Consider the following 72,089-nt stretch of genomic DNA (forward strand, 5'->3'; position numbering starts at 1 on the left):
GGCCCTAATAAAGAGAGACAAGTTGAAAGAGTGAGACAAGATCAATAGATCAATATTGTTATCCTGAGATTTATGAATTCTTACATTTTGAAATCAATTAAAAAAATGAAATTGTTAAAATTATAAATCATAATAATAGGAATAAGCATTCTGTGATAATTAGGAAATTTTGAGTCATGAACAAACTTTTATGAGTTAGACTTTGATTTATTAATGTATATGAGATATATAAAACTGAGCAATAGGTGCTCTTAAAGCGATCTATAAATAGTAAGTGATGAATAAATAGTAAGATATTAACTGCACGTGTTTAAATATTATACTTTCTATCTGAAGGTGTCTAGAATTTGTATCCCGTTATTGTGGGAGACAGTGTGAAAAAACTGATCCATTGCAGAGATTCTAAGAGTCAATGGTTAAGGTTTATGTTATGTGCTTGTTCAAATCACAATTTCTATTTTAAATTTGGTCACACAATCTCATTCTCATACTATGCACAATGCACAAAAATTATCTTAGTTAACATTATACACTGTATTATAATTAGAGTTTTTCCTGCTTTTTCCTGCGTCTTTGCAACAAAGAAGTGCTTGCTTTTTTCCGCAATGAAGGAGAAAGCTTTTTAATAAAATGAAGAACTGCTGTGTTGATAACCAGAAGAGATTTTTGGAGATTAAGCTGTTTAATTTGATTTTTGCGGTTCTGAGTGTTCAAGATTTCAGACAGCCTTGACAATGTGGGATGACTGCAGAAAAATGAAAAGAGGAAGAGGGGCCTGCAGCCACCCTCCTGGAAGAGGAAGTTGACATTTCTGAGAGGGGTCAGCATGGGGAGACTGAGACAGTGCAAAGGTGACAATTTCACTTGAGACTTTTCCTAAAGACAATTTTGCCATGAATTATGACATTTTGTGGCAGGATGGATCAAAAGCCAGACTGAGTGGCATCACAGCCTGACGATCTAATCATGAACATTTGAACCTTTGAAAAAAATAATAATAATAAAAAATAATTATTTGCATATATCATTACATTATTTACGTAAGTTAACACCAAATACTTGAACAGTTTAAAGTGTAATCCGTCAATTCAGGACGTAGCCTCTGAATTGGGACGCAGCAAACCAGCTTAATTTATCTGGCCATGGTCTTGGCTAAACAGAAAATACATGACCTGGCAGAGCCAAGCTGGCTCCATAGCTGTTTACTCTGTTATATCAAATGAATTATCAGGATGGCAGCTGTCCTCTTGCACCGTTGCTTGGCGCCAGGAGCGGTAATCGGGAACACCTAGTTGCACAATTAGGAAATCCTACGAAGGCTACATGATACGTCCTTCGAAGGATGCATAGGCTGCATTCTTCGAAGTCTGCGGCCTTCGAAGGATGCACCACCAGCTTCTCCAGTCATAATGGTCGCTAGTCCTGTGTTTCCAGTACCTTCCCGTCCTTGTGTTTCCTACATCAGAGACTCTTTACGTCATGCCTGCCAAGCCTGAGTTTCTTCACGTCATGCCTGCCACGCCAGTGTCTTCAGACAAGATGGCCGACACCACGCCTGAATCTTTGGCCAAGATGGCCGCCGCCACGCCTGAGTCTTCGGAGGTTGCAGCGTTGACCATATGGGCTACTACGGTGACCTTATGTGTGTGGAGTGCACACACATCGGCTCCAGCCCCTGACAAGAGTCCAGTGAAGGCCCCAGCCCCTGAGTTCAGCCCAGAGCTCCGCCCTGGTCTAGTAATGGGAAACCGAGGCTTTCTGAAGCATTTTGAGGCTTTCATAAAATTGTGCCAAAAAAAGGTTCATTACTCAAAGCTTTTAACACAATGCGCATTAGTGACATCTGGTGGTCACACTTGTTTTCTCCACCATATCTAACAAATCACAGCACAGCAGAAAAAGCATGTGACCAAACAAAGCTTCGTAAGTCTGTTGAAGTGTGGGATCAATACAGTTCTGTCTAATCTCATCGAAATGAATTTGTGCCAATGAGACCACAACTCGTGTCATGTGTAGACTAGTCAACAGATTCACATATTGATCAATAATATTAATGTACAAGTATGTGATCATAATTATAGTAATTGTAATTGAAAAAATATTTTGGGTGTTCTGTTTTAAAAATAAATAAATTATGTTATAGAGAAGTGTAGTGTTAAATCATTTAAATAATGCCTCCTCCATAATCATTTCACATGCTAAATGTAAAATGACCTCTAACACTACATCTGACATATGATCCAACATGGTATAGCAGATTTGATCTTTTACCGGAGCAGTTAGTTCTGATTTAGAGATGGACCTTTTCAATTGCTCCAATGTGAAGGGAAAGTTAATAGCATCAGCATCATCCCTCTCTTCCTCTCTTTCCAGTTATTCTTTATTTATTTCACTTGTTTTTTCCTTTTCCCCTCTTCTAATATATTTTCAGAACTGTGAACCTCAACCAATGTTTTAGCTAGCACGTCTGCTTTCTCTATATCTTTACTGGGGTAATAATAATCTATCATTTTTAATGGGGCAATGATCACTTCCAACAGTTGATTGATTCATGACCTCCCACAAACAAATAGCTGCCAAGGACTGTGACACTAATGTGAAGTCTAAACTCGACTCACTTCCTGTACTACAATTAACCTTTGTAAAACTCCTATCATTTAAACACACAAGTCCCAAGGCGTCCATCAAATCCTCCACTATCAACCATTACTATCAGTCCTTTCCCCTTCCCAAAGCATATGAGCATAAAAAGTCACCACACCAAATGATCCTTCTACTATCTACTATCCTCTAATGTTTCCAATTCTAACCTCTGACATTATTATAGAAATGTACAATAACCAACCTACCATCCCCAAACCAAACTACAGAACTACATACTCCAGCTCTTTCCATTTTTCTATTTCTCTATACGAAATACCTTGCCTAACAAAAGTAGCACATCCTCCCCCATTACCCCAATCTCTATCCCTTCTTATGCACACATATCCTTGTTTAAGGTTTAAGCCATGTCTCTTCAACACGTTATATCAGGTTTACATTCTAAACCCTCAAGAAATCCTTTAAATTCTTGGCCATTCGACAGTAGACTGCTTGCATTCCACTGAAGAACTAACATGAGTAGAATTAATCTCGTGACCATGAGTCTGTGCTTGACTGTTCCTGTTTATTAAGCTCTTCTTGCACTCCCCTTCCAGACATTCCTTGTATATTTAAATATCTTCCTGCGCTTTTTACAATTATTTTAATCTTCTCAGATCTCCCTTTTGCTTGGAACGTGTAGTTAATTACTTCAGCCATGAAATACACAAAAACCTAATTTTTTACTCTTTATCTCTACTTTATCTCCATCTGACTTTTTGTCACAAGCTGTTCAGTTGAATGTTCCTTTTCTTTTTTCTTTCTTCTCCACTCTTCTCTCCCTCTGAAACAACTTTTCTGCTTCTGCAAAGGATATGTCCTTGTTAACTCTTAGCTGCTGTTCTTCCACTGCCTTCTTCCTCACTTCTCACCCATCATAGGCCACACATGTGCACCTCCACAATTAGCACATTTAATCTCTACCCCGTCCTCACATTTCCCATACTTATGCTCCCCTCCACACCTTCCACACTTTTGTTTTCCTTAACACTCGGCTGCAATGTGTCCATATTTTTAGCATTTGAAACATCTCAGAGGAAGAGGAACATATGCTCTTACATTGTAACTTATGTATCCCATTCTAACTTTCTCCGGCAACACCTTCTCTTGGAAAACAATCAACACTGACAAACTATCAACCCTTTCTCCTCCCTTTCTTGCTTGCAGACGTTTAATGTCAATAACTTTCCCACCTCTTATGTTTGACTTTAAATCCTCCAACTTTTCCTCAACTGGGATACCATATATAACGCCTTTCATAAAGGTTCCATCACCCGTCTTCTTTGCTTTCTCCACCGCTTTTCCGCTTACTTTAGCCATCTTCATTGCCTTTTCCCTCTGCTTCTCATCTTTACATTTGATTAACAACCCACCATCTCCCAACACTTTCGCCGTCAACATTTCTCAAATTTTCTCCTTTCAACCGCAAGTCAATGCCAATGACTTTTTAATAATTTCCTTCCTTGAACCTCAAAATTATTTGAAACCCCTCATCTTCAACTTAAGTCCTCCATACCTCACTCCTAACTCGTTTTAATTCTCTGTACTTCCGTCCAGTCATTTAAATCCATATCCTCATACCCACCCTCACCATCACTACTCTCTGCCATCTTTAGTCCAGTCACAGACCGGTTTATGTCAACCGCGCTTTGCTTGCGTTGTCTTCTACTCACTGTGTCTCTCTGATTTCAGACTTCTGTCCGGTGTCAGATTTTTGGGCATGGGCAACGTCCCATGCAGAACCTGTCCACTGCAATGCTCTTGAATGAATGAGCAGCTGAGTTATCATGTTTAGTCTGCTGCATCAGCCAGGTCGAGTGCACTGACACACCTAATGAACTGGTGATCTTGATCAGGTGTGTTATAGAATAATGGAGACATACAAAATGTGCAGAGTGGTGGGTCCCAAGGACCAGGATTGAAAACCACTGTCCTAAACTATCTGATACAGGGATGGGCAAAGTTTAGCTCCAACCCTGATAGAATTACACATTAACGTGTTAATCAATGTCTTCAGAATTAATGGATAAGACATTGCTTCTCAATCCTGTCCTGTGGTCCCACCAACACTGCACGTCTTCCTCATCGTTCACACTCAATTTAAATATTGCCGTCTCTACAAATGAGCTAAAGAGTTGAATAAATAGTATTAGATCAGGGAGACAAAATGTGCAGAGTGTGGGGTCCAGGAGAGGTTTGGAAAGCACTGTGATAAGATACTATAAGGCTGTTAATCAAATGAACAAAATCAATCACTGCAAAGGGTCACACAGAAGCCGCATATGGAGTCCCATTTAGATGCATTTACACAGATTGAATCATGTATATGTGCTTAAAGGGGAACTTGGCAACTATTTCATCTTAATAAAACCATTTAGAAATCATTTGGATGGTTAAATAACCTGTTCTGGTGAGAATGGTGACTTTCGCCGCTCCCCCCAGCGTTCCCAGGCTGAAAACCAACCTTGCAACATGGGGACTAACGTCCCGGTAAGTTGGAAATAGGAAGTCTTGTGAGAAGCGAGAACGAGCGAGAAACACAAACTGCTTTACGGCAATTCGACATAAACACAATGTTTTATGATACTGTGTATGATGTATTACCCACGTCAGTAGACATAGCTCCACACGATAAAATTGGCCGGCTCTGATAATAAAAACATAACATGAGCAGCGGTAGAAAGGGTGAGGAGGGTGCCACAAGTGATTTTTTTTTTTTATGACAGTGTTGTGTGGGGAGCTCGTTGAGAAAACATGCGACAACAAAAGTGAAAATCAGCAAAGAAATGGCTAGAGTTGCCGTGTTCCCCTTTATGTAGCACAGATGTGGCACAAATGCATTTACACTGCAATTAAAACCTCAATAATTAGGTGAATGAATTGAGTGAATCAAACTGCTTTTTTTAATTGAATATTTTAATATGAAATGATAAAAAAGAAACATAATTTCAATATGAAAAAAAAAAGATTGTAGGTGGTTGCAACTGCAAGTGTCCGAATATGACTACTTTAGTAGGCGAAAAGCAGTATGTGCGCAGAGTAGATTTTAATTCAAATTTTTGAAATCACAGTATTCATCAAACAGTAGGCAAAAACTACACGGATGACCCACTACTGTCGGGGAAATTCTGAAGCGTGCATCTGATGAACAAACTTTACTATACTGAATGACAGTGAAGCTGTCACAGTGTCTGGTTTTGTGTATCTGGTTGTGGGTGTGGGCTCTGGATGTGTGGTGCTTGTTTATTGCTTAGTAACCAGCTGATCACTTAATCAGTCTGCAGCTGCAGCTAGTTAATTCTGTTTGTTAGCTGCCTATATCTAGCGGGAGTGATTATTGTATGTTGTCGGTTCGTTACTCTTGTGTATGCTCTCTTATCCAGTTCCGGTGTCTGAGTTTCCTGATGGAATTATTCCTGCAGCTAGGAATAATGGAATAGGATCGATCTCATGTGTTCCCAGACTTCTGGAGATCGTTGGAGTCCTCTTCTTCCAGTACCGTTTGACATCCGCTCAAGGACTATTTATAACACTCATCCTCTCCTGTATGTCTGCTTCCTGGTCACCCTCCTGCTAACGTGGTGTTTTTGAGTGTTTCCATCAGTTCAATTTGTCAAACTGTTTGCTTGCATTTGGATCTAAGACTCTCATTGTGACAGAAGCATAAGCAACGTAACTGCATAAGTCACATGACTGTGACAACAGATGTATTACATCCAAACATTAATTTATAAAATGTACTTTTTTAAATTACTTAAACGTTTTTTTAACGGTCATAAAGCAAAATTTAAACCAAATGTAATACTTACTATACAGAAAGTGATTTCGGACATGCTGACTGCCTTAATGAGTGAGTTGAGTCATTCATTCAAGTTCCAACAGCTGATTCACATAAAATGTAAAATATTGTGAAAATTATTGTGAAATGATATGCAAAATATAAAAAATTCTGATGCATTATATCTAGGTCATCAAATGTCAGTAAATGTGTACCATTGAGCGCTGTAACAGAGCTGTCTGAAACTATTTTAATATTTTATTTTCTATTCTCAAAAACATACATGGAACACATACAACTGACATGGAGAAAAAAAAGAAAAGAAATCAATGGAAAGCAAGGAAAAATGTCAAACATAGGGTAAACTGAGTACAGTTTTTACTGCACAAAGACTGAATGAACATGATTTTTTTTTAAATATATCATGAGATGAATTTATCAGTCTACCACCAACATATATGTCAAAAACCTACATATATAGTTCCTATTTACCACAATTACTGCTTAAAGAAGCACTTTTGTAACATCTGTCAGTTGGAACACCCCAGGAATTTATGCTATTAATCATATTTAAATAATGGTACGACAATCTCAAACAAAACTAAATATCTATAAAAATTATTTTGTTACTAACTTGGCAAAACTTTGGCAAATCAGTGATTACATCATCCTCAAAAGTAAACTTATAAAAATGCGTATGTGCAGATTAGATAATGATAGACTGAAAAAGGGTTTTCCAGTTTTGTATGCAATATGCATCGGATTGTTATAGTGAGACAGACCGAGCTGAGACTTCTCCATACTGTATCTCTTGCTCCAAATTAAAACGTGCTTCACGGAGAAAAATTGGACAGAGGTCCACGTCCACAAAATTGCTGGTATTTACTGATGATTAGGCTATTATATAATTTGATGAGTTGTAAGTGGTTAACAAGTAACATTTGTCCCTCTTCTGTTCAGTGAAGACTTTTCAAACTTTTCAAACCCAGACATTTCAGCCATATTCACACAATTCCCAGCGCATGACATCAAATGTATTTTGGCATTCAATGTCTGGGAAAACTATTCCACAACTGATGAAGCCATCTGGATGAGTGGTGAAATGTCTTTAATAATACGAAATGTTCGTATAGTCCTATAAATACATTTCTATTCATGGATGACCTTGATGGTCTTTTTTGCAGTCTTGTATACAAGGACACATGACACAAGTTTAAATAGTTCATGTAAAAATATTCCCCTATAACACAATTGAGTACAGTGTTATTTTAATATGAGCTGTGATTGCCCAATGAATTAAGCTGCTTTCTAAAGATGCGAAAAGAAAAACAACAAATTGTCGATCTATTTTAATGGCCATTGCTTTTCGATTAAGCCCATCATATTTATAGATTTAATATGCAATTAATTGAGAACAAGGTGTATTTTTGGTAAAAGCAGTGTTGTTTTTCATGAGTCTCGTTCTTAATTAACAACTGTCTGACTATCTGATAATTGTATAACGTTATGCTTGTAGGGCTATGATGCTGTAATCATATCTGCTGATTGTCTGTACTCTCCTGACTAACTTTGCCAGTCTTAATGTCCTTGTGTTTCGTCGTATCATCTCCTCTATGGTCCGCAGCGGCTGCAGGTGGGATGACAGTTTCTTCCGTAGTTCGTACAACCAAAAATCTAGAGCAGTCATTAGAACTATCACAAACTATCTCTGTTGTGTTTGTACTTAATTTGTCATGCGATTTCACATTTAAAGTCGCTTCATCAGCATTTTCGTTTTCTGTGCTGGTCTCCTCTAATTTACTACCTGAACCTTTATTTGCATTTTCATCTAAAGCTGTTTCATCAGTGGGAGACTGTGCAACTGAGCTCAAGCCTTCTCCTAGAGAGACAGATAACTGATCAGCAGTGGTTGACCCCTCCTTGTCCTCCTCAAACACTTCTGCTCCCCCTTTGGTCTCCACAGGATCAGCACTCTTAAAGAAGCCGAGCAATGTCACACTCTTCTTCCGTTTGCCTACATTTAGGACTTTGCCGTTGGTTGCTCCAGTGTCTTTGAACATATTGCGGATGTTATATTCCTCCTGAGGTTTTTTTGAAGCGTCTTTAAATCCCGTCCTGCTATCAGAGAGTGTTGTGTCATTTGACGTGTTTCCTGGCTTAGAGGCAGAAAGATTGATCGAACCTTGCAGGCTGTTTCTCTTCTCCGTGTGGGTGACACGAAATCTGTGAATTTAGGTAAGTATTAGTTAAGTTAGCTATTCTGCAAAGAGCTCAAATCTTAATTTTAGTCTACTATTATCTTCCATCCATTGATAATATTCTACAATACTTATGGTGTAAACCGTAATCGACACAGTCAAAAGTCTGGACACACTTGACAATTTGTTTATAGTTGTCCTAAAATGCTTTTGACCTGAAGGATGACGCTTAAATGCTTCAAAAAGTTTTTGAATTTCTTTACAAAACTGGATCAACATTATCTCGTTAATTTTTTTTTTCATATTCATTAAAAAAAATACATTAAAATGCAATTCATACATTCACTGACTTGAATAAGTTCATTTTGATATTTATTTTGATTTAGTTTTAGTGTATGAAATAAAAAATATCCTGCCCCAATATTATAATAAAGGAAAAAAGTCTTATTAAAGAGCAAAATTCTTTAAAAGAAAACCTTATGACATATTTAAAGCATCATTTATTATGAGTAATTATTAGGAAAAAATAGAAAGAAAAAGAAAAGGAAAGAAAAAGAAAAAGAAAACTGCTTATTACGATTTTTTTTTTCTCCCTCCAAATCAAAGTCACATGGTGCAATCAACACAAAACTGAAAAAAAAATTAAAGAGAACCCAGTGGCGTAGCGTCTGGTTTCAACATGATTTCAACAGAGGGGCCCGTTCCCTCACTAAGAGACCCCTGCTGATTTTCTATCAAGGTTAATAAGTCAAATAAATATATATGAGAAGGTGAAGAAGTTCAGGTGGTAAATGTCAGGTATGACTCCCCAAATATATAATTATATATTTATATGTGCACTCACCTAAAGTATTATTAGGAACACCATACTAATACTGTGTTTGACCCCCTTTCGCCTTCAGAACTGCCTTAATTCTATGTGGCATTGATTCAACAAGGTGCTGAAAGCATTCTTTAGAAATGTTGTCCCATATTGATAGGATAGCATCTTGCAGTTGATGGAGATTTGTGGGATGCACATCCAGGGCACGAAGCTCTCGTTCCACCACATCCCAAAGATGCTCTATTGGGTTGAGATCTGGTGACTGTGGGGGCCATTTTAGTACAGTGAACTCATTGTCATGTTCAAGAAACCAATTTGAAATGATTCGAGCTTTGTGACATGGTGCATTATCCTGCTGGAAGTAGCCATCAGAGGATGGGTACATGGTGGTCATAAAGGGATGGACATGGTCAGAAACAATGCTCAGGTAGGCCGTGGCATTTAAACGATGCCCAATTGGCACTAAGGGGCCTAAAGTGTGCCAAGAAAACATCCCCCACACCATTACACCACCACCACCAGCCTGCACAGTGGTAACAAGGCATGATGGATCCATGTTCTCATTCTGTTTATGCCAAATTCTGACTCTACCATCTGAATGTCTCAACAGAAATCGAGACTCATCAGACCAGGCAACATTTTTCCAGTCTTCAACTGTCCAATTTTGGTGAGCTCGTGCAAATTGTAGCCTCTTTTTCCTATTTGTAGTGGAGATGAGTGGTACCCGGTGGGGTCTTCTGCTGTTGTAGCCCATCCGCCTCAAGGTTGTGCGTGTTGTGGCTTCACAAATGCTTTGCTGCATACCTCGGTTGTAACGAGTGGTTATTTCAGTCAAAGTTGCTCTTCTATCAGCTTGAACAAGTCGGCCCATTCTCCTCTGACCTCTAGCATCAACAAGGCATTTTCGCCCACAGGACTGCCGCATACTGGATGTTTTTCCATTTTCACATCATTCTTTGTAAACCCTAGAAATGGTTGTGCGTGAAAATCCCAGTAACTGAGCAGATTGTGAAATACTCAGACCGGCCCGTCTGGCACCAACAACCATGCCACGCTCAAAATTGCTTAAATCACCTTTCTTTCCCATTCTGACATTCAGTTTGGAGTTCAGGAGATTGTCTTGACCAGGACCACACCCCTAAATGCATTGAAGCAACTGCCATGTGATTGGTTGATTAGATAATTGCATTAATGAGAAATTGAACAGGTGTTCCTAATAATCCTTTAGGTGAGTGTATAAATAAATTATATTTATAAATGTATACATCAAAATTTATTGTAAAATAAATAAAATTACTTTAGGGTCAAGTCATGTATTTATATAGTACTTTATACAATTTAGATTCAAAGCACACAGTAACAACAGTGTTGCAGAATTTATCAGCTATGAAATGACTTTAATTTCAGCTGTGAAGCAGCTCGACAGGAGGGACAATAGTGTCATTATTCAGTTGAAATCAATTCAAATTTTGTTATCTGACTATCTGATGTCAGTACAGTCAAATTGATAATATTGCTGGATATTAAATGTCTTTTAAATCCTAACTAAACAAGCCAAAGCCAACAGTCACACGGAACCCAAATTATATCAAGTAATAGAATGGAGAGAGAAAAAAAAGAGAAAAAAAAACCTTGGGAGAAACCAAGGTCAGTCGGTGGGCCAGTTCTCCTCTGGCCTTTGTAGGGAAGGGAAATATGTTATTACTTTTGCTAACACTGTAGTTTAGGGTCCAATTCTCACTATTAACTAGTTGCTTAGCATGCATATTACTAGGATATTGGCTGTTTATTAGTACTTATAAAGCACATATTAATGCTTTATTCTGCATGACCATATTCTACATCCCTTAATCCTACCCAATACCCACATTTAACATTAATGAGTAAGTAAGCAAAAGTCATAGTTACAGTAATAGTTATTTAATAGTGAGACCTAGACCCTAAACTAAAGTTTGACCTTAATTTTTGAATTTTAATTAAACCATTTGAAATTATATTTTGGCCTGGTTTCACAGAAAGGGCATAGATTAAGCTAGGATTAGGCCTTAGTTCAATTAGGACATACAAGTATAAATGTGCCTTTAATACATTGATAGTGTGCATCTTGAGACAAAACACAGGCATTGACATATTTTAAGATATGCCCGTGTAAATTGCTTTCAGTTATAACAGCTCAATAATGCTTAAGTTTAACCTTATCTGTGAAACCGGGAGTTAAAGTTTTTCAAAAACCATATAAAACATTAATACAAAGAGTACATGTATTTTAAATGAAATATTTTAAAGATCTTTATCGCAGATACTCTTATTTTGTCATCCAACTAATATTTACATTTTTTTAGTCCCAGTGTCCAGCATACATGGGAACTCCTGTAATGCTGTTTAAACATGTACAAACGATGCATCTCTAATCTAGTCAAGATTCTATTCATTTTCGAAGAAACTCAAATGTACAAATGTTTTGATTCCACATTTTTGGTCATGGACATACTTCCATTTGTGGTATTTCATGTTTTTAAGACTTTAGCATTATTCTAAATGTGGAACAGTAATAAAGAATGAGTGTGTCCATTACTGTAACTTTATGACTGGTATATAATAACAGATAATAGATCCTCACCTTCCCACAGAGAACACAGTCTGCTCCGCTGGCCGAGGTTTGCTTCTAGCCACACGGCTTTTGCGTCGTGTTTTTAATAGATGTTCTTGCATACAGTGGACACAAGAGCTGATTTCACCACCCAGATGAACTGTATGATGGTGAAGGGGAAGACCACTTGCACCTTCTTTCTGATGTAACCTGGTTAGAAACATTTTTATTTTTTAGTAAAACGGAAATGGCCACTATTCCTCTATTACATTTGGATTAGTTCAGAGGTCAGTGTGTAAACTAATTTACACATCTACATTGCTTTACTTGTCCTACATCATTGTGAGGTATGTGGGGCCAATGTTGAACTGAGTACTAAAAGAAATTTGTTTTTTTATACTTTACAAACTAAAATATCTGGAAACAAACTGGAAGATCTTAAATAATCTCAATGTAGACAGTTCACATCATATCATATAACATATTTATACAAAGTTGATATATCCTCTTTGAGTCAAATGTGCTGTAAAGGTTGGTGTTTATCTATTTATCACACTATAGAACAAAAGAAATCACAAATGTAATGATTATACCGTGGATCGTGATGTTCACAAACATGTTGCCCAGTAAACATGTCTTTGAAGGCCTCCATATTGGCTGTGACAAAAATAGCAAAACAAGTGGTGAAAATTGTTTAAATACATGACCAATACAATAGTAAATACTGCAGAATAGAACAGAACGAATTGTCTGTACCTTCATTTTCAATGATGCATTTCAGAATTTGCTCCACAGTGTCTTGACTGTTTTCTGATTCATCTGGACAAAAACAGTTTTCTAATTTTATGTCATATAAACATAATTATGGTAATTAAAATAATGTCATTACAAATTGGATGAACTGACCAAAATCATACTGTGTGTTTGTTCAGTTTAAAGAGGCTATTTGTAAGAATTGTAATTTATTAATCGCTTTTTGTATTGCCAATGTGAACTGTTTGTTACTGTGTCAAAATGTGCTTTTTGAGTGCCGAGTATTTAGATCCTTATATAGTTAATAAAGTGAGTATTATGTGCAATCTTGCTAACAGTGCAACTAGCACTGTCGGCAAAGGTCATTTTTACTAACTTTACCCACCATTTCTCATATAGTCTACATTTAGTGCAACATGTTATTGCTATTTATTCTTGTGCAAACAGTATGTACCATTATTTATATAAATAGCATCTACCTTTTTTACACCACCATGTTTTATTTAAGTCAAAAATTGTCACCGATGGACTGTGTGTCATTTCTTGAGAGAATGATCCTCTCTCTTTGCACTGCAAGGGCAGACATCTTTTTAAATAAATCTATTATAATATCGCAGTTACCTACAGTGGTTGGCAGAAATCTGTGTGTGTGTGTGTGGGTGGGTGGGTCGTCTATTGAAAAATAGTGCTTATTTTTGGACCATATAGATTATACAAGCAAATAATAATAAAAAAAATTGATGGTGAGGGTTTTAGGGATGACTAGGTATTAAGCCAGGAATTTTGAGATAAATAAAACCTCCATGGGGTAAAGATACAGAAAATAAAAAGACAAGAAACTATCTTCAAACAGTATGGATTTTGAGTAACACTTTAGTTTAGGGTCCAGTTCTCACTATTAATTAGTTGCATTTTAGCATGCATATTACATATATATTAATGTCTTATTCTGAATTACCATATTCTACATCCCTTAATCCAACTTAATCCAATACCTAAACTTAACAACTACCTTACTATTAATAAACTGTAATTAGGATTTTACTGAGGAAAAAGTTGTAGTTAATAGTACATGAACCTAACCCCAGCTGCTCCCGACGAGCTGGATGGCGCCTTGCATGGGTGAATGTGAGGCTATGTAAAGCGCTTTGGTGGCCATAGGTCTGTGAAAGCGCTATATAAATGCAGTCCATTTACCATTTACCAATAGTGAGAATTGGACCCTAATCTAAAGTGTGACCGTATTTTGTATAAAACATATGTATATTTTTATAAAACAAAGGCTGAAATGACTTGCCATCTTTGTCTGTCCCCAGTTTGTCTTCACAATTTACTTGATCCTCTTCCAGTTCACAGCGGTAGCCCTTCGTCTTCAATAAGTGACAGATTAAGAAACCCAGAAGGCCAGTGATGAAGAAGAAAAAAACAAGGAGGAAGATTATGTATGTTGGAGGGGGTTCACCCACATTGGGTGTCTCTTCGTCTGTCATCCCACTGTCTTCTTTGCAAAGGCAGTTGGCTGCAAATTGGACACAAGGATGGCAGTTACATTTATACAGCAGGTAATGCTCACACAACCTAAAACTATTTTCTCCAGCATTGAGAAAGTTGTCTTTGTCACGCCATCTGACTCTCTTGGCTCAGAGAGATAATCAGCCACTCAGCTCCATCAGGGTATATTTCCTGTTAGCGAGTACCTTTATCTTGCCATCCAGGCGTGTGGTGAGAGGAGCTTGGCCCACACCCTCTGCAGTTTTCACTCAGCAACTGATATATGTTGCAACTTAAACAGCCTGCAAAACATTTCTCATTCTGTTGTTTTAACATTCAAGTCAATTTAAATGATTCATGAACGATGATTTGTCGATGATTTGATGTTTGTCAAGTGTATCACCAAATCTTCCTGCATTGTAAAATTCTAGCATGAAAGTCCACCCGTAAACATACCAGTCATAGGGGAATCGTCCGAAAATTCATATGAATTAGCCACCTATTCGCCAAACCGTAATGAACTGCCATGAGATTGTGTTGGGGTCTACAAATAACAGGCCTGTTTTTCACAGCAGCATACAAATAGAGCAACAGTATAACTGCAACATTTACAGTCGTATTGTCTATTTCTGTCTATTAAATTTAATCAACATAACAAATAAAGCTGCTTAAACGGTTCTAATTCAGTCAGATTTACTGAGTGCCTGCTTCAAGCCTGACAGACGTCTTTTTACCCCTTTATTTTATGTTTCTCCATTATGGCTACATTGCAAAAGATAAGATAACAAAGATAACATCGTTAATAAAAAAAAGAGTAGGGAATGATAAGAGACATGAAACTGGCACGTCTATGTGGCAAAATAGTCAATTAACCAGTTAGGTGCTCATTAATCAAAGGAACGCGCGACCATGCATCACAATCAAGCAGAGAGCTGATGAAAATGTTTGAAGTTCTTTTAGTGAACATGAATCTACAGTTGTTTTTCTACTGTCGGACTAAGCGGTAATAAGAACCGTAGGGAACAGTTCTACTTATATTTACACTTGAGACTGGTTCAACACGGAACGATTACAAACCGTTCTCTGCCCAAAACTCTCAGTACGGATGGCTAATCATGCTGAACCGTGCTGGTAGAAAACGCAACTGAAGCATTTGTATTACATTCCAAAAGGCCCTGTTATCAGCCCACAGTGGAAAATGAAACCAAATAGGTTAAAAAAAAAGAAAACAAATCGGCGATATCCTTTTTCAGATTGCTGAAAGCTACAGAAAATAGAAACAAATGGATCACTGCAATTTGCAGAAAAAGCAAGGAATCCAGGTGTCATTTTCGGTGGCTGTAATGAAGCGCTTGACAAAGGAGATACTCAAAATAAATATTTAATCCAAGAATCAAAACTATAAACAGGAGAACTCAGAGGAAACACAACCATGAACACACTGACTTCAAACAACAATAAACAGAAAAACAGATCAAAAACATGAACAAACAAACTCAAAACGTGACAGTACACGGAAGTACTCCATCCCGGAAGGAGCGTCCTCGTGCCATAATAAGTCCAACGGGGGAGGGGCTGGAGAAGGGGGTGGCCAGGGTGGGATAGGCAGGACAGGAAGCCTCCTAGGTGGCACCGGCAACACAAGAAGCCAGGGAGGAGCCGGTAGCTCAGGCAGCCTGGGAGGGGCCAGCAGTGCTGGAACGGGCGTCTCGCACTTCTGGGATCTACTTCAGAACGCTGGCTCATTATTGGCCATCTCCTGCGTCAGCACCACACACACGTCTCGTGGTGATCACATGAACAGAGTTGGCCAATAAGGAGCTCAGCGCTCTGGCGTAGAACCCGGAAGCGCTGCACTGTGTTTCAACGTGATCAGCGTAGGAGTCTGACACGGAAGAGAAGAAGTTGTTCAATAAAGTCGTTATTTTTGTTTGACTTTTGCGCATAAAAAGTATTCTTGTCGCTTCATAACATTAAGGTTGAACCACTGTAGTCACATGGACTATTTTAATGATGTCTCAACAACCTTTCTGGGCCTTGAAAGTTGCAATGACGTTGCTGTCTATGGCTGATTCAAAAACCTCTCAGATTTCATTAAACATATCTTAATTTGTGTTCCGAAGATGAACCAAAGTCATATGGGTTTGGAACGAGGGTAATTAATTACAGAAATTTCGTCTTTGGGTGAACTAACCCTTTAAAGGGGGTCAATCCTAAATACAATCAGAATTATATTAAAAAAAATGGCCTGGCTAATCCAAGCTTTATAATGGGAGTGAATGGCTGGTGAAAATTTGAAGCCCAAAAAAGTGTATCCATCCATTATAAAAAATACCCCACACGACACCGAGGGTTATTAAAGGCCTTCTGAAGAGATGCCATGGGTTTTTGTAAGAAAAATACCCATATTTATAACTTTATAATCTAAAATAACTAGCTTCCGCCAGACGACCGTACGCACACTACGCAAATCAACTTGCGCCATAAGAGTAACCCGTGATGCATGTATGACGTAGGATGTAGGAGAGTCATTCTACGAAACGGGTGCCATTTCCACTTTGCAATTTTCCAAATTTTCATTAAGAACAAACTTATTTTTGAAAAACTTACACCTTTAAAGATATGTTAATCCTCCAAAAAAATATATTTTCCCACCTCAAAAATCCTTAATAATATTATCCTTTTTATTCAGGCATGGGAGTCTTTCTTGTACCACCCCGTCACGGACAATATGTATGCCATTAGAGTAGTAAAACAAGAAATATATTTTTAAAATCTAATGTTTTCCTTATAGTAAATTGTCCCTTTTTTGTAAACCATCAACCGAAAGTCTGTAATTTAATCCATTTTTTTTTTTCTTAGTTTTTTAATCTTGAAATATGAATTCGACATGTCAATGGCCTCATTGTTTGTACTGAAAAAACAAATTCACTTAAAAAATACAAATAAAGTTACATTTATTTGATTAGTCCTCACAACAAGAACATCATTCAACATTAATTTATGCAAAATTGTATTTCCTTTCCCTAAAATTTTAACAAAAATGACCCCGTGACGGGGTGGTAACTGATGTCACGGAGTGGTTCACTGTGACAGGGTGGTATGGACAAAGTGTTTCTCTATATGATCTGTTGGTTTTAAACTTTATAAAACATATATAATATATTTATAATATACACATATACACATATTTATAATATACACATATTTATATAAACATTATAATTATATAACATAATAATTAGAGATTTAATGGGAAACTTTGGTCATGCTCTGAAAAAAAGAGCATCATATTAGTATTAGTAGACTGTCTGCTTAATATCTGCTAATAATTTATTGGTCTTTTACTTTTACAACTACTTGTCACTTTTACTAACTCGTACCCTGATCTATCAGTCTACTAACACTGTACTACAGTCTACTAATACTCAACTGAGAGTTAGTTGACATGTAGTTGAAAAATTACTTTTTTACTTTGTAAAGTAAATTGTACAGGTGAACAGTAGTGAAGTATTTTTACTTTATCAGTGTTTTTCTTTGGAAAACCTTGAGTGAGTGAGTGAGTGAAAGCGATATAGTGAGTGAGTGACATGTAGTGAGTGAGTGAGTGAGTGAAAGTGATATAGTGTGTGAGTGGGTGTGTGAGTGTGTGTGTGAGTGAGTGAGTGAGTGAGTGAAAGCGATATAGTGAGTGAGTGACATGGTGAGTGAGTGTGTGAGTGAGTGAGTGAGTGAGTGAGTGAGTGAAAGCGATATAGTGAGTGAGTGAAAGTGATATAGTGAGTGAGTGAGTGAGTGTGTGAGTGAGTGAGTGAGTGAGTGAGTGAGTGAAAGTGATATAGTGAGTGAGTGAGTGTGTGAGTGAGTGAGTGTGTGAGTGAGTGAGTGAGTGAAAGCGATATAGTGAGTGAGTGACATGGTGAGTGAGTGAGTGTGTGAGTGGGTGTGTGAGTGTGTGAGTGAGTGAGTGAGTGTGTGAGTGAGTGAGTGAGTGATTGAGTGAGTGAGTGAAAGCGATATAGTGAGTGAGTGACATAGTGAGTGACGGTGAGTGAGTGAGTGAGTGTGTGTGTGAGTGAGTGAGTGTGTGAGTGAGTGTGTGTGTGAGTGAGTGAGTGAGTGAGTGAGTGTGTGTGTGAGTGAGTGCGATATAGTGAGTGAGTGACATGGTGAGTGAGTGAGTGAGTGAGTGAAAGCGATATAGTGAGTGAGTGACATGGTGAGTGAGTGAGTGAAAGCGATACAGTGAGTGAGTGACAAAGAGATGGTGAGTGAGTGAGTGAGTGAGTGAGTGAAAGCGATATAGTGAGTGAGTGACATGGTGAGTGAGTGAAAGTGATATAGTGTGAGTGAGTGACATGGTGAGTGAGTGAGTGACGGTGAGTGAGTGTGTGAGTGTGAGTGAGTGAGTGAGTGAGTGAGTGAGTGAGTGAAAGCGATATAGTGAGTGAGTGACATGGTGAGTGAGTGAGTGAGTGAAAGCGATATAGTGAGTGAGTGACATGGTGAGTGAGTGAAAGCGATATAGTGAGTGAGTGACAAAGAGATGGTGAGTAATAGGTGTGTGAGTGATATAGTGAGTGAGTGAATGGAATAAAACAGGATTGAGTTAACAATAAAACAAAATTTTGATTAGCCTATCTTAGAATCCTTGATCCTTGATCCTTGAAGCAGAACCACCCCGTCACATCCCTTACCACCATGTCACAATAAAATATGTTACGGGGTGGTATGTGACGGGGTGGCAAATTTCATCCCAAAATGGCCACAGATCTTCCATGTGGTCAAGTTCCTCACCTAGCATACATGCATTCAATCTGAAATACAATTTTCTTTGCATTAATAATGTAAAAAAAATAATACAAATCAGTTTTCCCTCTTTATTTTGCGTGACGGGGTGGTTGATTTGAGCTTGACGGAACCTGCCTAATATGAAAAAGGAACAAATAACGAATGTAAAAGAATGTCAGTACTTGCCTGCTTTTGTTCTTGGTGGCTACAAGGTTCAAATGATGTCACTTCCACTTTGTGATGTCATTTAAATCAACAGTCCATGATTTATAGATAAAACAAGTTAGTGTGACGGGGTGGTAAGTCAAACTGAGGGACGCACACAAATCATAAAATATTTACAAAAAAAATAAGGTTTATTTTGAATAAATATATCTTATGTAAAAAGGGACACACATATAATCCTGAAAATAATAAATGTTTTATAAAAAACAATAACTTATTTGGTGATATTTTAGATGCAAATGTCATGTTGGTCAACACGGACATGTGAAATTGGCTATGTACTAGTGAAAAAAGTATTAAAAATAGTATGTTAATCTTTAAGAATAGTATTTTATCATATATCATGTTAACAAGAACACTTGAATTAATAACTTTAAGCTTTGGAAACACATTTTGGGATATTTTTGTGCCTTATGCATCTCATCAAATGTTGCGGACACAAATGGCACCGTTTCGTAGAATGACTCAGGAGTATCGTAAGCTTAGACGCCTCTCGCGGTTTAAACTAATAGGGCTGTGCAACAAACAAAGTTCCTCTTCTATTATATAGAAATCCTCCGACATTTCTCTTCAAAATTTCTAATTCGTGACCAGTGTTTTGTTTTGCTCTTTCCTCTGAGCTTTCGCATTCGTCATTGCATTGTGCGTCGGGTCAGGGGTTAGTCTTCCACCAATGCGTACGCCCGTCTGTCGGAACTCGGAAGCCAGTGATTATAGTTTATTAAGTTTTAAATATGGGTATTTTTCTTACACAAATGCATGGCTTCACTTCAGAAGGCCTGTTATTAACCCCCTGGATCCATATGGATTACTTTTATCATGGATGGATGCACTTTTTTGGGCTTCAAATTTTCACCAACCATTCACTCCCATTATAAAGCTTGGAAGAGACAGGACATTTTTTAATATAACTCCGATTGTAAAGTTTTGACCGCTCTGAAAGCGGCATTAAATACTGCTTTAAAACTTTACAGAGACCTCAAGCAGGCATTCAAACCACCAAATACTGAAATCTGCGATACCAGTATGGTAAGATTGCACAATTAATCAACTTTATTATAAATCGCCCTATTTCAAATGGTTATGGATTATTTCTCAAGTTGACAAGCGTGTGTGCAGTTAAAGACTCAACAGAGACCATGATTTTCCTACTAATAAAACTGCTTGCTAAAATACTAAAATCATATAGGAGTTCAAATCGCAGGTTTCCTCCACAGTCAGGTGAACTGATTGACACTCTTGTCCGTAGGTGTGAGTCGCACTCGCAATCATGTCAGTTTTATGTTTTGTGTCTAAATGATTACACGGTTTTCAGCCAGTTTGTGCAGTTCAAAGCACAGTCGTGAGTCAAAATGATCACATTTTATTTAGTGTCAAAATTATTGCAATATTGTTATTATTTTGTCCGCTTGATCGCGGGATTATGATGAATATTCATGTTTTAACCAAGAGGTGAAAACGTGACATTCCGTGGGGGAAGTGTCCTATGAGACACAATGCTCTTCTGTAAGTTGTACAGTATCATATACCTTCTGATGTTCATATTTCGTCTTGTAACTGGCAAAGAGGAAGAGAAGATTGGTCCACGTGCGCTTGATCCGCCGCTTACACTGAGGCGCTACAGAAATCTATCACGGCGTATTAAAGAGCGACATCTATAGTGTGAAATTTTGTTATAAATTTGAAATTGAAAGTTGAGATTTTTTGAGATACGCCTGAAACAGATCACAGCAATAGTTGTTATGGTTGTTCAGAGAAAAGTAGTGAGATGAATTGTCGATACTAAGTAAGAGCATAAACATAATTTAGCTTTTTATATAAAGTTTCAAATTATTTGTATTTATAATTGTTATATTATATAACTTAATCTTTAAAACATTAAAGGAGAACTCCGGTCAATTTTAACATTGAGCTCATTTTTTGTAAATTTGGAGTGCTGTCAATACAGAGAACAACGACAAAAATCGGTGTTGCCTACACCGTGTTATCCTCTTTTTAAAATTTGCACCCTGTTGACTTCAATGGGGCAAGTTTTAAACCTGCTTTTAGCCTCTTAACATCCTTGATGTGTCATTACAAGTGCACAGCCATGTTAGATGATTCCTTCAGAGTGAACACGGGTGAATCTGACTGCAGTAGATGTGAAAGATATGAATAAAAATTATGTTTATTCAGCCAGCGCACATACCTGTATTTACATCCTGTTTTCGGTCGAAGTCCAAAGTAGTCGATTGTCGAGTTCACACGCATAGGTTTAGTTATCTATGATCACGCGCATGAACTCGACAATCGACTACTGTGGACTTCGACCGAAAACAGGATGTAAATACAGGTATGTGCACTGGCTGAATTAACATCACTTTTATTCATATCTTTCACATCTACTGCAGTCAGATTCACCCGTGTTCACTCTGAAGGAATCACTCACATTGGCTGTGCACTTGTAATGACACATCAAGGATGTTAAGAGGCTAAAAGCAGGTTTAAAACTTGCCCCATTGAAGTCAACAGGGTGCAAATTTTAAAAAGAGGATAACATGGTGTAGGCAACACCGATTTTTGTCGTTGTTCTCTGTATTGACAGCACTCCAAATTTACAAAAAAATGAGCTCAATGTTAAAATTGACTGGAGTTCTCCTTTAAGGCCGTGACAGAGCACTGAAGCGTCGTGACCTCTTAATTATAGCCCTTATAAATTCAACAGTGCTGTTATGACTAAATGAGTATATTTATTTCTCAGACATGTCTCCATCTTTCTGCAAAATGCTTAATGTTAAAATAAAGTTTAAAAATGGGGGTCTTTGATCCCTCTTTTGAAACCATGAAATATGGTTGGTTGCAAATGTAATTTTAGCATTGTTGCTCACCTCATATGTGGTGGATAAACAAGGCAATTTTCTTTTACAGCACAGTAATACAGTACATTGCAGACCTAAATGGACTTATACTTACTTATACTTAATACTTATACTTTTTCATGGTAAGAATGACTTTTGCATGGATTTGGCCTTATCATATAACATGAAGACGAAGGTCTTATGGGTTTGGAACGACATTAGGGTGAGTAATTAATTTGTCTTACTCTAGTTCTTGCAGTTTTCCCTACTAGCGCCAGCCAAGTTGCCACTCAGTCCTAAGAGGGCATGTTCTGGCGGGAAAGTGATGTCAGTGCATAACCTCTATTAAGAATTTAGCATCAGGTAAATAAAAAATAACATTATACCAGTAACCATCTCCTCTGGCTCAAAGTCATGCTGTGGAAATTGCTGAATTAGTCATGACATTGGATTAACTTACAAAGCGTGGCCACTATTCAATACAGAGGAAAGCTAAGCATGAGAGAGCTACTCTGCAGTATGACTCAGCATTCTCGTGACCTCCACATCCAAACACACACTGATGACACTGCATGGGTTATTCTCATCCTCACGTCATTGAAACCTGATCTATATATGTAGTCTTTATACCCAACTGTAATTCAAATGTATTCAAATGCATTGCATTCAGTCTTTTCACACTGGTTTACTTAAAACAGTTGTAAACAAAATATGTACATATCCTGCCTACATGAATCTAATTTATCAAACATATTGTTTAACATAAGACAACTGCTCAGCTACTGATGGCAAAAAGTACTTATCATATGCATGCAACAACAAGAATAGAACATTTTTATATTCATGAAATGCATGGAAATGAAAATAGCGCAGAGACACTCTAGACCTGCATACATTAAGAATTCAACTTTTTAATCAACTACTGAATGAACTTATGAACACTATGGGAAATTCAAATACTGTATCTAAGAGAAAGGTCTGAACTAAACTTGTACAGCCAATAAATGTCCATATTAACATTCTCATGCAATTTATTATAATACTATCTATTAAACTGTACATCTGTATCAGTTATATAATAAATCAGACGAAAGAGAATAGCCTATTATTAATGCACTCAGGTAATACTTTAAGGAAACAATGTGTAACATGTCTTTCGTCTTGAGCTCTTTGTCAAAGCTTTCTAGATGCGCAGAGGAGGATCCCACATATCAGCTACTTTGACTATAAAGAAATAGCGAAACTATCTCTCGATTCACTGCAAGTAGTGAATATACCGACAAAAACTGTCAAATGCCCCATTGTCACAACCATTCTGTTTATTATTATTATTATTATTTTGATTAATGTTATTATTATTAATAATTACCACGGTTTGCTTTTTTTTTTTTTTTTTGTTGGCCTACGCGCATTTTCGAAGATGCGTGCCAAGTTAAAAATAGCTCAGACAAGAGTCTCGGGAGCTTTGAGTTCCTTTACATTCCGTTGTCTTCATCTAGCAGACGTAGCCTAAGCACTGGTCCCCTGTGAACTGATGCTCACACGCTTTATTGTCGCAGATTATTGTCGCGTGAATTCAATGTGTCAAATAAATATCTACTAGTCTTGTATATTTCCTAACAACCTTCAAAACTGAGAAAGTCAGAGACCACATGACATAGCAACTGCTACCGTTAAAATCGCGATATTTTTGAAACAAGAACATTATACTCAGGTACTCACCAAAGCTTTTAACGGACAAGGGATGCGCTTATGATGCCTCCAGCATGACACTGAAGCTGAAACAACAGTAGCTGGACTCAAGAGCTGCAGTCCGCTACATATTTAAAGGAAGACGAGACGTGAAATGCGCTCTATAGTGGATTCAGCTCTCTGGAACAGGTCTTTAACTTTTGCAAGGGATTATTACATTAAAGGGATACTCCACCCAAAAATCAATCTATCTATCTATCTATCTATCTATCTATCTATCTATCTATCTATCTATCTATCTATCTATCTATCTATCTATCTATCTATTAAACAATTACACTCGCTAAATAACAAGCTCAATTTAGGGATAGTAAGAGTCATTTTCAAGCACAAACGTAACAAAACATTTGAAGTTTAAAAAGTTGTAATTTCTGTATACAGTAAAACAGCTTGGGAATATTAAATAAAATGATACAATGTTAAAATATTTGTTAAATAGTTTTATCATATATTTATGTTGTTTTGTTTTTGTAAAGTCATAATTTTGTTATAATATTGTTTTGAACTGCTTGCTATTTAGGCTGCTATTAAAGCTGCAATATGTAAGATTTTTGTAAAGACTATATTCCTTTAGATCCTTCGGCATGACGACAAGTTCTATAATTCCGCTTATGCGTCATCAACCAACGCCTTTGTTATTGTAAGAGGTTAGCGACCCCTAGCAGCGAAAAAAAAAAACCATATTGTAGCTTTAATCGTTTTCATTGTGTTGATTTTTTATTTATTTAAATTTTTGCGGATGCAGTGAATTGTATTAAAACCAGACCAAAAATCATAATAATCAAGCTAAATCATAATAATTATTGTTAATAATAATAATATAGGGAACCCACAACAATTAAAAAAAACATTCAAAGATGTACTGTCCCCGTTTTTTCATTAATAGATAATAACAAATGAGATTTCAGTGGTATTTTGACCACTCAAATAGGAAATATCCACGATTTCCATTTCAGAAATCTGGTCACCTCACATTGGGAGCAGCGGACGAAATGAAAAAACCTGGTGGCCAAGCTACTGATTTTGCCTGCAGCCTATTAATTTACTTAATCGTTATTACTTTATATTGTTGCATACCTGATGCACCCTAGTGAATCTGCTACTCTTGACTTGCAGCACTATAGTTCTTTAATGAAGCCTATCATTCGCCTCATCTAATGGTGATGGAATGGCCTCATCTAAAATCTAGGTGTGTTTGACCTGATGCGACGCCGCGCAAGAATGCACAAGAGATCTTCCACCGTGGACCTGACCCAGACGCCTGAGCCTACGTGCGAGAGCCGCCTCCACCCACGGAGCCAGAGCCTGCCAACATGACTGTCCCGGAGCTACAGCGGGAGGCCACCTCCATCTCAAAGCCTGAGCCCACAGCCATGTCCATCCCAGAGACCCTGTCAGGGCTCCGCCCTTGCTGCTGACTCCCTCCAGTTCTCCGGCTCCACCTCGGTCTGTGGGATCGACTTGGACTTGGACTGGCAATGCCGCCCAAAGCCATAGTCCCATTGGTTTCGCTGGGGTCTCCACCTGGTCTGGCACCACTTCTATCTGCTGTACCCCAGGCTCCATCCATTGCCAGGCTCAATAGAATGAACTACACACACACTTCTATCAATTAAGTGGGTAGAACAACAAAGGCTGTGATTTGAGGCTTGACTTAGTCATATGGTGCGTAGCATCTTGGAGATGTTGTCCGACAGGAGATCTGCTCCGATTCTTCTGGGGTGCAGGCCAGCGCGAAAGTGCCTAGGTCGTTCCCTGAGAAGATTCAAATTATTAACAAAGAGCAGTTTTTGTTCATTACACCAGCCCTGCACATTTTGTATGTCTCCCTATATCAGACACACCCATTTCAGGTCTTGCAGTCTCTACTAATGAGCTCATGAGTTGAATCAGGTGTGATAGATGAGGGAGACATACAAAATGTGCAGGGCTGGTGGTACTGGTGGACATAAACAATTCATTTAGAGCAAATAATCTACTGAACCTTTCATGTCCTCGTCGGTAGATGAGAAGCAGTCTGGACACAATGATCCTAGTCGCGGGTGATGTGCTGCATACTGTCTCAGTCAAGTCCCTCCCGTCGTTCACCCCCGTGTGCAGCACGGCAGCTCCGATGCTCTCGTCATCCTTTAGGAAGAAGAAGGCTCGGTGGAACAAGGGGTCAAAATGTGGAATTACCCCTTTAGATCTGATGTGCGCCCACTCAGTTACAATATGACATCGGTCTCTCTTCTGACTGCTGTAATCAGTCTCTTGATATTTTTTCTCTCTTTTGGAGAGAAAAAATTGCACGGATTCCATTTCCCATGGATACGCAGAAGCGACAAATAATTCTGTATTATGAATTTTTAAGGCCAGAAAAGCAATTTGGTGAGCTCAATTTGTAAAGAAAGACTACGCGCCTGTGCACATATATATTCAAACATGCATACCTATAGACTGAACACGTAAAATGCATGTGTACGGCGTCAACGTTTTCACAGATTGGCGTGACAAGTTTACGCGGAGATGATAACGTTTTTTCAAAAATTTTCAACGGTTGCACCTTTGAACCTATATTGCACATGAGCGGGCCGGAGAGCATTAAGGGTTTTCTGTTAGAAAGGTGTCGTGTTAGCGGCCCCTATGTTAATAACTAATGATCTTTGCAACCTAAGTGAATCAACCAAAACTAACTTTAGCTGGACAATAACTTTATTCTAGAGCTGCTGTAAAGCCAAATATTATTAATTATTATCTATTATCTATTATTAATATTACTAACTATTATCTCTGTAAAGTTGCTTTGAAACAATCTATATTGTTAAAAGTGCTATATAAATGAAGGTGACTTGACTTGAGAGTCATGGAAATGCTATCATGTATTTTTTTCTTTTGCTAATGGAGAAAATGGTAATATGAAAATGATAGTTGCTGTTGTCTACCGTTCACCACTATAGAAGTTTACCAAACTATGACATCCGCTTCTGAGAACCCTGGAAATGTAAAAAGGGACTAAAATCTCAAATTCAGATTTGCCTCCGTGGGTTATGGGTAATGAAGTCCAAGATGTAAATGGCAATGAACAAGGGAGTGCCCTCTGGTGGCTCTCAAGGGCACTTCAGCACAGGACCATAACAATTGCTATGTCAGTAAGTACCCCTCCCCTTACCAATACCGATCCCTATAGTAATGCATGGTTAAATTAATGATGATTCATATAATAGTTAAAGTGTATTTGTAAGGAGTTGATTAGGAATGCATTGCTGAGAACACAAGAATCCAAATGGTTTTATGTGCTTAGCAGGAAAATTCAGAGCTTATACTGCACAGTAATGTTTTTGCTGCACAGCAAAGTTTTTACTGCAGAGTAATGTTTCCTTTAAAGTCGAATGATTTCTGGTCAAATGCTTTAGACTTTAGACTTTAACCTTTTATTGTTCTCTATAGGGACAATTTGTTCTGCAGCATGGAAATTACCACCACATACAAAACAAACAGATACACAGCATCAATATTGAATTAAGAAAGATAAATAATAAAATAAAATAAATAAATAAAAAAGATTTAAAAAAGAAAAAGCACCTAAATGCTCTGCACCTCCATGCTTCTGTTTTTGGAACCAAACATTGAGGTTATCCGTTTACTTATGTCGCATAACCTGCTTTCTGGAATACACAAGTAAAGGATTCAATCATTTAAGAAACAAAAGAGGATGATGGAAAAAAACAAACAAACACAGTTTTGCTCTGCATAAATAACTGTATGTCATCCATAGCAGGCTAGTTAAAGGTGTATAAACATGTACTTGTTGCTTGAACATCATATTTATATTTTGGTCTCATCTAATTGCTCGGAAAATGTGTATAATCTTTTTGACTACCAGATAGCAGTAACGTTAATACATTTTTGAGAGCCTCATTGCTTAAGAAAGCTTCATTTTACAAATAATCCTGCCGTATAAGGCAGCACAGCAGTATCACCACATTTCCAGGACCTTGGTTTTTTGTGACAGAGCCATTTTTTCTCTAAAGGTGATGATACACAGGGCAACTTTTTGAGCAATGTTGCTGGGCAATCTTGCCGAGCGATTGTTGCTTGGGCCCTTTCCCATTGAAAATGGGCAATACATTTCTATCTGGATAATTTAGATTGGTCGTGGGCCCTGTGTCTCATCTGGTTGCCCATTGACGGCAACATTGCCCAGCAACATTGCTCAAAAAGTTGCCCTGTGTATTATCACCTTTAAAGAGGAGACCCACGGAAATTGTTTTTTTATTTTTTTATTTTTATTATCTTTTTACATAATTTTTTAACATAAGAGTGGGCATGGTCATTTTAAAATAGAATGTGTAAGGCTTGCAGTTGCACAGCTGTCTTTTAGCCTTGTAAAATTCATTATGTCGCTTGCTATTGCAAATTGGTATTTGTTATATTATTTTAATTTATTAGCATAATCATAAACACAATAGTTTGTAGAAAAAAATAGTTTTAACGTTTTTTGCACTAGTTATTCTTCTAGTTATTTTCCTATAGCAAATAATGAAACTGTCTCTCACAAATACAAAAAATAGTTTACTTGAGCATTGAAAACTGAATAGTAAGTGCTCTAAAATAGTATAGTCCTAATATATACAAAATAAAAAAAGGTAGAAATGTGGTGCTAGGAGGTCCAAGATGTCTGCAAGCAGAGACACAAAAACTGCTGTTACATGTGGCTCTGCAGTTGGATATTGCTTTCCTATTGTACATTATGCCTTATTATTCTTAGTTCCACAAAATACCACAAATACCACTACATGGCCTAACCTATTACTAGATTATATTACAACATATTACAAACAGATTTACTTTTATTTTCAGTAACAATAATATTTCTCCACTCAATCGTCACTCATTTATATTTATCAAGGTTTTTATTTTTTATTAATGAATGGCATCATCTAGGGATAGGTTTCAAACAGCAACCTACACCATGCATATGATGAAGAAAATACATTGTACCATCAAAAATTAAAGCAACAACAGAAAGAACACAATCAGCAATCAACTGAGTTTAGTACTGTCACCCAAACTTTCCAAAGTGTTCAGTGTGGGGTAATATCTTTATTATCTGTTATTCTTTAACAGTTATTGTTATTCTTTATTCTTTATTTATCTGTATCCATAACCTCATGATGCATCAAGATGTTGAAATACACTCCATAGGGGGATGTACAGTTCTATGACATCTGTGCAAATATGCTAGCTCACTGTTCGATCATCCAAGGTTAACTCATCTCAGTGGAAGAAAAACAAAATCAACAACCAACAACCTGCACAAAAAAAGTAATCTAATTACATTACTCAAATGACTTGTAACGCGTTACCACCAAAACTGGATTTTGCTTGTAAAAATTAAATTACAGATTAAATCTCTAATTGGTGTGCTCACTAGTAAACATTACTGAGAACATCAAAAGATAATTTGGCCTTCAATAGTCATGTAGCTTTTCAGTCACAGGGCAGCGCTGAAGCGTTTTTTTTTTTGTTATATATCTTTATGTGTGTGGGAGAAAGAGCAGGATAAAGAGAAAGTATATTTATGGAGAAAAAAAAGGAATTTTTATCATTTGATCATTCTATTGTCAAATTTACTTAGCCAGTGTTTGAGTGTGTTTGTGTGTGTGAACAAGCTTTATTGAGCTCATGACAGGTATGCAAGCTGTCACAGTAATGAATCCCTTTTTTATTTTTGTTTTTATACTCTCTTACCTGTCTCCTCTTAAAACTCATTAAAATCTACATTAATTAAACAGTGCTCAGTTATTAATAAATAGTCTGTCACAATCTGAGCATCCCATTTTAAGTTTCTTCTTTTTTGTATGTCATTCTTTTTGACACATTTCACACACTTTTTTGGCTGTTTGTGATATTCAAACTGTAGAAATATTTGAAATATGTTATAGTATATTAATCTTGGCTGTTGATATCCTGCTGCTCCATTATCTCTGGTCCTTCTTCAAATGCTTGGTTCTCATAAATGTGTTGTGTCTGGATATCCGGGTCATAATACACACGGTCTGATGGATGTCCAAGAGCTGCTGTCATAAAGAAAAATCAATAACCATGAGCCATCGGTATACGCCATATACAGATTAATCCAGCATGACATTGATAATGACAAAGGGCATAGGTTACTGCTGAATTTATGTATTCATATATTGTGTTTAATTTATTCATTATTCTGATACAGTATATTACTTTTACCTTTACAAATCAATGTTTTTAGTGTTACTGCTGAATTTGATGTTTTTCTGGAATTTTAATTTCTGATTTTATTGTATTTTTCTACATTTGGTTACTGTTTGGTATCACACACAGTCCTTGGTTCCAAGCATCAGTTCTCAATAGTAAGTGTTGCTGAGTCTCCAGCTGAGTTGATAAGATGTAGATATTGGATTGGTAAAACTTTATGGCCTGGTTTCACAGACAGGACTTTGATTTAGCCAGGATTAGACCTTAGTTCGATTAGGACATTTAAGTAGCTTTTATAAACAATGGCAAGATGCTTTGAGTTAAAACAGCTCAAACATGCATTTTAGTCTGGGACTAGGCTTAAGCCTCATCTGTGAAACCAGGGGTCAAAGTCCTTTGTTAAGATTAGAACACTGCACTATTTGATGATAACTGAACTGAGCTGGATGATAACATCACTATTTCCTTTCAAAGGCATGGTTTTGACACTATAGGAATGCTCCTCGTGAACCAGTGTCTGAAGGACGTGTGCCAAATGCCTTTCTTGATTGGATACTGCTGTCAGGTGACGTCACTGGCCCGCCGGCTGGCTATATAAGGAACGTCAGAGAACACGTCATCAGCCTCTTTGTCTTCTGGAATCCGCTTGTTTGTGTATGTGTATCTCAAAGAAAAAGAAAGGAAACAAAATGTGTGAACGCAGGTTTAAAAAATGTGTGCCTCCATGTGAGAGATATATCATGTTCCCAGCTGGCTCTATTTACAGGGAAAGGGAGCCAGGTGTTAGCGCCCCGTGGTCCAGGACCCACTGCTGTCGAGGCAGTGCAGTGTTTAGGATATTGGGGCTCGCAGATTCCCTTTCCCAATCCTCTGTCACCAGTTCCGAGGCTCTTGCGCCGAATCCGAAAGCCTGCTCTCCGGCTTCTGGTTTGGCAGAGAGTATGCTGCATTGCCACTCTAGTTCAGCGAAATTAGACGTGATGGGAGTTGAGGTGGATGTATTATATGAGCCAGCCTCCTCATCGTCAACCGTGTACAGGGAACTACTACACGTGATAATTACTACCTGCTATTTACTACCCACGCCACCGCCAGATTGAGCTTAGACTGGATGGTGGACAAACAGGAAAGCGCTCCAGGCAGGCTAGACGAGTACTTCCTGGCGGGTCATAAACCTGTCCCCAGCGAACCTTCTATTTCTTTCCACAGTGAAGTGTTAAGATCTTGAGGAAATCTTTTCTCAGTCCATGTGTTCCCTCCCAGCAAGTCCAACTATGTAAAAGGGTTGGAGGAACATGGGTATACAAAGATGTTCTGGATGGAGGAATCACTGGCGGGTTACCTCTCATCTGGCGCGGGATCTTCGTGGAAGCCTCCCTCTCCTTCTAAACCCTTCCAATTTACATCTAAACTTGTGAGCAAGGCGCACACGGTGACGGGCCAAGTCAGCGGTGCCGTGAATACCATGGCGATGTTGCAGGCATACAAAGCTGACTTCCTGAAGGACGTTAACGCTGCAGGGGGTGTGGCACCAGACGCGATCGAAGATCTCCTCCACAACACTGACCTTACCCTGCTTGCTGCTTTTGTCGCAAATTTTGGCATTTATGGCTTAACCTATCGAGGCTAAAGGAGAAGGAAAGATCATTCCTCCTTGACGCTCCGGTTGCACCGTCCAAATTTTTTGGCACCGCTATTGAGACTGTGGTCCGGAAATTTAGAGAGGCGAGGGTTAAGTCAGCGGTGTTCAAGTGCTACTGTAAATTCCCCGCCACAGGCAATGTCCTTCAGTTCCCCCTTCTGAGCCTGTCGCTGGGTCCAGTTGGTGACAGGAGCAGAAAGTGAGTGTGGCCGCTAGAGCTCCGCCTTAGAGAGGTCGGGGATCCAGGTGGCAATCTGGCTCAAGAACAAGTATGGAGGTCTAAACGCTGAGAGTCCTTTTTGGTCTTTTTCTCATCCTCTTTTTCTTTTAATCCCCTTTTCTTTTTTTCCCTCCCCACCCCTTTCTGGGTGTTGGGGTTCAAGAGGTTGTTTAAAAAAAGAGAAAGAGTGTAAGGGAAAGCATTTCATTCCCTTAAAAAGAAAGAGATTAAAAGACAGGGGTGTCTGTGTTGGTTCTGGGTACAGTTAAAAATGTTTTCTTTTAAAATGAATGATGGATGATATCGCTGTCTCTTCACAAATAAAGAGTACATATATAGGTTTATTTTACATCCATCCCCAGCCATTGCATTATTTTCAGAGGAATGATACAAGGTTATTGGCGATTGATATCTTTTTGCTGTCACTTCCCAGTAGGGGGGTCGGATGCTATTTCATGTATAATAGACACCCGATTGCACTTATGATACGGTGACGAGGTTGTTTGCTTCCCCTACACTTTTACTATAATGATTAATGATTACTGATCGATCCCTAACAGTATCTCGCTCCGTGGCACTAATGACAATGCTAGACGAAGAGATCTGGGCACTCTTTTTCAGGCAGCAGGAAATTAAACAGTTTTTCTGAGATTATACAGTGATAAGAAGCATGTTTACTCCTTCTGTACATGGACTAGTTCGTATAGGCTTAGATATCAGATGAGAAGATGGGAAATATCGCTTCTCGTATTGCACTTCTTCATTTACTGCCTTCTGGAACTGTGCGTGCGGAAGTGAAAGTGATATGCTTATGTAACGGCATTGACAAGAGAGGACGAGAATGCCTTGCATGCAGCTCTTTTTGCACAAAATGCTCAGTTTACATGTGAAAACGTTGAATATGGGCTATTCCGCTCCTAGAGTCCTACTTTATGATCTGTTATCTCCCTAGTTCTGTGAATACAGAGATAGAAGTAACATCTGTGGATGGGATCAGGAAGATGGGCAATGCCACCTCTAGTGTCCCACCTCCTTTCCTACTTGTTAGGGATGAACACAGAATGATATACTCTTTCTGCATTCATATATGTAATAGAAAGTAGAAGTATTATGTTCTAGGCTAGGGCATAGTTGGGGAAGATGGGCTAATCCGCTTTTCGTGTCCCACTTCCTCACATGTCACCTTTCCTTTTATATCACGGAGATGAAAGCATATGCCTTACTGGTTCGCATATGTAGGGTTGCCAGACGCAGCTGAAAGAAGATGGGCTATTTTGCTTCTTGCGTGCCACTTCTTTAATCATTGTCTGACTAAAGTATGACTTTAGTCATTGTCTTCTCCACCTATCACCACCTCATTGGTTGTCTCTTCAGGTTGAGCTCCCTTATTAGGGAAAGGTCAAGTTAACGCTTCACATGGTTAGAAGGGCCTTATGTGCTCACTGGGGAAGAGAAGGAGGATGTGTAAGCTACAGAGGCACTCCATCCTCTCACCATCTATTTCAGGAAGTACTTGCGAGCTCTCTTGTAAGCTATTCGGTTGACCAAGAACCACTCTATTGCCATCCGTGCTCCCCCTCTTCTCCCACCAAGGGTGGCGAGGGGTAATATTGGAGGTGTCGACTTGAGTGCACCAGGGCGTTATAAGCTCTCTGGTCAGCAGGTGCGTTGTGTGGCAGCATCTTGGCTACTGCTAAGAGCTCGCTGAGAGTCTTACAGCACAGTGGGCAGGCGTTTTGTCAGTATGGAGCAGTGGGTATTTCTTTCCCATAGTGTCAACACCATGACGCAGTGCGAGTTCCCTGAGAAGGGGAACGAGACACTGTGTTTGCGTTGCCATACTTCCGGCATAACTACTCATCTTCCTTCAGACAACATGAAGCTAATGACATGTTCTCTAGGCACCCTTTATATAGCGTGCCTGTGACATAACCTGACGGCAGTAGCCAATCAAGATTGGTGTTTAACACACGCGCTTCAGACACTGGTTCACAAGAAGCATTCCCAGAGCAACAACACCATGACACAGTGTCTCGTTCTCCTTCTCAGGGAACCGTTATTACAGTCGTAAACCAAGACGTTTTCTACAGAGTTGCTTTACAGCTGAATTGATAACATTTAATAATTGATGATCTTTATAACGGAACTGAATCAACTCTAAACTGACTTCAACTGAACAACGACAACAACAACGGTTTCACTTTATTTTGATGGTCCCTTTAACTCTTGTTTGAGTGTTAGGGCCCTATTTTAACGATCTGAAACGCAAGTATCAAACGTGAAACGCAAGTAACTTTGTGGGCGGGTCTTGGGCGCTGTTGCTATTATACCGCCAGGATAAATGACTCTTGTGCCCGACGTAAATCTAAAATGGGTTGGTCTGAAGTAGCTTCATTATTCATAAGTGTGGTTTGGGCTTAACGTGAAATAAACCAATCAGAGCGTCATCTCACATTCCCTTTAAAAGCAGGCGTGCTTGTTCCATGGCGGATTGCTATTATAATAGTGGATTTGCCAGGCACACACCAGGAGCGGTTCACAGCCGAGGAGACCGACGTTCTCGTCAGGGCCGTAAAAAACAGAGAAGTGACATTGTATGGGGATGGGAGAAACCCACCCAAATAAGCTTTGGTTAAATAGGCGTATAATAATTTGGGTAAATGTGTAATCTAGATTTATGCCTATTTTTTCACATCTTCATGGACACCACAATGATTTCCCTCGTATGGAATATTTTTCCTTGTAATTATGTATGGTTTGCAAAAATGGCAACTGCTGCTTCTGTGTAGATGAGAGAAGCAAAGTGTATGCGTGTTGTGCACGTTTCATTTTGGCCAAGCATGCGCCCTTAAAATAGCATCTGAACAGCGCGTTTTCTGGAACTGCAAAATAGCACCAGGCAACGTTTGCGCCGGAACATGCCTCCTCTTTTTGCTGAACCGTCACCGGGAACGCAAGTTCATTCCCTAATTTACCGACGTGCGTCTGTCAAGGGAAAAGTCCGCTGTGCGTCGGGTGCAAAATAGGAATGATACATGCGTATGCAAGATAGGGCCCTTAGTAGATTATTAGTAGAGTTACTATAGTCAGTATAATGTCGGTTGGAGAACCATCACAATAAAGAGCTAGCAGATATTAAACGGACAATCTACTATGCTCTAATGAGAGTTAGTTGGCATGTAGTTGCAAAGTTACTTATAGTCAAAAGAATGTTCAAAAGGGACCATCAAAATAAAGTGTTACCATTTTTTATTTTTTAGAGCTGCTTTACAGCCAAACTGAACTCTGTTTGCATAATTTCCTGTTCATGACTACTAAAAAATGCTTTAATACAAGCCAGCAAGCGGTAGAAGGCTATTGACAAAAATGTTAAAGGGGTGGTTGATTATGATTTCACTTTTCTAACCTTAGTTAGTGTGTAATGTTGCTGTTTGAACATAAACAACATCTGCAAAGTTACGACGCTCAAAGTTCAAAGCAAAGGGAGATATTTGCTTTTAAAGAAATTGCTTTTTAAGGACTACAACAAATGGCTGGTAGGGACTACATGACATTCCTCCCGGGTTAGTGACATCACAAACCCTAACATTTACATAAACCCCGCCCCCGGAACCCGATTTATAGATTATCAAGACAGAATATGCTAATCAATGACTAGAAGATAACTACACATAAGCTACATAAATTCATCAACTAACCATTCAGAAATGCTGTCTACATTTTGTCACTTCTTCTTGAGTCTCTCCATTTGTCTGACTACGGTTTGAACATAAAAGTGTTTGAAATTTACAGTTCATGTCTGTGTGAGGTAAAAGGACACAAGCTGTTGAAGCTCCGCCCTCTGTGATGGGAGCAGCAGCTCATTTGCATTTAAAGGGACAGACACAAAAAACGGTGCGTTTTTGCTCACCCTCAAAAAGTGACAACTTTAACATGCTATATAAAAATATCTGTGGGGTATTTTGAGCTAAAACTTAAAATACACACACCTGGGGACATCAGATATTTATTTTACATCTTGTGAAAAAGGCATTATACTACCCCTTTAATTTTGAATTACCAATCAGCAGGTAAAAATATACAAGAGACCAATGAAACACCATTATGTATTTTTCCCATTAATTAAATATGTAAAATCTATAAATCATAAACATGTAGGCTATTTAAATATATTAACTGACATAATAATAACTCAAAACTAAATATTTGCTGTAAAAAATAACATATTAATATGCATATGAAAAAAAAAAACTTTTGTCAACTTTTAGGAGTATGTGGTCTGTAAGTGCTGAGCTGCAATCTGATAACTCATCATCAATGCAATGAAAAGTGTTTTGTTGTTCATTTCTAACACCTACATCATGGAGGAACACAATTTAAAGGACAGCAAATGTTTTTGTGGTAGCCTTTACTCACTTTCTGCAGTTTGAATGTTTGAGTTTAATGTGTTGTGTTGGTCTGCTGATGTGACTGTCGTTACTGTAGCTAAACAGAATGAGTTGTTTGATGGTGATGATGAGGGCTGCTCATCTCCCTCCTCATCAATCTGAACACATACAGCAACAAAGAATCTCATGTTAGTAAATGCAACATCATCTGTCTGAATAAAGATGGTTCTGTGTGTATTGGCAAACTGACCATGGATTTGAGGATATTATATTTACACATGGGACAGGTGGGGTGTTCCAGGAGCCATGGCTCAATGCATTTCTTATGGTATAAATGTCTGTAAAAACAGAATGTATTTCATATTATGCATTTCTTTCATATTTACAAAAAATAAAACAACTATGTTAAAAGTGACGTGTGTATTTTTTAATGTTATGCTCTACTGTCTTCTCTGAATGAACCTCAAAAAATGTAAATACATATACCTCTATAATATGACAACATATTTTATGTTTTATGTCTTCTCTAAATAATATGCTTTGTATGTGCAGGGCACAAAACTCAGACCTTTGATTCAACAGAATCTCTGCTTGATATAATATTCAATGCTCTAAGATAAGCAAGTTACAATGGATAAAATAAATAAAGATGAATAAAATCTTTCAAAATAGTCTCAGATAATGCATCGGAATTAACATACTATACTGACACTATGAAGTTAGAAACGTCTGTAATGTTGAGCTAAAATCATATGCGGATTTCCTCATACTGCACCTGCAGGGTAGAACTGTGACCTGTTCATTATGTGTGAATGAGTCAGTGCACACCACACAGCTCGTGTCCTCTGATTCAACCTCCTACAGACACACAGGCATGATGCTTTACTCACTGCAGTTTAAATGCTCTCTGAATTTATTTTACCGAACACATTTATTTATTTTAGGATTTAGCAATGGGACAATACCGGGTCACTTGTCCGCAGAGTCCGTACTTGTAACTTTGCTATTGCTTTTTCAGTCACTTTTTTCATCTCCCTCTGCACAAAATTGAATGACAGAACAGAATTAGCAATAGAAAAAATCCCTTAAGAGATTTTGGAATGTCTGGAATATATCTGAGTATTTTATATTGAATATACTAAATTTTTTGAGTAGATTTGACTCCTACAGTGAACTTAACCTTAACTGAATACTTTACCTGTTGCATACGAAGCTCTCGGTTTATGTACATGCGTTTGATAAACAGGAAAGCGAAGTAGAACAAAGTGATGGCTGTTATTCCAATGAAGGTGAAAGACAGTGCATATGCCCATGTAGCACTGGGCCACATGCCATATGCATTGGCTACAGCAATCGCTATATAGACATCTGAGCCATTCTTGATCAGGTTAATGATTTCTGTGCCTAGAATATTGCCAACCATGATGGCAACTATGTCATCAGCATCTGTGGAAATAAAATACTACCATTAACCATGACTGGTTATTTTTTAAATCAACAGCATAGCATCCCAAAATATTACTGGATTACAGGGAATATAGTTATCCATCGCTTGGACAAATTTCCATCAGTTAATTGCAGCAATGCCATATTGATTACTTGCATGACTAAAACGTGTGTCAAGCATTGCAAAAAGTATAAAATCATCTTTGAAAGCAAGTGTAGGTTGTTGTAAAACATCTTCACTTAAAATTATACTGGTCTAGAGTATTTGAATAAAGTGTCAATTAAAGGAATAGGAATAGTCAGAAGATTTTATTTTTTTTTCATTTCTGGATTTAATTACAATTAATGGCATTAAACGAAATATACAAATATAGTCTTAAACATTTTTATTGTGAAAAATGTACTATTTCTACGACTTCTGCACTGTACTGTAGATATGATTATGGCAGTGTTTCCATCCACCTATTTTTATGCGCATTTTGGGATATTGCATAAAATGTGCTGGATGGAAACCAAGAATTCTAAAAATATGCAAAAAAAAAAAAAAAATGTATGCGCTCAATTGAGGTGTTCAGTTTTTTATCCGATAAGAAGACATGCTCATAAACTATGATGGAATCACAGCATTCACCAAATAAATCCCTCAATGTGCAACACAAAACTGACATGACTTTATCTCAACAGTGTATGTGTTGGATAACTGGATTAACCAGCAGACCAATTTCATTACACAGCATCTCTAATGTTGGTTTGATCATTCTGAAATCCTTGATCCAAATTCTATCAGCAGAATGATTTGGTTTAATTCCCACCCAGAAGCTTCCCACATGACTGAGTTCACCAGACATCAAAATGCAAGATAACAAGTAATTTATGATGTAAGAAAAAAAGAGCCACAGTGGCTTCCCCAACTGCAGCAACTTCCATTTTTATTACAGCTATTTTGCATCAATTTCCCAGGAAGTGACAATTTTGTTCTCTTGAACACATGGGTTGGAAACGCTGCTTTGTTAGCAAATGATTTGTGCGATATTCCAATTGTGCACACATGTTAAAAATGTTTATGATTTAATACATCATCAATCTTTCTTCCAAAACATGTTTTTGTCTTACCCTGATTCACTATGGTAAGCCTATTATAATTGTTTATAGCCTATTTTAGACCTGATGGAATGGTTTTCATGGAAAAATGCATACATAGGCTGCTATGTCACTCACCCGTGCGTGTCTCATCATATCCATAAATAGAGAGAAGGTGCTACTTTGACGTGTGTATGCCATTTAAAAAAAATGCCAAACACAGGAGAGTGCTGGCAAAATGAGAACGCGACAGAGCTTGTAATAAAATGAGAATCAACTCTGGCTTGGCTTTTTTTTTTACATTTTGTAAAAGCGCGTGGAGATGGTGTTTTTATTACTCAACTGGTGAGTACGTTATTTCTGTCAGGACCACTATCGTCAAATACGATTGGGAATTGCATACAGTTAGGATTGGTGGTATGGTTCTGTTCTGGGCAAGAACTCCCTGCGCATCCATGCAGCAATAACCCCCCAAAACAAAACCATATGCCAATATCCCCCAACACAAACTGACAGCGATTTTTCTACCTCAACTACCCTCTTATTTATTACCCTCAACATGACTGATGCTGATAGAATGGTTAATACATCCTGATGTTAGTGGCATATGTTGAGCATCCAATCTTATGAGGGAAGCATCACCCCAAGCTGGAGCAAGCAAGGACACATTGCAACAAGCATGTTGCTGTAGCCAATTTAACAGTGTATGGGATCTATTGGGGGAAGCTTACACCCCTAGTGGCAGCAAAATCTGATACAACAAGCATGTTGTATAATCGCGGAACTATTTCTAAAACTAGTATAGTTTGGCAGGGGAAGCATACACCCTACAGCAATAGCTCTGACTAGCAGCAGCAAAATCTGATACAACAAACACGTTGTATAACTACAGAACTATTGCTAAAACTAGTGTAGTTTGGCAGGGGAAGCATACACCCTACAGCAATAGCTCTGACTAGTGGCAACAAAATCTGATAAAACAGCATGTTATATAACCATAGGACTAGTATTAACCTAGTGTAGTTTGGCATAGCTACAGTAACGTCTTCTGCTAGTCAACTTGAGATCCTTTCCATCTAAACTGGTTATATCTCTTAAGTCTAGTAGTGAATGTTTTATGAACAGTAGGATTAATATTTATCCACACAGTCACGCAGAGCCGAAGCACAACCAAAACAATGTTCTTCCCCAGAATGCATGCAGTTCTATTTCATAGTTCCAGAATGCCAAAGACGGATAAACATAAAAAGTCAAAAAGGATCATATGCTCGTGTATCCCATATGAATCTCATATTGATTCAGTCACATGTGACCTTGACCAATGACATAGCAGAGTCCATATAAGCTTTCATTTACATCATGGTCTGTCTCTTTGACTTTCTCGCGGAGAGATCTCGTTCCAGCGTGCACAGATTGTTTGGGCTGGTATTAGCTCCTGTGTCTCGACACATTTAAAACTTTAAAGCTTAACTTTTGAATGAATATATCACTGGATTTGTACGCGGTCCAGACGGGGGTTCAGGTAAGGATTTTATCTGACTTGAGGGCCCATTGGTTATCCAGGGTTATCAAAAGGATCTCCAGTGATATTCAGGAGTAATATAGAGCTCAATGGTTAACCAGATTTCTGATAATCATTCTACTGCAGGGTTCCTCAAATCCAGTCCTAGAGGGCCACTTGCCCTGCAGAGTTTAGTTCAAACCCTAATCAACAAGCTAATCAATGTCTTCAGAGTTACTAGAAAATTGCAGATAGGAGAGTTTGATTAGGGTCTGAACTAAACTCTGCAGGACAGTGGCCATCTAGGGCTGGATTTAAGGAACCCTATTGTGTTTAGCAATATTTATTTTGTTTAAATCTAAGAGCACTCGTTGGTTTCCAGAGTGTTTGGTGACTGATGAAGAGCTTGCTAGCTAAACGTCCCCATTAAATGCTGTTTACCCCCTTGGCTGACCAGGGGTTACAGTTTATTATTAATACTACTCTGTCTGCTCTGGGCCCATGAACTTGATTGATTCCAACACCCAATGTCCTACCTGTTTGGGTTTTGACCTCCTCCAGGAGGCTCTAAGAGATCCTTGTCCTGAGTGTAGCATTATGCCAAGAGAATTGAGAAAAAAATGACTTTTGGGGTGTTTCCCCTCAAACTGCTTTCTCAGCTCGGCCGCACAATAGCAAGCAATCAGCAGGAAGGACTGAGGAACTTCCAAAGAAGAAGAATGCTTCTTCAGCTCTTCTAGCCCACCAGGTGGCTGAGCTTACAAGTACAGTCCAGAATCTCTCGGCTTAACTAGTGGGTGCTGTTCCAGCCTCCAGAAAAGGAGTTGATGACAGTATGTCTGTCAGATGTATTATATGTATGCCTACCTCGCTATGAACCATCAATTAGCTTTTCTCAAGAGGATCTGGATACTGTCTCACTGGCTGCTTCTCAATCATTGGTTGAGCCTGAACAAGGTCACTATTCCTTATTGGAAGATGCATCATCTCCATTGTCCCAGTCTCAGCTGTGACATTGTGATGAGGACTCGGACCTTCTTGGTGTTGAGCAATCAGTAATTGAAGATATGCTGAAGATGGCACTAGCCAGATTGAAACTGGACCCACATTCCCCAGTCCTGGGTTGCTTCAAACCTTCTGTGTCATCCAGTTTCTCGGCTAGAGAATTTCTTGAAGCTGGCTTGTCCCGACTTTACAGATGTAGTTTCTTCTGCTTTTCGTTCAGCCCCAGCAGCTAGACCGGACCGGGTGGCATGTACGTTGGTGGTGATGGCTGATGCACAGGGGACGGGTCTTGGTTCAGCGGCTCCAGTTTTTCATTATAGTTTTATTTGGATTTTTGGTGCTTTCATTAATCTTTTGAGTATTTTATATTTAGCGCTCTTCATTGTTATTTATGTCAGTAATGGGTAGTGTATTTATTTTCAGTTCATATTTTTGGTTATTTAGTAAGCACAGAGAGGGAAGCATAGGCCTGGAAGAAACGCCTGTTTTTTCTTATCGAGAGATGTGATCTGATCATGATCATGATCATGAGAAAAGGTGTAGTCAGGCACTTTCCACAGCTACCCTACCTTTTTACTGTTATTTTTTCTTTGTCTTTATTTGTTAATATATATTTTTGTAAACATCTTTTGTGAATTATTTTGTATTGATTTTTGTTGTTGGATAAAAGCAGTGTTTGACGGCTTAAGTTTCAAGTGTCTGCGATTGATTTATATGTTCGACCCACATCCATTACTAATTTCTATAAAATCAAATAGCTATATGATTTGGTTATGGGCCGTAACAGCTGGCTATCAGACAGCTTCGCTGCAGCACGTACAAGGGCAATCTTATAGATCACCACGTCAGCCGATGCATCCCAAAGCCCCCCTGTCAAGAGCTGGAGGGGCTCGTTCTCATTTTCGGCCACCCGCACGTCCTTCTTATACATATCTCAGTGAATCCTAAATGCCTTAGCTGGGGACCTGAGGATTATGACGTTACGCATTGGCCAAACCCAGCTTTTCAGCCTAAGGTGTTATCAACACAACACAATTTGATAACCATCCTCTTTGATTTTCAGTGTTTCGGGCAACACTCCTAATCCAGAACTGTGTCCAGTACGAGTGTTGCAGCAATATTTGTCAACAAGGGCATTGTGGCGCACCATCGACCAGTTGTTTGTCTATTTTGGCCCCTGTCAGAGGGATTCATCCGTGTCTATAAACTTGTTATCCAAATATCTTGCTGTCAGATAACTGTCAATTCAAACACAAAGTTTCAACATATTATAGAACAATTGGATTTTACAGTTCAGGGAAGGAACTGGAATTTACAGTATGAACTCATGAACTTCAGAAAACATAATTATCTGAGTGAGTCATAAAAACATTCATATGGTCTCTACTGATCATAAAATTTGACAGTGCCATATACAGTATGTACTGAACAAATAAAAAGTTAAGTCAGTGACAATTTCAAACCCTTTCATAACTTTCAGACCTGAGAAACAGTTGGGTACAAACTCTGACTGTATTTTTGACATGCTTCCAAAGGGATCACTTGACTGTATATGGTCAGGTTATGATCACCTTAACAGGTTTTAGTCATGCAATGATTCTAAAAACAAAACTCTTCATTTTAAACACGTTCTCTCTCTGAAGGCATCAAAAACTAAAGCATGTTAAAATACCTTGATTTCTTTGTTATTATATATTAAAGGGGCATTCAGTTTTTTGTTTTGTTTTTGCTAGCGTAAACGTTGTTGTTCTTCATGTACTTTAAAGTCGGCACGAAACGGAGGATGCAATAGTCTTGTCTTCCCTGTTGTGACGTATTTCCAAGTAAAACGGCTTCAGTTCATTTATGTGACGCACTGCAGTTCAGGGAGATCGAGACGGTAGAAAGCGCATCCTGTTTGTTTTCTTTATTTGACAAAAACACAAATTTGTTGTTATTGTGAGTGTACACAAATAAGTAGACCCTTTACAGTTTGGAATGATGTATTACTCTTATTACAATTATTTTAAGAATAAAAATGCAGGTGATCACCTCCATGTCATGCAGTAACAGTGCATTCACACAGGGCATCTGCGCCAATGCTTCTCATTTACTTTGAATGAGTGACGTCATGCGTTGCCGAACTGAATTGTGGATTCCGTTGCGTCGAGTCACTTTTCAAGTGCCAATGCAAGCGACAGCCAATTAGATCGCCTTTATGCAAATACCTTAGCGTGTTGCGGTCCAAGCTGGAAGTAATGCGTTGTCACTATAATGGTCGCGTCAGCAGCAGGCTTCAGAAATACCTTCCGTCAAGCTTCGACGCAGACTGTGGGTGCTTCTCAATTCTTATTTGTGCATTCTCGTTACCTTTCCTCGCTTCCTTTCCTCGCGTCTCAGCCTCACCCCCTGTAGGAAGCGAGGGAAGGTTGCAAGGAAAGAAAAGGAGGACGGAGGAATCGAATGTAAGCTTTTTTTATACATTGGAATACTTGATCACTCGAGCGTCACTTCATTGCGTCATCAGCAGCGCTCAAAGGATCTGCCCTTATGTTGTTAAAGTTTGTTTATTTAAGAAATTCATAATAAATAATAATAAAGCAAGACACCCTGTTGAAATATGTGAGATGTGTGGTTTATATAAACTGCAAAGGTAAAGTATAAATTAAAATGACCTCGCGGTGCAATTAGAGAATTGAGATGTCCTTCAAGATGGCTGAGCTCGATCGGTTTCCGGGTCATAGGATGGAGGACGGAGGAGACGAGGAGGGATACTGAGAAGCACCCTGTGAATGCACCGTAAGCGCACTATACTTCAGCTTCCACACTCCGCACAAACACTTGGATATGTGCCTAATAATAGCGCTAACTTTTTCTAGGTTAACGTTAGAGCGAGCAGGAATGTAAAGTTGCTACTTACATGTTTCAGATTATTTTTAAGGTCGATGGATGATAGGCGGACGTTTGGATTTCCTGCCCGACATACTGTAATTATCACAAGAAATTGCTGTTAACGATCTGTCCCTCACGTGACTTTGACACTTCCTGTGGAGTTTTATTTTTTTCTGCGACTAACCCACTAATAGAATCTTGGTCGTTTAATCCACTATTAGGAGGAAGCCCTAGTATGGTAAGAGTTTTACGTTAATTACACTGATACTTTTGAGCTTTAGAGAACAGTCTATACAATAATTAGTTCCTTTACCTATACATCATTTAGATGGCTCTTCACAAAATCACAACTTTTTTCTTAAAGTGTAAAAAGTTTTAAATTATCATCAAAGTGCTTAATGCACTTTTAAGACAATAAAGGTATCCGTAAGCATTGCTATATCAACTAGGGCCTATATCAGAATTTTATCATCATGAAACTGTATATTGGTGTATATTGGTGTATATTTTGTCATTATGACATAGGCGATTTTTTTTTTTTTTTTTTTTACAAAGTGACCTCACAAACTACTGGCCTGGCAGCAGAATACAGTGTTTTCATCCGTTTTCACAGATCTGTGTGAACGGGGATCATTTTGACAACGTTGTCGTCTATACTCAAAACACAAAGGAAATACATTTCCATTTTTAGTATATTATTGTTGTGTAAATGTGCCTTTAGATATTCCATACATGGAATAGCGAATTTGAGTGCGACCTGGACGCACCATTAAGTGTTGAGATTTATTTTGCTAATAAAATTATCATGCCAGAACTATACTATCTCTGGTCTCTCTGTATCATATCAGTGAGCTTTTATTACATTTTACATTTGTGCAGTAAGATGATTTAAGCGTGGACAATACATTTTCTTTGGACAGAAAATGCTAGTTTTCATGTATCCAGATTAAAGTTCACCGGGAGAACGTACAAACTCAACAAAACATTAATGTGTCCACAAATCCCTGATTGACAAAAAGCCACAAAAGGCAGTGTAATACAATAATACAATGTCACAGTTAGACTAAATTAGATCAATTAACCCTTTCCCCTAGAGAACATCTTACCCCATTTTACCTTTTAGTTTGGGGTATGATTATCAATTTGAACAGCCAAAACAATTTAATTTACATTACAATATTTAGACATTTTTAAGCACCTTTTTGCAATAACTGTATTTTTATCTGCCTGTTATGTGTTTCATATTGTTGAAAAGCGGTTAGGTTTAGGGTAGTGTTGGGGTTATGTGCTCAAAAATATTTATTAAAATTAAAAAGATAAGATATACACAATTGTTTATAAAGACAAGGCAAGCAATTAAAAGCAAAGACAGTGACACCTAGAGGTACTTTTTGCGGCTTAATAGTCACACGCAATGTTTTGACACCTTGGGAGTGGGAACGGGTTGTTTTTATCATATATATATATATATATATATATATATATATATATATATATATATATATATATATATATATAGTTTAGAATATAACTTTTATATAATTAAATATATAGTTTTTATTGTTGTACTGTTTTTACTTCTATTAATAATGTAGGCTAATAGTAGCATTAACATTAAAAACCTTTCTTTTTCTTAGATCACTAGAAAAAGTGATCTAAGTTATAAACCACTGGCAGGTTTATAACTTAGTCATTTTGTATTTTGTTTGTCAACATCTTGACTATGTATCAAATATTTTCTGATTATATGTAAGCAATGCATTTTTTAAAATAGTTTATTTTATATCTCCTAAGACATTCTACAAAGTAGATTTTTTTAGGCAATACAATTTTACTCTAGGATTAAGTCAGTTTTATAATGGCATGGAGAAAGCCAATTCAGTTTAGCACTTTTTTAAGGTTTTTCCCTTCACACTATACCTAAACATATTATGAAGTTGTTTCCTTGTCACAATTACATTTGCCTTACTCAATGTGTATTTTCTGTAAAGCTGCTTTGAAACAAATTAAATTGTCTTGGTTTGCCAATTAGAGAAACTGTCATACCTGAATGTCCCATAAGGTTAGTCGCATTGCCTGTCCCATCTATATTGTAAATAACTACAGCAGAGGCTCCTTCTTGCTTGGCAGCCTGTAACTTCTGTGAATAGGTACAGTTTCCTTTTTTTATCAGGGCAATCCATGGCTGTTGACTTGCGGTGAAAGTAGTGTTCCCTGAGCATGCCAGAGGATCCCGATTTGGAAGCACTATTAGTCCAGAAGCTGATTCCAAGAGTGAGTGCCCTCCGAACACACCACACTCACATACACTGCTTTTAGTTTCATTAGATCCTCTGTCAAAGTATCTAACTTCCACATAGGCAGTCGTATAAATCAAGGAAGCACTTTGTTGGAAACAGTACTGGAAAACCAATACTGTCAACCAAATCCATGAATGGCCATGTCCATGCATTGCTCTAAGCCTTGCTTTCACTGCGTCAGGTAAACACTCCTGTGGCATACTCTGTGGTCATCAATAGTAATCAGATGCCTTCTAGGTGGTAATATAAGATGGTTTTTACGTCAAGGGAGGTGTTCTTATCACAGTGGACCTTGGACATTGGTTAAGATAATATTCACTTGAAAGGGTTAGGCTTAAGTATTTTCTTTTCGGGAAACAGCTGCCACTTTAAGCCCTCTGTGGAACTCAGGGTCAGTTTTACCCTTTTGAATTTGTAACACTAATTTACATCAGCTTACTTAGTGTTTGACCTGAATTTCATTTTATCCACGTGATCTGAATGTGGTTATGTAGTATTCTTTTTAATTCTTCCTCATTTTGGAAGCAAACATGAGGGGAAAAAAACTTTTTTCCCTAACACCTTCTATCAAGAAAGGCAGAGGCTACAACGATGTGTTTTGTGAAATGTCTTTCCGTTACATGTACCCTAGACTCTTACGTTGTTCTGTTCCTGTTTCTTGGCGCCATCTTTGTATATTATTTTGTAGTTTTCCCCATTTATTAGTCTTGACTGTTCCTAGATGTCTTGTGCCTTTGTTCCTGGTCACTCATTGTGTTTGACTTTTGTTTTGGTTTTGATTTGTTTTCATTTAACTCCACTTCTGCATTTAGATACTTCCTCCATGTAATTCATTCACCATTGTGTACTAAAGTCAGAGTGACCACTGCCAACATATCTCTCACAGTTACGAATCTCCATGACTCTGGCTTGGCCAGCAGCGTCTCCAGGAAGATCCACCACCAGCTCCACCTTCCCTCAATCCCCTGTTCGAGCCACGCTCCTGATTCAGTCAATAGTGGGCAGGCCACTTGGGAAGGGTATCATCACTGGTCATACCAAACACGTCAGTCTTCGTATAGGATTCATTCATCACAATTACCCAAGTTGATTTACCATCTGACTATCAGGCATTCAAAGATGTTTAGCCCCCAATGTGCCTCTCACCTTCTTCCAGACCATGTGGACTGTGGACAGATCTATGCTCTGTCACTTCTGGAGCAGAAGACCATGGAGGAATATGTGGAGGAGGCATTGAGCCAGGGATACCTTCGTCCTTCTACTTCCCCTACTGCTTCGAGTTTCTTTGTGGCCAAGAAAGATGGAGGTTTGAGTCCCTGCATTGACTTTAGAGCTTTTAACAAGGTACCCAACAAGGTACCCATCGAGTACCAATATCCTCTTCCTCAAGTCACCGTAGTTATGGAGCCTTGTGCAGACTGCTTTTGTGACCCTCACTGTCCATTATGAATATAATTTTGTCATAATTTACATTGACAACATTCTCATCTATTCCCAGAACAAGACCAAACATTAGCAGCCGGAACATTGTCTGTTCCTCAAACTGGAGAACTGTGAGTTCCACATGTAATCAATTCAGTTTTTTACATATAACATCAGTCCTGAGGGGGTGGAAATTAAAGAGCTGCAATGTTTTGATGACTCTGCCTCAGGCATTGTAGTCATCCTCACTCAGCAGCATCGGAGCCCGTCCAAGTTAAACCAATGTGCCCTCTTCACCGGTAAATTCTCCTTGGTGGAGCAAAACTATAACATCAGCAAGCAGGAGCTCCTTGCGATCAAGCTGGCGCTAGTGGAGTGGCATCACTGGATGGAAGGTTCAACTTTCTGTTAGTCCTAGTCCTGACTGCGCCATCTCCAAGTCTCCTCGCCACCTTCCAGCAAGCAAACACCTTTCGCTGCCATTCCTCATCAAACCTGGTCACACCAGGAGGTGGACTTCTTCTTGGATATCCGCTTTTTGCCCTCCATTGTTTGTTCTCCCTTTGTGTTTCCTCGTGTGTCTCTGCTTCAGATGATCTCCTGCAAAGACATCTCAGTAACTCACAAGTTAAGTGCTCTCCTTGAATTATCTGTTGATCTACTATATCTATAACTCAACAAATATCCCTGCAATTGAGTTCAGTAACATTTGTTATTCCGTAACAGTAATATTTACCATTTCAATTTAGCAGAATATGTGGGATAAAATTAAAACAAAATACTTTCCTTCTTCTTCTTCTTCTTTTTTTTTTTTTTTTGGTCACTAAAATGCATGATCAAATATTCTGAAACTTACCACAGGCTTTGTTAAACCTGCCCTAAGAGACAGAACTTTTGATTGACTCAGAATAAAAGGTAAAATGACAGTAACAAACAAAATAATTTATCTAATTTTTTTACATTAAAAACTGAATGGTCCTACACATTGGTTCTCATTGCTCAGAAACGTTTCCCCAATCTCTTAAGCAGAGTTTCCCAGACAGGAGTTTGTGGGGAGGCTGTTGATGAAAAGCTAGTATAGATTATAAAGTATGTGATTTGGCCTGATGTGATGTGTTTCAGAATGAAACTGGGCACTGATCATTTACATGCAAGCAGCTCATGATTGGAAATTGCAACAATTCCAGCAAACACAAATCTTTTTTTTTTTTTTTTTTTTGACAAATTTTTGCAATGTTATATTGTGGTTGCAATTCTGTAATGTTACAGCACAATGTTTAAAAAAAATTCTAGAAACCTCACTTAAAGGTAAAATAGGTTATACAATAGGCAAAAAACTAAATAAAACAAAAAATGACTTTTTTAGTCTCTTCAATTTCTTCTTTTCCGTGTCAGTCTCTGACGCTGTTCACGTTGTAAACACGGTGCAGCGCTTCCGGGTTCTACATCAGAACTTCGGCTCAGTATTGGCCAGCTCCTGCGACAGAACCACACGCATGTGTTGTTGTGCTCACGTCAACAGCGTCAAAGACTGACATGGAGGAAAGAAACTGTTGTTTATCGTTGGTGCACAAAAAGTATTCTCGTCTCTTCATAAAGTTAAAGTTGAACAACTGTAGTCACATAGTCATATTTTAACAATGCCTTTACTACCTTTCTGGGCCTTGAAAGTGTCAATTACCTTGCAGTCTATGTGGGGTCAGAAAGCTCTAGGATTTCATCAAAAATAACCTAATTTGTGTTCCGAAGATGAACGAAGATCTTACGGGGTTTGGAACGAGGGTGAGTAATTAATGACAGAAATTTCAATTTGGGTGAACTAACCCTTTAAAACATTAACATCCAATCTGACATCTACTTCACATAAAGATATTATATGGCTTCAGAAGACAATGCAATAAATACCTATGACTGTACTTTTATTTGCCTGTTATGTGTTTTATATTGTTTAGAAGTGGGTAGGAGTGGGGTTAGTTGCTCCAAAATATAAAAGTAGCTTATAAATATTTATAAAACCATGTCTACTTTTACAAATGCAAAGAATTCTGCATCTTGATCTGACACATAAGGCAAACAATTGAAAGCAATGGAGCACCCTGCATGTTTGAGAGTGTATCAGCACGATCGGGTGTCTGGGAATGCATGTGTTGGAGTACTGAGCGGGTCAGTGTTGAGCGGCTCATTGAGTGGCTAAGTCTTTTAGTACTACATTCACCATGTTATCATTGTCATGTGGCCTGTCACAGTGAGGCTCTGTGACTAGAGACTCTTATTCTGTAAAGGGACTCTTATTGAGACACTGGACTGAGAACATACTTGCATACATTCACTTTTCATTCTAACGTCATAACACATTATTTGTTTTGCACAAATTTGAACACCAGTTATCACAGATATGTGTGTGTCACTGATTGTGTATTGTTTAGTGTTGTTCCTGTCCTCACCATGCTTTTTTTTTCTTCAGTTTAACATTTAGTGAGTCATAAATTTCTGTCATAAATGATGATTTATGTTTTGTGTTGTGTTAAGAAGTTAAACAAGACGGATGATCGTGTTAAATGTTTATTGTTTCCATAACCACTTACATATTATAAATAGTCATACTTACGCACTAGAAATGTTTCCTGTCCAAACAGACAAAACCCAGTCACAGTAAATGCCACCATTTTTGAAGATCTCATTCCCGCCAATAGAAGGCACAGTTAATTGTTCTCATGCAGAGGTGGACGAAGTACACAACTTCCTTACTTGAGTGAAAGTACAGATACTACTGGTCAAATATTACTCCGTTACAAGTAAAAGTTGTAAAGACCTATTTTTAAAAGTAAAAGTACGTACTAGTTTTTAAAAATACTTAAGTATCAAAAGTAAAAAGTAAATGTCAATGCATTGTTTTATTATTGTTGCATTGTTGTATGTAATACTTAAAGTACCGTATGCCTCTGAATCTACGCCTGCCTTCCTACCCTCATATCAATATCAAATTTATTTCTAGAACACAGTTCCAGTAGTGGAATTGGTAACACTTTAGAATACTGTATCTTACTTACTGCATAACTTATAAGGAATTATTGAAGAACTAATAGGTAATTCTTCATTAACTAGTTATTCACTACTGTTAACTACTAAGGAAGAAGTGTTAACTAATCAGTATGTAACATAATTTTATGATTGTGTTAAGTAACAGTTAGTTAATCAATAACTAATTAATTCTGTCATACCCTGAAGAACTACTATTAATTATCTACTAATTAAGGTTCAAGAAGAATAATTAAGAAGTAACTAATGAACATACAAACTACATTGAGTTGTGACCTTCCTTATTTACTAATGTTATTAATAGAAGTAGTATTATGAAAATACAATTTTAACAAATGCATACAATGTTAAAGAGGGTTTTACCTGTGTGGTGTTCTGTAAGAAATCAACTTCAGAAAGGAACCCCACTCAACTTACCTCAGATTAGTTTTTTATATTTTATATAGGCTACCTGTAAAGTACTGTGTGTGTCTGTTTTCCTCAGCATATGCCATTGAGTAAATTCATGTATTTGAGGCAACGACTGAGGGAAACTGAAAGGGAGCTTATTAGTAATTCATAAATAATTGTCAAATAATTCTGCAGGTATTACTTATAACCTGATTAGTAATTAATAAAGAACTATCAAATAATTATCCAGGAATTAGGCTACTTTTAACCTGAAACAGTATTCTAAAGTGAAAATATAGGGAACTTATTAGTAATTAATAAAGAATTATTAGATAATTCTTCAGGAATTACTTAGAACCTGATACAGTATTCTAAAGTGAAAATATAGGGAACCCATTAGTAATTAATAAAGAACTATCAAATAATTATCCAGGAATTAGGCTACTTTTACCCTGAAGCCGTATTCTAAAGTGAAAATATAGGGAACTCATTAGTAATTAATATAGAATTACCAGACCGCCGCCCTGCGTTTCACTCATAGCCAAAATATGCTGTTACTGACTCCATAACCTGCCCATAAACAAACAGTGCACAGCTCTAAGAACATATTTTAACATCTGATGTTTTAGGATCTTTAGAAATAAAAACATTTGTTTTATGCAAGGAATCAGGCGTTTCCATCACGCAAAAAATACAGACTCGTTAGCTAGCTAACTGACATTGTGTCCTTGTATGTTGCCTTGCATAAAATAACATGATTTATAGCACAGTAATGATTTTATAGATTCAATAAAACGTACACAAACCTGTATTTCGCTGAAGAAATGCACCATATCGGCATTGTATGTTAGTTACTTCTTAGTTATTTTTCTTGAACCTTAATTAGTAGATAATTAATAATAGCTCATAGGGAGGTATGACAGAATTCATTAGTTATTGATTAACTAACTGTTACTTAACACAACAATAAAATTATATTACATACTGATTAGTTAACACAACTTCTTTAGTAGTTAACAATAGTGAAGAAGTAGTTAATGAAGAATTACCTATTAATTCCTTATAAGTTATGCAGTAAGTAAGATACAGTATTCTAAAGTGTTACCGTGGAATTGAATGTGAGATTGAATGTGAGATCGAATAAGTCACTCAATAACGTCCACAATGGTTTCGGACACCCAAATGGCTGTTCCCTCAAATATTGCCGTATTTAAAGTTTTTTGGCTTTTAGTATGAATACGTTAGCCTTACTGTTATCTATAAGCTAGTGTGCTCCAAAAAAGTGACAAAAGTCGCATTTAGAAGACCAAACCCAACATTGAAAATGAAAATCAGGTTTATGTCAGAATCCAATGTCAGATTGACATTGATCTCCAACGTTGGACAGACGTTGTATTGTGGTTGAAAATGAAAATCGGGTTGACGTCAGAAACCAACATCAGTCGGATTCTGACATCAACCTGACTTTTATTTTCAATCAATATCCACGTCAATCTGACGTCAGGTTCTGATGTCAATCAGATGCAGGGTTCTGACATCAACCCGACTTTCATTTCCAACCAAAATGCAACCCCTGCAACCAAAATCATCCACTGACTGATGTTACTTTCTACTCAAGGACCTTGACAGATTTGTAGTGGAGTAAAAAGTACAATATTTGTCTTTCAAATGTAGTGAAGTTAAAGTAAAAAGTTTCCAGAAAAAATAATACTCAAGTAAAGTACAGATACTCAAAAAGTGTACTTAAGTACAGTACTCAAGTAAATGTACTTTGTTACTGTCCACTTCTGTTCTCGTGTATGAGGGGGAGATTGGTGTTCTGTTTAAATCTTGGTTAAACATTAATAATTGAGTTTGTTTGTATTATTATAACAGTTTATCTCTTTGTTACTGTTAAATCACTTTTTTTTTTTTTGTCTTTCTTAAATTTCTTTATTACCTTTAATTTCGAAATGGTTTAGTCCAAGTAAGAGGAGCTTGGCTTTTTTAAGAGAGCCTCTCAGAATTGTTTGGAAGCTACAGTAAAGTACGTAGCTCATAGAATAGGATTATAGTTGTTGCTGTGTTTTGGGTCAATTTATTGGCATAGGTTTATTTGCAAATAACATTGAACATTTTATTTTATTTATGTTTTTGTCTTTTTTTGGATTTTCACTGTGAATAACATTTTTCTATTGAAAAAACTTTTTTTTCTCTCTCTCCTTATAATAAACACTAAACTTTTGACACCATCACGTCACTTCATTTTTACGCCTCCACCTGCCGGTAGATTCAGAGCAGTGGTGCTGCCACTGTTTGAAACATCTTTGGTGCCCTCTGTGTTGCAGTTGGCACACCTCTGTCTCTGTTACATGGCCTATGATAGTATATGAATAATACAAAAATAACACTGGTTGAAGAAAGAAATTATGCATACATCAAAGCACAGCACAGGAAGGTTATGTTTTGAAAATGTGACACATGAGCATGTTTTAGAGGCAGTTCATTGCAGGCAGTGCAGATGCATAGATCACACCAGTTTTTGTAGTGTGGAAGTGTGAGTGTAGAACATTTTCTGTGCCCTGTTCCAAGGCAGTGAAGCAATATAGCTGTATTCCAGCTATATATATTCCAGGCCAGTCATCTCTCTCAGAAATGAATCGTCAAAAGGAAGTTTTCTAACATCTGTGTAGGTTCCAAACCGAATTAATTTCATTAATTTCAAGGACCAGTTTTTTTTTTATTTTATTTATTTATTTATTTTATTCAACATAAATCAGTATATCACACACAGGTGATGCATTCCTACACTTTTTACTCATGCACCTAAACAAAACTTTCTCTCTCCTCGTTGCATAGATGTTTATCCTCCCACATAATACAACAGCTCCCTCTAGTGGAGATTTCCCATTCGGCGATGTACTGTACTTGACTGAACACAATGGTGATTCCAGCTCTGACTAAACACCAAGGTCGGCAAGGATTTACACGTGCCTACATCCCCAATAAATGCCTCTTTACACGTTGAAGAGAATGCAATATATGCAAGCAGCAAAGTCTGCCACTTTGAAGAACCAAGTACTATTGAAAAGTTACCCTTACAAAAAATAAGTATACTTCAAGTTAATTTTATTAAGTATACTTAAGTAAAGTTCAAGTATATTTTTAAGTATACTTTATGTAGGAAGTATACTAATATCAAGAAGTATATACTAGAAGTATACTTATAAGTGTACTGTTTCAATACTACTTGAGACTAAATTGGCCCACTTTTTAGTGTAAAAAGTATACTATTAAGTATACATTAAGTGTAACAGTAGAAAACTTTGAGTACACAACTAGTTTACAACTAAGTTTTTCGTTTGTACTGCAACTATACTACAAGTGAACTTATAGGTTTACTGATAGTTTAATAGTCAAATACTTGTAGCACATTTTTTAGTTTATGAAAGTACACTTTAAAGTATACTCTCAGTGACCTACTAGTTTAATAGTTTTTATACTGCAAGTATACTTGTAAGTTTTCTTTTAGTGAACATAACATCATAGTTATTGTTTACTATTTATATATTATTTTTGCACTTTAAGTAGGCTATACTACTATAGCCGCTTTCCGACCGGAGGAACCTTTTCACAGTTCCTAGAACTATTGGCTAAAGTACCCGGATATTGGCGTGTTCGCACCGCAGGAACTAGGAACGATTTTAGTTCTAGGAACTCCATTTGTAGGAACTAATTTGGGTCCTACTTCAGAGTAGGGTCTAAACCAGCACTATAGGAACTATCCGTGACGTTAGTGTACGCTGATTGACCGAACGCACGCGGAACATCAGCACCCGCCATTTTTAAAACAGCTAGAATGTAAACACACAGATTATAGCCTATATATTTACTCCATAAACTATACAAACATGGAAAACAGTGATATATGGGTCTCTAAACCTTTATGCTGAAGAGAAAATCCAACGCAACTTTGAGGGGACCAAGCCAAACATGATTATGTTTATCTGCCCAGCTAGCAACACTGGACATCAACCACACGGCATAGGCTAATAACCTTTTTTCATATACTGTCTACTTTCTATAACAGTTCTATCTAATAAGATATTAAACAGTACTGTTAGACAGATTGCTAACTAATAAACACAGAGAATGCGAGCATTGTTTGCTCTGGCATTCTCAGCGCCGCCAAAATAAAGGTCCGTCGCGCCGTCAAAATAAAAGTCACCGTGCTTGCGTCACTCCCTTACCCCTCCTACCAGTTCCTATGGCCACTTGGCCAGTGCGAACCCAAACAGCAAAACCGAGTTTGGGGGAGAGTAGTTCTTAGAACTGTTTAGAAGTGGACAGTTCCTAGAACTAAGTTCCTATAACTACTTGGTCGGAAAGCGGCTTATGTTCCTATTCCTACTGTATTCATTTTTTTTTATACTTGAAATATACCTTTTTCTGTACTTCTGTAACAGTTAAGTCTCCATTTTAAAAATATTTTATTCTAGCTTTACACAAGTCTACACAAAAATTCAGAATAAGAAACATATCTGTTTTCTTTATAAATCAATATTTTCAAAGACAGTATGTAAAACTATGTAAAAAAAAGTATTTAATAGACTACTCAATCAAAAGAGTAAACACAATTACAAGCCAAGAATACTTAATTATACTTTGAGTATATCTCGTTTAAAAGATTGAGCTCAATTACAGGTTAAATATACTTACCTTTCTGATAGCAAGTCAAGTATCCTTAAGAGCAATTTCTGAGAAATACATAAAAAGTAGACTGAAAGTATACTTTCTTATTTTTAGTTTAAAAAAAGCACAATGCGCTCGCAGCTGCAAATGACCTAAACCGTGACGTCGACTGCAAATTGGTCTATAGCTAACTTGAATAAACGGAAGAAAAAAGAAAAAAGTAAGAGGCAAAAGTGAGGAAAATTCCACCGTTTTTTATTAGCAGACACTGCAACATCAGAGAGTACATAACAACCTACGGACTTCAATAAATGTCGGAATCACATAGTAAAAAAATTACAATTTGCATGAAAACATTATGATCTTTAATAAGCTGCCATTTTTAATTATCAGTTTGTATTTGGGCCCATCAGGGGTCCGTTTCAATAAGGAGGTTCAACAAACTCTGAGTCAAAACGTGAACTCTTGAGTTGATTTACCCTGAGATGGGAATCCCAGAGTTTCCCTCATTTCAGGGTTAACATACTCAGAGTTTTCACTAAACTTCCTTTCTGAAACGGGCCTTAACTTTGTTTTTTTTTGTTTTTTTCTTCTGTTTAATTATTATTCCTCTTATGAATAATACATCAAAATCTAGGGCAAATGGACAATCAGCAAGGAAAAAATGCATGAGGTTAAAAAGTCAATTTCCCCCAGCCATGTATAATCACTTGGAAAAACTTAAAAACAAGTGTGAGGAAGAAGAATGGAGAGCATGTGGAAACAATTTAAGAAAACACTCACTGCATTCTCGCAGAAACAATCACTGCAAATCTACAAGGTGCTCAGTATTTAGCTTCAGTTTGTGCTAAAGATTTGTACTGATACTTATAAAACCATTGATAAAAATATTTCTTTGTTAACAATATGCCTTGGAGGTTGGACAATGACACAACACTTAGGAGTGATGAGAAGTTGCAACGAGAGTGCTGATGGGATGCGATAGTGCTACTCAGACTTTGCTTCCTTTGTTTCTTTGTGAGTCTTTGCGACCTGAGGATGGGTTGAGAAAAATAAAAGGGAGAATAATGAATTTTGCATGTCATAGTATAGCCATAAAATATCCCAGAGTAACGGCATTCTATTTCATTACACAAAATCAAAGTATAACAGGCTCATTAAAAAAAAATGCGGTGACTATACAGTTCTGTGTTGAATGTGTGATATGCAGCAGTGAAATTATAACACCGCACTGACCTTCGCATCTCCATTTTCAGAGTGGTTTTCCTCGTTGGCTGCAGACTCTGAGGACTCCTTGGCCTTCATCTTGGTCTTTTTGTCCTCCTTTTTGACAGTGACTGCTTTGTCTTTCTACAGAGGAAGTAAATGATTGGCAGCACATTGTTTTAACTGAACCCACAAACAGAACTTATCCACTGAACATTTGCACGCGTGTAAACTCGCTCACATACATTAACAGTACTTTGTTAAAGTACTGAAACATTGTTCTAATGTAACAGTATGATTGTTGGTTTGTTAGGTATGTGTTTCTATTTACCTTAGCTGTCCTTTTTGATTTGGGTTCAGCCTTCACAGGATCTGGTCTCTATAAATGAAAAAAAAAAGAAAGAAAACAGCTAAGAAGTGCTCATGTATAAAAAAAGAAAAACAGGCACATTCACCATATTTGAGGGATTGTTCAAACTGAAATTTAAATCAAAGTTTAAAGTTTAAAACAAAACCGTTGTAAAATGTAAAAAAAAATTGTTAAAAAAGTACATTTTATTTGTTAAATGTTCTATGAAGCCAAATTCCATTATGAAGTACAAAAATTAAATCAGTGTTCAAAATGTGTCCTTGCCTTAACATGTTTTTTTTTTTTTTTTAGTTTAGAGTCATATTTTGATTAATATGTATATATTTGTATTGGATTTGGCAGGAAATTTTACATTTCCATCATCCACAAAACCAAAAGAAGGTCTGGCTACTATGGTGGCAGTTAGAGTATGCTACTTATTTGCTCAAATTACATATTGTTCAGATTTATGCCTTTTACGTGTTTTAGTGTATTGCCATTGGTGGAGAATGACAAATCTGCTCTGATATGGTGATCAGACAACTAGTATATCATCAAATGACCACAGAGAGGTCAAAACTCAGCAGAGGCGGACAGAGTACACAGCTTCATTACTTGAGTAAAAGTACAGATACCCCTTGCTAAATTTTACTCAAGTACAAGTAAAAGTACTACAGTCAGAAGTCTACTTAAGTAAAAGTACTGAAGTACTTGTTTTTAAAAGTACTTGAGTATCAAGAGTACATTTTCTAAATATTGCATTACTACTGCCACAGTGCTTACATTGGTAAACAGAGCAAACACTTGAAGCGAAAACTATCATTAAATTGTTCAGAAAATTGAAATAGTCTGGCGAGCTGGGGCCACGGCTTGGCACATCCCCGGGAGCGATATTTTTTTCCCCAGGATGGTAGGGGAAGACTCATGAATATTCATTAGGGAAGTCATCCCTGATTGGTCTGATGACCTACCCCTAACCCCACCCCTAAACCTACCCATCACTGGGGGTCTTATGACCTCCCTAACCCCGCCCCTAAACCTACCCGTCACTGGGGTTAAGACCAATCAGGGATGACTTCCTAATGAATATTCATGAGTCTTCCCCTACCATCCTGGAAAAAAAATATCGCTTCCCGGGATGGACCTGCTGCGTCTACATCCATTGTTTCATCCATGGTTTCGTCTCTTATCTAAATCTGACCATGGAGTTTGACTTTGAAGAAAGCTGAAGGTGATTGCTGATAGGCTGTCCCAATCAGTGGCGCCTGCACAATCCAATCACGTTTGAGAGGGAAACAACAAATTGAGGGTTTCCGAGATTTTTCTTTTTTCCTTTTTTTTTTTTTTTTTTTAGAAGAAGTAACGGGTACTCACGGTTATGGATAGAAATGTAGTGGAGTAAAGAGTACAATATTTGCCTCTCAAATGTACTTGAGTAAAGTCATGAGTACTCCCCAAAAATGATACTCGAGTAAAGTACAGATCCCTCAAAATTGTCCTTAAGTACTGTACTCAAGTAAATGTACTCCGTTACTGTCCGGCTCTGAAACTCAGTAGTGCACCTTTAACCAGTCTAGTTGGCATTTTTAAGCATAAACATATCACACACAAACAACATCTGATAATGGCAACATACGTACTGTCGATAACCGTGCAGATCTCCTCTTAGGCTGAAAAGAGTACAAAGATAAGTAAAATATGCATACAACTATTAATAAAGGAAAACCTTTCAATAAACAATCATATAAACCAAGTGGCATAAAAAGTTTAAATATAAAAATAAATTCACCTCATCCTTTGCAACACCATCTGCTCTCTGTGGATGAAAAAAAAAAAAAAAAACATGAGCTCAACAAAACCTTTATTTAGAATTAAATGAATATAGTACAAATAATGATATAATAAAAAAAATGCATTACTTTTATTATAATTTTACATTTGCACACATTCAAATGTAAGACCAATAAACATATCCAGTGGCCAGTATAAGTAAACTCATTAGTTCAGCTCAACCATCCCTTATTAATAGCACAACCAACCCCTATATGTGAGCTGTGAGAGGAGGAGCTGACGACAGCGCCATCTTTCGGTACTTGAGCGCCATTACAGCCATCTGCTCACAAGAACAAAGACTATAAAATAATAACACTGTTATTGTCCATTTCAGTGCGTTCTCAATCTTTAGTATTGCACAAGTCATTTTTAGTATAAGTGGATGTTTCGTGATGGGTTTTTGTAAGAGTTTCTTCTTACACAGCATGGCTGACCCCACAGGAAACCAGCAAAACATAGCCTACTTGAGCACGAAATCGCACATACTGTGTAAAATGTAGATATATGCGGTGCGGATTTCAGTATGCAGTATATCAGTATAATATTTTAAAAGTATGCAGATATATATTTAGCAAAACAAAGAATAAATAAACCACATAAATATGGCTATATCAATACCGAACAATGCCTCCATGATGTAGGTGTGTGTGTGTGCGCGCGCGAACGCACAAAAGGATACGTACCTTTCTTTTAGGCATGTTGGATTCCTAAAGAGATTCAGTAAAACACAAGGAAAACTGCAGCTTTAGAGGAGAACTCGGCATATACGTGCTCAGCTCAGTACACTTAACACAATAGTAAACAGAGGAACATTAGCAAGGGACTGAATGGGATAAGGGGGGAGCTTAGGCGTGACTGATGTGTAGTTAAACCAATCAGCGCCGAGAGCCAAACATGACAAAGATCCGAGCCGGTATCTCTGAAAAATGTCGACAGTAAGAAAGAAAGACCAAGAATATATTCAAGCCTTAAATGTGCCTCTTCATTTGTTTACTTTTTAACGAGGAAAAACGTTGTGCTTTTGCAATTACAAAGTAGCTTTGCCATTTAGGTATAGTTCAAAATGGCGCCCTGGAATTGTGTCGGGTTAGAGTTTGTTTCTCAAGCCTGCAGATGACAGATTTGCTACAAGCAAAAAAAAAAAAAAAAAAAAAAAAAAAAAAAAGAGAGAGAGAGAGAGAGGCGTTCGCGGTTACTAAGTGTAGACAGTCAGTTTAGTTGGTTAACAGGGCGTTATAGTTTGTTCTGTCGCACGGTGATAAAATAACATGTTAAAACTGCGAAGCAAGCAAACAGAACTATTCGGTGGAAATTTCTGCACAGTTCATAGCCTACGTGTCACCGCTACAGATTGTGCAGCATATACATGAACTCAGAAGAGTGTTTCCCCACCCCCACTAAACACCAATATGATATAACTCTTTGTGTTATCGATAACACGATTCCCATATAACATAAGCAGAGGTAACGCTCTGAAATAGTTCAAACCGCACACAGGCAGCACGGCGATGGCTTTGTGTATTCATTCATGGCTGCTACAACTTTCTCACATTTATTGCTCATTTTGAGAACGCTGAACATTTCACACCAATCCTGTTTTCATTTTTACTCTATGGAAAACACATTCTAGTTCCTAGATCGACTATTTCTGATAAAGCAGAAAGAGTTCTGCAAGCCATGTTTTGCTGTAGAGGCGGAGAACGAGGAGGGGTAAAAGAAAGAGAGAAGGGCAATAATGAGCACAGTTCTTAACAGGAATGAACAGATTCTCATCGAGACAGACGGAGTGAATGTGGATTTTTACATCGCTGCTGTGCCGTTAACCTTCCCCCGGAGATTGTTGTTTGCATCCTGTTAGATTTAAGGAATTTGTGATTATGGTGATTAAAGTTTACATCGCATCATCCTCCGGATCAACATCGGTAAGAACTAAAGGCACAAGATTAATTGAGAACATGCGACATTACAACATTTTACCACAACAGATAAGCCAAAATACAACAACAATAGTCTTCCACAGTGAAGTCAATAAATTAACGAGGGATCAAACAGTGTGAGAAAAGTTTTTTTTTTTTTTTTTTTTTTTTTTATGATGTCGTTGATGACGCATTAAATTAGTTTTACATAGTAACAATAAACGAGTGTGACACGAATAATAAATTTGTGTGGAAATGATGGTTGCCACGAAAATGATTGTATATTATTTTATTAAGTATTATTATTATTATTATTATTAGTCAGACTGAAAACATGTTTATTGATTACTGAAACATCAACATAAATACTGCTCTAAACTATTCTTTTGTTTCCAAGCAAATTTCAAATTTAACAGAGAAAAACACACAACAGTCTAAATATGGTGTTGAAGTTGATAGTTAACCACTTCCTTATTAGTGTGCTGGTAATAGCCACTCCTGCTCGACTACTCAAAAAACAATGCGCATATAACTAGACTAGAGACTGCACCCAGAAGGGTCCTTGCCAGTTTCAATGATTATGTTTTATTTTCATTGCAACTGTCGAGAAGTTTTAAATAACAGTATTCACACTGTGTAAAATGAGCACGCTAGAGGGGGCTATTCCTCCAGCAGGTGATTTGGCTGGAGCACTTCCTAATTTGGTGAGTTAGCGAAAACTTGTGCTCGAGATACTCTAAGTTATGTAACATTGGAATGACAGTGACACATCTCATGGTCTCGACTAGCTCATGCTCCAGCCACCAGTGGCATGTGTTTTATTTTTCTTAAATGAGGAGGAATGCCACTGGTTTGTTTGTTTGTTTATTTTTTAGTCCATTGCCAAATAGTATACCAATTTCTTTTGATGTTGACACAGGTTAAGTGTTGCATTTATCTTAGACTAACAGCAAGCAACCAGTACTATATTTCTAACGTTTATATTACCATACAATCAATCAAATTTGTTTAAACGGTTTTTACATTTCTTCAAAAAAACAAAAAAAACAACAAAAAAAACAATAATATAGTAACATTTTTTGGTTAATTTTTTTTTGGTCACAAATAGCCACAAATGCAGTAACCATAGTAGGGGAGAGCAGGGCACAACCCAACACTTTTTGTCTTTGTTTGTGTAAATCCACTTTCAGAGAAGCTCAGGTTCTGAGTGTTTCTTTTTTCACACATTAATTTCCCATGTGTCAAGTACAATTATGTGGTTTTGTTTCATTAATACAGTGTATACTTTTTTCTTGATTTACCCTGAAAGAATGGAAGGGAAATGTGACAACATGCCCCATAGTGGGAACATTGTAACATGGCCATATGATAGCTTAAAATGTTATCCGATCTTATCAAAAATTATACAAGACAAACTAAAATAATTTTTCAATAAAATACAATTATAAACTTTTTCATATAAAATAATGGCATTTTTTTTAATAATGAAAATAAACTCATTGATAATTAACAATTTCTGAACATTGACTGTCAGTCTTTATTCATCATTTTCTCATGGTTTCTCAATAGAATTCATAAAAGTATAGAATAGAATAGCATAGTTCTAATACCTGCACAACTGGGATTTAAACCTGGCTAGTGTCTTTTGCTAAATCACAGATTGGAGATTAAAATAATATCAGATTTGTCTAATTTTAAATAAACACAAAAATATAGATGAAAAATTTACATAAGAGATTTACTTTTGCTATGGTTAAATAAATGTTCAGTGATATCTTACAAAGATTTCTGAATTTTGGCGCAATTTTTTCTCCATATGGCGACTATAAATAAACTAAGTTTCGTCTAGCATGTGTGGACGTATTTAAAACAAGTGTTACAACTAGCCCCATGTTAGCTTGTGCCCAGCTCACCCCTATACCACAATGTCATGATGCATTTTTAAAATCACCAAGGGAAGCTGAGTGCCTTACTTACAGATCATCATTTCAAGTCATGTCAAGTTTATTTTAAATAAGATAAGAAAGACAGCGATGGTACTGTATTTGATTCCAATCATCAGCTCATCAGTAGAGATTCCACGACCTGATATGGATGGGTCAGATAAGGGAGACATCCATAATGTGTACTGTTGGTGTGTTTCCTGGAACAGGGTTGGAAAACAATGGTTGACATTCAGGCTGATTTGTGAAGCGTAATAAGCAAATCATATTGCAATAGAAACTATCATGGGACTTAAAGGTGCAATAGGTGGTCTGGAAAATACTAACTTTAGCCTGGTAGCATTGAAAGCATACGATCCCACCCTCCCTGCAAATCACCGTCCAAAGCCACGCCTCCTCCAAAATACATGAACGCGCACAGACCAGAAGCGAGACGACCAAAGGCAATGTTATCGGATTACATCATGTGTCATTCACTGGTGAGAAAACTTTACAGTACAGTGAGGGAAGAAACAGAAGCGCTTGGTTGCATACATAAGTATGTGATTGTTAAATTACTCCAGTTCAGAAGTTGACCTGTTGACATAAAGTAAAGAATGCTCTGTATTTCAGCTTTATTCATATGTGATATCAGGACATAGTGGCAACACAGTCAAATCTCACTGAATTATTTGCATAGGGCAAAGTCCGCGGTACATAGAACTGTACTGTCAAACTTGAAATGTAGACACTTGCCACTTGTTGTCGGTTCAGATTCAGAAGGAAAGTTAGGATGTTTGCCTGCCATTCTCACTCTGTCTGCAGCGTACGTGAAACGCGCTGATGGCGAATGATGTCTGCGTGAACGGGCTGCGCAGTGGTTTGCAAACACACGTTGACTGACAAGAAACACATGGTATCATTTAATTCGGGCCGAATGCAATGGGAACGCCCTTGGGGTGGTGCTGATTGTCCGAATGCGTATAGAATCACACCAATTCATTGGCTCAATTCAGTGGTGTTCATCACTCACTCTTAATACTGTGAACCCGTCATCTGCTTTCTTCTTCTTCAGAAGTGGTTTATCTGGCCCGTGCTAGTTAAGCGATTTTGTTTTGGATATTCTCTTTTTGTGCTTCAGCAACCGCATTTAGTGGAACTTGCTTCATTCTCCTCTCGGTGAAGCACAATGGAGCTGCGTCATTGCCAGCCACCGTCTTCTCATTTCATTGCAAGAGACGACCCGCATGGTAAGTGTGTGAAATGCATGCACGGGAGGCTATTTATGTCGCTTCTGGCTGCAAGTTTTGCCAGGATTTCAAGCTTAAAGGTTGTATCAGTGATTTCAGGCCCAAAAAAAAAGATCACATTCATCTAATCTTTCCTAACGATCTGCTAGCTGCCCGCCCCATAAGCATGCCGTCAAAAAAACGCGTCTCTGTAGGCAGCCTAGGCTCTGAGATCTGCACACAAAAACAATTGGTTTCACCAACCGCTCAAAACCAAAACAAATAGTGTTCCAACCAATCACCGACAGGGGGAGGGTGTTGTGAGGTTTTGTGCTCGTGCACGGCTGCACGCGAAGCCAGAGCTGAAGAATTCACCGCGGCTTCTGATTCGATGCTTTTTGGGCCTGTGGCCGACCCTCCCACCTAGCAACCAGGAAGCAAGGCCTTCTACAGCCTACACTGAGCTTGTGGACGTGCTAACTCGTGCTACTGAGAAGCTCAACATTGAGTGGCCTGACGAGCCTTGCGATTCTCAGTCCTCCAAGCTCGACATTCTTTGAGCGGCCAATCTAATTTGCGCCCCATTAGAAGGAAGCTGCCATTTTTCAGCAATTTTTCATTTCAAGACCCTGGAAGCAGCCTTTGTCCGCTCGTTTGACTAATGCTGCAACCCAAAACTGACTGGTTCTGTGGATCAAGGCTATACTTGCATTCCAGCAGTTGAGGACATGCTGGCCACTCACCTTTCACAGATGCTCTTCGAATCAAAATCTGTTATACCAAGCGCCATGCACGCTTCGGGATTCAGAGTTAAGTTACCAACACCATCTTCCTGTATTGATGGACGGAGACGGTTCAGGCTTCCTGCTCGAGCTGCTTCACTGCCGACGGTAGACGCATCTAGCTTTCTCCCCGAGACGGATGCTCCAGCCTCTACACCAGACCACAAAATGAGAAAAACCTCCTCATTAGTCCTCATGGACCTCTCTTCGCTGTCAGACGATGCCTTAGGTCCTCCTCCAGTAACTTTAGCTTTCTGCCCACCACCTCTCGCTGGCAGCCACACAGAAAGTCTGGCGGCCGAGCTCCTACTAGAGCCCATTCCTATGCAACCCTTGTCTTACCACCTGGCAGCATGGAGGCTTCTGCCAGGTGTGTCGCGCTGGTTTCTCCGCACGATTCAATTTGGATACACCCTCCATTTCCATCGCCATCCTCCTTGTTTTGATGGGGTTTATCCCACTGTTACGAACAGCATCCTCGAGGCTTCTGTTCTCCAGTAGGATGTCGATCCTCCTGAAGGGAGCAATAGAGGAGGTTCCTCCTGACTTTTTCAGCCACTACTTCCTCGTTCCAAAGAAGGACGGGGTCTGCGCCCCATATTGGACCTATGTCATCCAATTCTTCCCCCTACAAAGGAAAATTCAAGATGTTGACCTTAAAAACTCTCCGAACAGGGGACTGGTTTGTTACCGTGGACCTGAAGTTGTACCAATTTCGGGTCCTTTCATTTGGTCTGGCTTTGGCTCCGCAGACGTTCTCCAAGTGCATGGATGCAGCTATGGTGTCGTCCCATCTCGTCATCTCCTCGGCTACGCCTGGGTCTCCAGATCTATTGGCTCCATCGCTGGTGGTTGGACCCCTGACTCCACCCTGGCTCCTCCCACTATCGGTTCCACCATGGTTTCTCTTCTCTATCTGGGTTCCCACCTGGTTCCTTCTGCCTTAATCGCCTCCCTGGCTTCTCCCTCCGTCAACTCGTCCGTGGTGTCTCTATCTGACGGCTCTTCCTAGTTTCCACCTGTCTCTGACTCCTTATCCTCCTCCCACCTCTTTTGGACTATATTGTTACAGTGTGAGGACGTGCCTTTCATGGAGGGTGGTGTAATGTCAGGGTTATGTTCAGTTCTGTTTAGCTGCATTGTTTTGGTTTCATTTTCTCTGTTCTTGTTTTTTCTGTGTTCCCGTTCATTGCTAGTTTCCATAGTTATTCATTAGTTCCATACCTGTTCTTAGTTCTGTTCTCAATAATTATTTTTGTTCTGTATTTATAGCCCTTAGTTTTCTCTGTTCAGTGTTCCATCTCGTTTATGTTAATGTGGTTGTGTTTTACTGTGATTACTCCTGCGATCTCCTGCATGTTTTTTATTTTAATTTTATTATTAATAAAGTGTTTTTTCTCTTATTCTACTTGTCATTGTGAGCTTTACAGCCACTCGTTACATATTTATTTTAGAAACTAAATAGGGTAAATATTTATTTCATGCCTTGGCTAAAGCTTTTGATTACAAAGATGTATTTTCACATAATTGGGTATACATATGTAAGAGCTTAGTCTGAGTACATGCAATTTTAATAGGGCAACAATCAACCACAACAATCAAAAACATGAAAAAATACCTTTGGAATTGGATTTTTTTCTAAATAAAAACAAAACTAGTGCAGGAAAACATGTAAGAGTTCATAGGTCAGTAATTATCAAAAATATAATTTTTGATAATTACTATTTTTGAGGACATCAGAATTAGTGTCCATCAATTTTAATGTGTGTTTTAATCTTCTATTTCCCTCAGATCAAGAAACAGCAACAGGATGTCATGGGCTTCTTGGCAGCCAATAAGATTGAGTTTGAGGAATGTGACATTGCAGCTGATGAAGACAACAGAAAATGGATGCGGGAAAATGTTCCAGATGATTTCCGACCAACCTCAGGGAACCCGTTACCTCCTCAGATCTTCAACGAAGAGAGATATTGTGGGGTGTGTACATATAAAATATCACATGTTGGGGTAGTACAGTAGTTCTCAACACTAGTCAAACATTATGGAATATTCTGGGTTAATATAACCTAAAGTCTTACCACATACAATATTTTCAACTCATCCCTTTCAAAGCAAAAGCCCTTTAAAGGTGCACTATGCAGGGTTTTCAGTTTGCAAACAAGATTCAAACTGGGCCTCTCCTCTACATGGTCAGAAGCCACGTCCTCTCCCCAGACACAATATATCAGTTGCACACGCAGTTGGCAATAAAACAAACAAACAACTGAAAAATCCTTCATAATATCTTCTTTTGTATTTCCCAGTAGAAAGAAAGTTTGGAACAACATGTGGCTGAATAAATTATGACTGGATTTTTTTTTGGTTGAACCAATCCTTTAACAATTTGTCACAGATTTAACCCAGACTATTCCTTTAAGAGAAAGTAGTTTACCCGAACTCAACAGATGCCTTTCACGAAGGTGATGAAGCTTTCAAAATGAATCTATTTCTGTAAGTTTCAGTGTTGCGCAGGACACATTTCTGCACAGGTAATTTTCAAATATCAGAAGAACTGCAGTCTTGTGTTTTGACTGGTTTACTCATGCACAGACTCTAAGAATTGAGCAATGCTTTCTCTTGCCATCTGCTCCCTAAATGATGCTTCTGTGCTCCAGAACTATGAGGCATTTTTCGATGCCCGTGAAGACAATGCTGTGTATGCGTTTCTTGGCTTGACTGCGCCCCCAGGTTCAAAGGTAGGTGTTCTGACAGACAAAAGGGTCCTTTATGCCCTCCTCATGTGTACGGTATGTGTCCGCTCTTAGGAATGTTTGAGTGCTAATGTTTAGCCTTACGGACACAGTGTCCCGTCTGATGGCCTTTGCTTCATAGACATGCTCTTCTCTTTCTTCTACTGTACAGAACAGGTTCTCACTGCTAATTTGAACTAATCCGAAGGCTTTCTGTGTTTCTTCACAGGAAGCAGAAGCCCTATCTAAGAAAGGGCAGATGTAATCTAGAGAACCCGCTCCAGCACAGCTGCTGAACTCCTGCACTTTCTGATTTCTGATGATTTTCTTTTCTTTTTCTTATTGGTTCATATCTTTTTTTTTTTTCTTTTTTTTTTTTTTTTTGCATCCATGAAATTATGTGATGAGATGGAATTATTTGTCCACTCAAGAACCCTTTTCATTAATTCACTGTTAAATGGCTATTCAACTTGAAATGAATTTCTGTAGCCGTCCAAATAGACACAAGTAAAGATATGTCAAGATTTGACAGTTAATTATTTCTCTAATGTTTAAGCAAGTTTATACTTAAATGTACTTGATTATTAATGTGGTTCAAGTTACATCCAATTAGTCCCCATATATTGCAGTGATAGTTTGCTTTTTTGTGTGTTTAAATATTCTTTTTAGTATCTTGTATTTTTAGTAAAATGGATCTTTACTTTTTTTTTTATGTGTATATTTCATACTGCATGTTTTGCCTCAAGTATATCCTCCATGTCTTAATAGAGTACATGTTTCTATTTTTAAGTCTTAAAACAAGAGAGAAATATAACAGGCCTCCTACTTGTAACACCGCTAGTCATTCTTTCAAATCCTGATCTCATGCTTTCATTACAGTTGTACATATTTTCTTTTTCAAGATTATTGTAACATGTAATAAGAACATTTGATATGAATGTATACTGTAGTGAATCTTTTTAGATCTACAGTAATTTGGCAGTCTCTACCATGGTAAGGCCTTTGTTTACATTATTACATGGCATACTGTATTGTACAGTGCCTGTATTTTATATAACAGTTATCTGCCATCTGTCTCTCTCCATCTGATGCATGTCTAATTTCAGTTTTTACCATCACTTTGGTACTAATTTCAGAATCTTGATGTCATTTTTCAGAGCTCTAGACATAAAACCCAAAAGTCTTCAGCTGTAAAAGGCTGTCCAGTGTTTACAACATTGCATTGTGCTTTCATTTATTTAAAGAAGCATTGCACTTGCAGAATCATTTGTTTATCATCATGAAATACCATAGAAACATTAGTTTATCTTGATTGCTTACACAGTTCATTAATCGATTTACCGTTTTGACTGTCATGTCAAAAATCTAATATTTTAGACATATATTATTCTCTTTTGTTGTCAGAATCAAACTTTGGCCTCAAATGACACAAATCATAAAAAATACACAGACTACTTTCCTGCCCAGTTAACGTCAGTGAGATTAATTCGTAACAATGTGACAAAAACCTCTTATTGGGAATCAGTAATTATTTTACAACTCAATGTCTGTTACAGTATACAACATAAATAAAAGAGTGTAGATACAGTAAAATACATCAATAAGCTTTGTGTCCTGGTATGCAACACAATGCAGTATACTGTGAATTACAGTGAATTACAGTTTTTTTTTTTTTTTATAAATAAATTCAGCATCTTTTAAATTCGGCACATTTGGCCAAATTTCATTACAGTATACAGTACTATAGCAGTTTCTTTGAAATGGGGAAATTGTGCCAACTGAATCAGTTATAGTGTTAGCAATCGAGAAAATTCTGATCACCCACACACAAGATACTGATAGTTTCACTGTGTAGTTGTTTGTGTACAACCATTAAATATTGTTGTACAATATATGTGATAGATATTTCATAATGGTTCTATAAATACATCACTGTTAAATAACTAGTAAAGAAAATATTAAAGAATATTACAGTATTGATGAAAATAATCAAATCCCAACATAGGTTCAATTTCCTTGAATCAAAGAAAAAAGTAAATTATAATTATTTTGTACTTATGTACAATAAAACGTCAACTGCAGTGTTCCTCACATGGCTTACTTTTAAAAGCAAAACTGATAACTGTAATCTGTTGGTTACACAAACATCTATTGAAGCTGTATCTACAGAAATGTATAGATGGACCAATGATTGATCGATTGATTGATTAACCTTTAAGATTAGTTGGATTAAATGACTGACTAATGTATTAAACTAAGAGATGCAAATAAAATGTTTGATAGAATTACTGAAGTATTATGAAAGGCAGTTACGAATGAAATGTATTATAGATGAACCACTTATTATCTGCAGTGTAAAGGATACTTTATGACTCTGTAGGCTACTAACATAATTGACAAAAATGTGCTCAAATCAAAGTGCATATATCTGATTATCTGTTGTTGTGTGATTGAGTTTTGAAAATCCACCACTTGCTTGTGAAAATAGTACCAAAGCGATAAAAAAGTAAGACAACAATGTCAGTGGAAAAAAATGAGAATGATTTTGCTATTTTCAGTTTGTTTTCTTTATAATTGCATACTAATGAATAGTACACGATACTGCATACAAATATAGTAAAAAAAATTATATATGGTACAATACATAATATACAAAAATAAATGTTTTAAACTGTTAATGGATGACTGAATTTTATTACCTGGATATCTCTTATACTCATTTTAAATGAAAGACCTGATGAAATACATTTTGATATTGACTCACTTCAGTTTAACCTATACTACACTCCACTATATTCTACAGTCTGATAGCAAATGACAGAGAAACACATTTTACAGGGATTTGCTTTTAAAGACTTTTTAAAAGATATTTTTAAAGAAAGGCAAAATACTCAAATTTCAGAGCTCCCTGTACTAAGTTCAAAATTAAATAGAAAATTTGCAAGGCACTCAAAACAGTGTGTAAAATTATTGGAAGCAATTGCATAAACCAGCATAACATTCATTTTATTCTTGTGCACACAGTAAAACACAGACAGTTCCATTCGTTGGTGGAAGAATGTGAACGTGGAGAACTGCTTGAGTTTCAGTGCGTGCGGATGGAATAAAACCATCCGTAACATTCTCAGCGGCTCTGCAGATTGTCTCTGTGCTCTTCAACTCTTGAACTGCAGAACTGCTCCTGATGTAAAACACAATGAAATGATTTGGCGGTTTGACGGTCTAGCATTATGCTTTGTGTTTTATAGGTTAAGCATGAATTAAAATTATTTTAGTACATTTTATGTTGTTATTTTTTGTGCAGTTAACGTTTCTGAATTTATTTGACAACTTTTTGTGTAACTCTTGAGGACTGATCAGGATCATTTTAATAATTCATAATATTTTAACAGCCCAAGAGGGCTTTTTTTTTGTTGTTGCTAAAATTGCTAAAATGCCTCAATTAATAAATAAAATAAATCACACATCATTGTTGGCTGAGAAATTACCCCCCAAAACATCATTACTGTGTTAGATTGTTGACATTACAAAATGTTGCTTCAGAAACTAATTTTTTTTTTTTTTTTTTTTTTTTTTAACATTTTAATTTTAATTTTGCTGTATTTGGCCGAGTGGTCATTTGGGTGGCTCGCCAATATATTCGATTTCTCTAATACATAAAATAAGTAAGTTTTCCCAGAGTTTAAAAAATCTTAAGCCAAAGTTCTGTGTACATGAAGACAAAAGGGCTACATACAATAGAAAACTGTTAGGACCTCCCACAGGAGATTGATCTACACTGCATCTACTTTGAGCAATGTTGTTTCTTTGTCATCCACACCCATCGGTTTCTATGGGCCATACATATGTATGGGCCATTTGGTTCACACCTTTACAGACACAAGAGTTGATTGCATCTTGAGACACAACAATGTATATGCAGACACAGTAATTTAACTATTACCATAAGCCGATAACAATGTCCATGATATTTATATTTTTTTCTAATTTGTCATTTAGGTATATTTACACAGACTGTTTAATGCAGCTGGCATGAATGCATTTACACTGGAAT

The 72,089-nt window shown here is 37.6% G+C and overlaps 4 protein-coding genes across 5 annotated transcripts; 1 reads left to right on the forward strand and 3 right to left on the reverse strand.

The window, feature by feature from the left end:
* Positions 1 to 6,656: 6,656 nt before the first annotated feature.
* On the reverse strand, positions 6,657 to 24,038 carry rell2 (RELT like 2). 2 transcript variants are annotated; one of them, XM_084134142.1, is made up of 7 exons: positions 23,849 to 23,975; positions 14,480 to 16,158; positions 14,080 to 14,301; positions 12,786 to 12,848; positions 12,623 to 12,686; positions 12,060 to 12,239; positions 6,657 to 8,641 (listed from the first exon to the last, which is right to left on the reverse strand). In XM_084134142.1, the coding sequence occupies exons 2-7, from the start codon at positions 14,607 to 14,609 to the stop codon at positions 7,951 to 7,953; spliced, it is 1,350 nt and encodes a 449-aa protein (XP_083990268.1). In that variant the 5' UTR covers positions 14,610 to 16,158; positions 23,849 to 23,975; the 3' UTR covers positions 6,657 to 7,950. The 2 variants fall into 2 exon arrangements, with proteins under 2 accessions (XP_083990268.1, XP_083990269.1); XM_084134143.1 differs by lacking the exon at positions 14,480 to 16,158 and having other exon boundaries at positions 23,849 to 24,038.
* A 4,760-nt stretch (positions 24,039 to 28,798) lies between these two features.
* On the reverse strand, positions 28,799 to 46,449 carry rnf128b (ring finger protein 128b). The gene is made up of 7 exons (XM_084134061.1): positions 46,294 to 46,449; positions 37,543 to 37,790; positions 37,310 to 37,381; positions 37,120 to 37,202; positions 36,595 to 36,682; positions 36,373 to 36,502; positions 28,799 to 29,940 (listed from the first exon to the last, which is right to left on the reverse strand). Exons 1-7 carry the CDS (start codon positions 46,304 to 46,306, stop codon positions 29,810 to 29,812), a joined length of 765 nt encoding a protein of 254 aa, XP_083990187.1. The 5' UTR covers positions 46,307 to 46,449; the 3' UTR covers positions 28,799 to 29,809.
* A 9,854-nt stretch (positions 46,450 to 56,303) lies between these two features.
* Positions 56,304 to 60,314, reverse strand: hmgn6 (high mobility group nucleosome binding domain 6). Its single transcript, XM_084133724.1, has 6 exons — positions 60,141 to 60,314; positions 59,414 to 59,440; positions 59,265 to 59,294; positions 57,607 to 57,654; positions 57,306 to 57,419; positions 56,304 to 57,101 (listed from the first exon to the last, which is right to left on the reverse strand). Exons 1-6 carry the CDS (start codon positions 60,153 to 60,155, stop codon positions 57,057 to 57,059), a joined length of 279 nt encoding a protein of 92 aa, XP_083989850.1. The 5' UTR covers positions 60,156 to 60,314; the 3' UTR covers positions 56,304 to 57,056.
* A 591-nt stretch (positions 60,315 to 60,905) lies between these two features.
* Positions 60,906 to 70,713, forward strand: sh3bgrl (SH3 domain binding glutamate-rich protein like). Its single transcript, XM_084133723.1, has 4 exons — positions 60,906 to 61,379; positions 67,098 to 67,283; positions 67,961 to 68,041; positions 68,265 to 70,713. Exons 1-4 carry the CDS (start codon positions 61,335 to 61,337, stop codon positions 68,298 to 68,300), a joined length of 348 nt encoding a protein of 115 aa, XP_083989849.1. The 5' UTR covers positions 60,906 to 61,334; the 3' UTR covers positions 68,301 to 70,713.
* The last annotated feature ends 1,376 nt before the right edge of the window (positions 70,714 to 72,089 follow it).

The sequence above is a fragment of the Abramis brama genome, assembly GCF_963993115.1.
Source record: "Abramis brama genome assembly, chromosome: 13".
Classification (NCBI taxonomy): domain Eukaryota; kingdom Metazoa; phylum Chordata; class Actinopteri; order Cypriniformes; family Leuciscidae; genus Abramis; species Abramis brama.

Bases quoted from the DNA above. Each gene is read 5' to 3' on its own strand.
- rell2 (XM_084134142.1), bottom strand. From the start codon at position 14,609: ATGTTAAAACAACAGAATGAGAAATGTTTTGCAGGCTGTTTAAGTTGC. The intron at 12,849-14,079 runs GCAAGTCATTTC...GTTTTTGTCCAG, and splicing joins ACTGGGGACAGACAAAGATG to ATGAATCAGAAAACAGTCAA. The intron at 12,687-12,785 runs GTACAGACAATT...TTTTTGTCACAG, and splicing joins ATGCATCATTGAAAATGAAG to CCAATATGGAGGCCTTCAAA.
- rnf128b (XM_084134061.1), bottom strand. The intron at 36,683-37,119 runs GTGCAGTATGAG...CTGTTTTTACAG, and splicing joins GTCACAGTTCTACCCTGCAG to ACATTTATACCATAAGAAAT. The intron at 29,941-36,372 runs GTGAGTAAAGGC...TCTTTATGACAG, and splicing joins AAACATTCAAACTGCAGAAA to CAGCTCTTGGACATCCATCA.
- hmgn6 (XM_084133724.1), bottom strand. The intron at 57,420-57,606 runs GTAAATAGAAAC...CTTCCTCTGTAG, and splicing joins AATCAAAAAGGACAGCTAAG to AAAGACAAAGCAGTCACTGT. The intron at 57,102-57,305 runs GTCAGTGCGGTG...ACCCATCCTCAG, and splicing joins CTGAAAATGGAGATGCGAAG to GTCGCAAAGACTCACAAAGA.
- sh3bgrl (XM_084133723.1), top strand. From the start codon at position 61,335: ATGGTGATTAAAGTTTACATCGCATCATCCTCCGGATCAACATCG. The intron at 61,380-67,097 runs GTAAGAACTAAA...TATTTCCCTCAG, and splicing joins CATCCTCCGGATCAACATCG to ATCAAGAAACAGCAACAGGA. The intron at 67,284-67,960 runs GTGTGTACATAT...TCTGTGCTCCAG, and splicing joins ACGAAGAGAGATATTGTGGG to AACTATGAGGCATTTTTCGA.